Here is a 72,089-nt window from a genome sequence, read left to right as displayed (position 1 = left end):
GTAATTTATAAGCGTGATCTAGATATAAACGAGCCACTTCCATAGCTGTATAGGGATGAGATAAGGGTAAAAAATTGGTGTATCTTGTGAACTTGTCGACCATGAACAAAATGCAGACCCATCTATAAAGTCCATTGTGATGATCTCCCAAGCCTGATTAGGAACTGGTAGAGGATGTAGCAGACCGGGTTTAGGAATGTGCTCGACCTTTATATGTTGGCAAGTATCACATTTTCGAACGTAGAGAGCAACCATTTTTTTAAGGCCAGACCAGTAGAAGTGAGCTTTAATTCTTTGATACGTCGCTTGAACCCCGAATAACCTCCTTGGGGAGAGTCATGTAAGTTGCTTAGAATTTGTAAGCGTAGATCACCTTTGGAGCAACATACACTCGACTTTGGAAACGTAGAATTCCCCCTGAATACTTCCAATTATTGTATGTAGATGCATGGATAAGACACAAATCCATTTCTTTGCTAATAAATCATCTTCATAAGTACCTTCAATTTCGTTGACCCAGCTAGGAACAATAGAAAATGCCCCTATATAATTGTGCTAAGCAAAATTCTTAAATCGCCTTGAAAATGTATCGACCACTGTGTTATTCTTCCCTTTTCTGTATTGAATAATATAATATAGCACAAGTAATTTAGTCAAACCCCTTTTTTGGATCGTAGTCGTCAATTTTTGCTCCAACAAATATTTTAGTGGCTCGTGATCCATTTTTATGACAAACTGATTTCCCTCCAAGTAGTGCTTCCATTTCGAAACCGCCATTAAAATAACAATGTATGCTTTCTCATAAATTGTAAGATCCACATGTTTTGAACCAAGAGCTTTGCTTAGGTAAGCAATTGGTCGACCTTCTTGTGACGATACAACTCCCACTCCTCTCGAACTTGCATCCGTCTCCAAGTAGAATTGTTTGGAGGAATCAGGTAAATTTAAAATTGGTGTTGCATACATGGCTGCTTTAAGTGATTCGAAAGCTTGCTTAGCCTCAAGGGACGAAGAAAAGTTATCTTTCTTCAACAAATAAGGGAGGGGCCTGCTGATTTCACCATAACCACGAATAAAACTTCTATAATAGCCAATAAGACCCTTAAAACCATGAAGGGATTTCAAACTCTTAGGTAGTGGCCAATTATGTCGCTTTGATCTTCGATGAGTTTGTAGAGACACCAACAATGGAAATGATATGCCCGAGATACTCAATTTGTTGTTTCCCGAAAAAACACTTTGATATCTTCGCATAAAGCTTATTGTCTTGTAGAATTTGGAAAACAATCTTCAAGTGCTGGACATGGTCTTGTAAAGAGCATTATACACTAGGATGTCATTAAAAACACTAGAAAAAACTTACGAAGGTAAGGGTTAAAGAGATCGTTCATAAGTGACTGAAATATGGTATGAGCATTGGTAAGTCTGAAGTACATTACCTTAAACTTGAAGTGATTGTGATGAGTCTGAAATGTTGTCTTGTGAATGTCTTGTGGTTGGATACGGATTTTCCAATAGCCCGAGTGTGAGTCTATTTTGGAAGAAAAAAAATTGCCCTATGTAATTCATCCAAAAGGTCTCAACAACTGGAATTAGGAATTTATTTTTGATAGTTTGCATGTTTTGTTGTATGTATTCAATAAAAAAGCGCCAAGAACCATCTTTTTTCTTGACCAACAAACAGGGAGAAGCAAACGGACTTTTGCTTGCTTGAATTATAGAGGAAGACAACATCTGAGTGATCTATTTTTCCACCTCAACTTTCTGATGATGCGTGAAGAGATAGTGTCGTAAATTGACTGGAAGAGAGACTGGTATGAGAGTGATTCGATAGTCATGAGCCTTGATAGGAGGCAGACCCGTAGGCTCATCAAAGATATTGTCAAACTCTTGTAATAAAGGCTTTAACTCACTGAGAACTGTTGAGGCAACAGGGTCCACATCGACTGTATATAATTCGTCCATTAAAGAAGATTATTTTGCAGTCATTTTTTGCATTTTGTTTCCTGTTATCAATTTCCAATTACCCATCGTAGCCTGACCTTGTATAATCATCAGTTTGACATCCTTTTAAAAGCTCAAAGTCATGTCTTTAAAGTCCATAAGAATTGGACTAAATTGTTTCATCCAATCAACACCAAACACCATATCACTCCCACCAAGTTGTAGGATTCAAAAGTCATGATTAAAATGGAATCCTTGCATTGTCCAAGATACTTGATTCGATTTAGCTGAACTAAAGATTTTCTCTCCATTAGCAACTATTATTGCTAAAGGTTGAGTGGAAACCATTTTGAGACCCTCTTTAGCCCACTTTGGTGTGAGAAAACTGTGTACTTTCATTGTCGATCAAAACACTAAGTGGGCGACCCTTAATTAAACCTCGAATTCTCAATGTTGTGTGTCCCACATTTCCAGTCAACTCACTAACTGAAATTTCCAAAAGCTCGTGTAGGTGCGTGGTGATCCTCCCCCCGATTCCCGTGTGATGTCTCCCACCTCGACATTGTCTTCCTCCTCCATAAGATTCAATAGTCGATTCTTGCACTGATGGTCGGGCACATACTTCTCATCGCATTTAAAGCAGAGGTTATTCTCCCTCTGGCTTTCCAAAATATTTTTTAGCTTGAGGAATATGGTTGATTTTTGTGACAGAAGTATTAGGGGTTGGGTAGGGTGGGTTTCAAAAATTACTTCGCTGCTTCCTATTCTCAAATTCAAGGGATAGTTCATACAACTTAGTTTGTCTACAAGCTTCAGACACCGTTCTACGGTCGAGAGCCTTTACCCAATGATTAAGCTCCTCATTTAAGCCACTAACAAAAATTGACACGAAGAAATCCTCTCGTAATGTAGGATTTTGAATCAGAATATAGGGCTTAAGTTCTTCAAACTTATCTTGGTACTCGTCAACAGAACCTTTTTTGCAACAACTTACTAAATTCCTCCATAATTTTTGGAAAAGTTATGTCGTTAAATCTATGACATATATCAACTTCAAATTCATGCCATAAGACCCGATGTTTTTGCAAAATATAGCCATCAAACCAAGTTTTGGCTTTGCCTCCCAAATGCATTGCAGCCAGCTCCACTCGTTCTTCAGCAGTAACTCCATAAAAATGAAAGAATTTGAGGCACTTTTGGATCCATCCCTTTGGATTTGTCTCTTCAAATATTGGTAATTCTATTTGAGGTCTTGGTGTCATTGATCCAATACTCCCAAATGACCCCATCATTCATCAACAAGGGTTCTATGTGATATCTTTGTTCCACTGCTGTCACCCAACTGCAAATCTACTTTCGTCTTCTGAGGTGGTTTATCTGGTTTAGACTTTATAATTCCATGTTCCTCCGATTGGTAAGTAAATCGTGATTTTTCATTAATAATTTTCACAGCCGTCGATTGCTTACCATCGGGTTTTGAAGGTTCAGGAGTCTTCACCTGTTGACTGTCAGGGCTTTCTGGTTCCTGCCCGTCCTTTCTAATTAGTATACCCAAAAAAATTTCGACATAACCTTGATTTCTATTTATCCAGACTTTCAATGAGCTGATTTGATTGTCTTGCCCCTCCCACCACTTCGTTGGTTAGTGTCTTCTGCTGCGTTCGTCACCAAAAGCATCAAATCCTCGATTTGTTTCTGTAGTGCAGAAAGTTCTGAATTTTGTGTCATTGTGTGGTTTTTCTTTGGCATAACAGATATCAAAAGCCAGGAATGGAGGCTCTGAATACCAAATTGTTATTGCTCAAGTAGAAAAGAGAATTATTGATAAAAAAGGTTTCAGAAGAGAAGAAAGGGATTCAGAAAAATTGAGATTTCATTCATTAATTTCATGACTATCTTTTCTTAGTACAGTGTATTATTCATTCACAATGTACCAAACAAGGAATGACAGCTGGCAGTCCTTTCTAACAGCTGCAATATTTGGTGCAGGTGTCAAGGAATTTTCCACTATGTACTACTTGTATCGGCCCAGAACTTATTTCATCTGACCCCATTTCATCAACAGGTAAAATCTCATATTTTTTAATGATCACGTGCGCATCATATGTTCTCATTTCCCCTAATTCATCATTCAAAATCCCTAATCCATTCTCATTTTTCCAATACCTAATTCATTTCCTGAAATTCCCAATTCATTCTCTTCGTGATTTTCTTCTTCTTCTCGCCCAATCATAACAGTCCGTCCCTGATTGCGATTTCCCCTCGAATATACTCCACAGTCGCTAATGATATCGTGGCTCCACGTGACCAAACTAGTTCGATCCCCATTCTTTGTTTGAGACTAAGACTAATCGATTTTCCTTTAAGTTTTGATGCTAAAGGAAGAGATATCCGATCATATAGTGCAATCGCTATTATAAATGTGATTATCACGAACACACCAAATGAATCTGCTGGAATTTCGAGATTCGGAGTTATATGTCGGTCCATGGTACCTGCTTGAATCACTACAAAAGAATCCAAAGAATATGTCATAGTGGTGCTGATTCCCGTATACCACACCGGAATCACTCTGATTAATGCTTTCAGCTCTTCCACTTGATCTATTGTACAAAGACTCCATGGATTTGAAGCATCTCCATCCGAGGTTAAATCCTGTTGAGGGTCATCACACAAGCTTTATTCAGAAACCTCAAATTTTCACTCGGTACGTGAAGCACTGATCCCTTTCTGAAAAAACGGATTCCATTCGAGTCAATGTGTCGGTTCTGAAAGGAGGCCGATAGAACTCGAGCGAAAGAAGTTAACAAGCTTTTACCTGCTTTCAACTTGAGATACAATGGCGATGCCATGAAGAAGAAAAGACATGAAATGAGCATTAAAATGGAAGGAACCCCGAATCCTAATTTCCATCCGAGGTTAATGCAATTAGAGCCGAGCATTGGACCAAAACATAGTACCAACTGAAGTAGCTATCCAAGGTTCTTGCATCTGCCACATTGTTTCTCTTGGTCAGCTGATCTGCACCAAACGCTAATGAAGATGATTTTATGCCACTGCCTCCGATAGAGATTAGTGCTAATGATAAATATAAGAGCAGAAGTTGGGTGTTGTGGGGGATTCGCGACTGCTACTAAATTTGTCACAATGAGGCCTTGCTTGTGTAAACGTGGCTGTTAACCGTAAAAGAAACATTCCCTGCGTCATAAAAGGTTAACTTATTAATCTATCTATATTTGGATCTCAATTATATATTATATAATACATCCAATAAATACATCATTTCAAATCTATTTTTTTTAAAATAATATTTATTTTTATCATTAAAATAATGTATATTTTTTACTAGTATTTATTTTTTATATTGTTTACATCAATGGCTTATCCTACTCAATTATATCCATTCGATATATAACTTCACCAATTATTACATTTATGCATATAATACATGATCTATTATTGAAAACCCAGAATTGTATTTATTGAAAAACACGTAGGATTCACGAATCACTTCAACATAAGAAATTATTTTATGGTTCGACTCATCACGTTTTTATGATCTCGACTCATCATATCTATCAATTTTAAAATAAATTTTAGATAACTACACATTCTTTATTTACACGTAAAAATAGTGAACATTCACCTTAAAAAATGAGATATAAAAATATTATTAGTTGGACTAAAAATATCATGATGATCCGAGTCTATCTAATAATTTTTCCTTCAACGTATTCCCATCAGAATTTTAAGAAGTGACGTATTAGACTTCTCCGGTCCCCGTCAATACTTTAAAGCGAATACTGACAAAATCCACTAATATAAAAAAATACAAATTACCTAAATAATTACAGCATCAAGAATGCATAACTTGAGGTAATTAATAAAAATGGTGAAAAAAAGGATTACCAGGAAGCTGAAAATGGATTCGAATTCAATCATCAGGTACCTTCCTACATAAGGAAAGCACCAACAATGGGAGAGAACTGCTTGGAAGTTGACCAAATGAAGAGAGGTTCTTTCATCTTCTTTTTCAGGTCTTCTAAGTTTCCTAGCTATGGACTTGCTTGCTATACTATAAACTGAGAGAAAATAAGTTGTGAGAAATGAAATGAAAATATATAAAATGATGCTACTATTTCGGAGAAAGTTTTTCAACCGAAAATATATTGTATTATTGTTGCATGAATCAATCAATGTCGTCTACTTCATTTGCTTTGCGCTTCTTCTTGGTGCCTTGCAAAAGTATCTATCGAAAGCGGAGGAGCCAACTGAAGCTGCAAATAGTGGCTTTGTGAACAAATCACGTGCTTCAAGCAGTTGGGTGCCGTCATTTCACATATTATCTTCATCTAAGTGATTGGTGCAGGATGTTAGTATTATACAAAAAAAAAATATTAGATACATGTTTCAATACGTTATTGGTGATCTCAATCAATAATATTTTTTCATCTCATTTTTTAAAAGTGAATATTCTCCTCTTTTATATGTGTAAATAAAAAATAAACAATTATTTAGAAGTTATTTTAAAATTAATAAAGGAGATTTACTTTCTCGTATTATACTGTTATGAGGTTTTGGTGAGCTGGCAAAGTCAAATGTAGTTAGGGTTGTTGTAATCGTATAACATAAGAATGTTATAAAAATCAGTGATGAAAATGGAATAGTAGAGCTTTTTACTGAGCAAAAGTAAACATGGTACGTATCAGTAGTCTCTCGTTCTTTCGATTCTGGTTGTTAAATAGCTCATTGCTTTCGCTTGCAATGCTGCCATGACAGATCAATCTTTCAAAGCAGATAATATCTTCACCAACAAGAATATCAGTGTTACGTTGAATGAGTTCAATTTTCTCCAATGGAAGCAACAGGTTCTTTTGGTTGTGCGTAGTCACCGACATGAAAAGCTCCTCACTAGAGCAGTGCCTGCGTCAAGTCATATGGTTCTTCTCGAGAATGGTGATGAGGTGAACAATGAAGAGTATGAAGCCTTCATAGCCCAGGATAATACCCTAGCGTCGTGGCTACTCTCGACTGTTGGTCCTCCGCTTCTCCCACAGCTGGTAGGAGTTCAATCGGTGGTAGAAATCTAACCTAGTCTCAATCGGTTCTTTGCGAGCAAGTCCACCACGACGATAATGAACCTTTACTACAAGTTGAAGGTTGTTCGAAAGGGGGATCTGAGCATGAGAGCTTATATTACCCAAGTTAAAGAAGTTTGTGATGCATTAACTGCTTGTGGGTCTCCTATTTCAAAATATGAACAAGTTGCCATCATCCTGAACGGATTACCGTCTGAGTATCGATCTTTTATTGCTATCATCACTTCTAGTCATGAGTTGTTCACTTTATATGTGATTACGTTTGTTCTTGTTAATGCTAAGTTGCAACAGCGGAGCTTCGATCAGGTGGATAGTGTTGATATCAGTGTTAATCTAGCTCAGGTTAGGATTAGTGACTCTTCTGGGAATCGTAATTGTACTCCACGGACTGATCGATCATAACCTCGCTCGACTGAACGTGGCTGTGGACGTGCTCGTGTCCAATGTCAACTGTACGGTAAGCCTAGTCATTTAGTTGATCGATGCTGGTATCGATTTGATAAATCATTTAGTTATGTTTCTGCTGGGTATAATACGTCTCCATCTAGTGTGAAATCACCCTTTGCCAATTTGTGTGCCTATGCTAGGCATTGTTGTTGTTGTATGGGCTCAGTTAATAGGAATGATCGCACTACAATTACGATATCTGAGTGTGGGCATGATCGCTCCTGTGCTCTTAGAGCTTCTCACTGAAATGAATCTTGGCTTATGGACACGGGTGCCACTCATTATGTGACGGCTAATGAAACACATATCGCGGATGGTGAGGCATTTGTTGGAACAGCTAAACTTTTGGTTGGTGATGGTAAGGGGTGGCTATTACCAAAGTTGAACAATTGATGAGTGTTTAAAATCGTTAATCTTTGCTCGTTATTTCTTCGATTTTGTCGAATTATTGCTGCTGAATTGGTTGTGTTATACTTGTTTTTGTACAGGTCCTTGCTTTCCAGAATTTGTGACAAACCGAGTGAATTCTGTATTTTTTTTATTATTTGGTCACGGTTGGAGACATGGGCACGACTCTGGGCACGACGCGGTCTGACGTGGAAATTTCTAGAAGGTCCAGTCAGCGGCGGTTTCTAGAAGACTTCGTCCGCACGCCTTCTGGAAGATTGACGAGCAGAGTTGCATTAGGAGACTAGTTTAAGTTTGAATTTAAATTTAAAAACTATTATCTTTTGTATTATTTTATTATTTTCTTTGTTTATCCTTTAGTCATTGAGAGGCTATAAATACCCACTTGGGGTAAGCCTAAAATCATCATTCAGAATACATTCTTTTTTTCTCTCTAGTTTTTATAAAAGTTTTCTCTTTTCTTTTTCAAGTTCTTTTTATTTTTCTTTATTTTCAAGTTTTATTTTTATGCTAAGTATGACTTTTGTCATGCTTAGCTAAACTTTTCATAAGCCAAGAGCTGTCGCGATGATTCAATTTCAACGGGAGAATTGAAACGGTCCCTTAATATCTTCGGAATATCTCTCTCAATCTCTGCGTTTATTTTTCAAAAATCAAAACAATTTTCAAAATCAAAGATTGACTTTGGTCAAGAGGTTATTGCGATTAAACGTGTGGGAGGAAGATTCGGCTTATAGAAAGCAATTCGACTTCCTGGGAACACACTTGGCGAGATAGCTTCGCCAAGAGGGAATTGAGATCGGAATTGACGGTTATAGAAACAACAATCCGAGTTGGTCGCCACGAACTTAAACGGTATTTGATCTACGACAATAGATGTTGTTAGAATCAATTACCGAAGCCGGAATCAAAGATTGCCTTGGGTATTCGATATACAAGATAGAGTCACAAGGATAGCCCTTGTAGACAAAGTAACCGACGTGAATCCCGAAGAGAAAATCTTATTCGATGATCTAAAGGAAATTGAATCAAAGCGAAGCTTGAGGCTACTTTTACCGTATTTATTCACAATCTTCATACTCTTATTTTTATTTAAATTGCTTTTATTTATTTTTACCATTTTAATCTCATATTACAAACCCCAACCTTTTACTATTTTCGCCTGGTTCGAGCCATTCAAACATTAAATTGTGATTTTCTAAGTCCTTGAGGATTCGACCCTTATTTCTCTATACTATGTATTTCCTTTATTTATTGATTGAGAATAAGGAATTATTTTGACATCCGAAACGACAGTTGTCAAATTGGCGCCGTTGCCGGGGACTTCGCCAAAGTTACTAATTTTTTTTTGTTTGCTTTTGATTTATGACCAGGACTAATCCAGGCACATTAGTGGAGTACAACCCAGAGATCGAAGCTGAAGCTAGGAGACTCCACGCACAGACACTTCGGGAAAGAAGGAGGCACCAAACAAATCCAGAAGAAGAATCAAACTCAGGTGAATTCGCTAATACAATTCCGATGGCCGAACCTACTATTCGGGAGTTAGCCGCGGCACCCACTGAACAAGGACCTATGTGCATTGATTTTCCCCAAGGCGAAACTCCGTACCAGTTGAAGACCGGCCTTATTCATCTCCTCCCTACATTCCGTGGATTGCCAAACGAGAATCCACACCAACATCTCAAGGAATTTCACATGGTCTGCTCTAGCATGATACCACAGGGAGTAACCGTGGACCAAATTAAACTTAGAGCTTTTCCTTTTTCCTTAGCTGATTCGGCTAAAGAGTGGTTATTTTTATCTTCCCCCTAATTCTGTAACTACATGGGCTCAAATGACTCGTTGTTTTCTTGACAGGTTTTTCCCTGCGGCAAAAGTAAGTGAACTACGAAAGAGAATACTTGGAATCAAGCAGCTTGATGGAGAGTCACTTTACGACTACTGGGAACGTTTTAAGAAGTTATGTTCTAGTTGCCCACAACATGGGTTAACCGAACAAACACTCCTTCAATACTTTTATGAAGGATTATCTCCCCTGGAAATGAAGATGATCGATGCAGCCAGTGGTGGAGCCTTGGTGAATATGACTCCTACTGAGGCAAGAGACTTAATATCGACGATGGCTGAAAATTCCCAACAGTTCCGTGCAAATAATGAACCTTCTCGAAGGGTTCATGAGATAAGTTCATCTTCCTTGGAAAATAAAATAGATAAGTTAACTGAAGTCGTAAACTCTCTTGTTGTAGGAAAGACATGACAAAACCGATTATGTGGAATATGTGCATTACATGATCATCCAACAGACGGTTGTCCACTGATACAAGACGACACAACATCTCAAGTCAACACAGTCGGAAACTTTCCAGGACCTCCCCAAAGAGCTTATAATCCTTATGGTAATACATACAACCCAGGATGGAGGGATCATCCGAACTTCAGTTATGCGCAGAACCCAAGATCAAATCAAGGCTATCAAGCGAGACCTCCACCACCGGAACAAGCGCAGAAGTCATCATTAGAATCGATTGTCGAGAGGTTTGCACTATCCCAGGAGAAATTCCAGACTCGAACTGAAGCTCACTTCCAAGAGATGGACAAGCAATTGAGCCAACTGGCTCAAACCGTGGGGAGATTAGAGTCACAAAGGAGGCTACCATCACAAACTGAACCGAATCCAATTGAGAATGTTAGCGCCATCACCCTCCGAAGCGGTATAATTGTTAAACAGCCAGACCCAAAGGAAGTAAGCGCAAGATCCCAGAAGAAAGAAGAAGATTCGAACTCCCAAAGGGAAGAAGAAGCAGTTGACGCAGGATCCCAGAAAGAGAACTATAAAGAACAAATGGACGATCCGAAGCCATATCCCTACAACGTGCCACCGCCTTTTCCATCAAGGTTAGTTAAAAAGGATAAAAAAAGCTGAGGAAAAGGAAATATTAGACGTACTTCGAAAGGTGGAAGTTAACATACCTCTCCTTGAAGTTATCCAGAAAGTTCCAAGGTATTGTCGGTTTCTGAAGGATCTCTGTACGACTAAAAGGAAGCTTACCGGGGTCGAGAAAGTGGATTTAGGCGCGAACGTCTCAGCAGTTTTCCAACGACCGATTCCACCGAAGTATAAAGACCAATGTATGTTTTCAATACCTTGTAAAATTGGTGAGGTTAAAATCAAGCGAGCTATGTGCGATCTAGGTGCCTCTATCAATGTAATGCCTCTCTCCGTCTATAATTTAATTTCCACCAAGCCTTCGAAGGAGACGAGAGTTACACTTCAGCTAGCTGACAAATAAATAATTTATCCTGAAGGACTCATAGAAAATGTTCTAGTGGAGGTAGAAAACTTAATTTTCCCTGCTAATTTTTATGTGATTGATATGGAAAATGATCGTAGCAATATTGGTTCTGAAATCCTCCTCGGTTATCCTTTTCTGAGCACGGAAAATGCAAAAATTGATGTTCGAAGCGGTATTCTTACTATGGAGTTCGACGGTGAGATCTTAAAATTTGATGTTTATAAAGCAATGAGATATCCAGATAACGTTCATAGTTTTAATTTTGTTGGCATTTTTGAACTTGTTAATGATGAATCTAACTTTGTTGATGATTTATGCAAGGAATCGGATGATAAAAAAGATGACATAAGGGAGTTGAAAAATATTTCAGTTGTTGATTCAAATTTGATCTCAACTCCTTTAAAATCTAAAGATTTACCTTCTTTTTTGCAGGCACCAAAAATTAAGTCGAAATCATCAAGGAGCTGTTTGAAGAAATCAATTTTTGGTAAAAAAGATGTTTTGACGGCCATTCTTCTGGACAAGATTTTAAAATTGGGAAATATCCGAAGAAATCTTTGTGAGAGTTTTCAAATTTATCATAAGGAATTTCTTAATTGGAAAAAGTGAATGAAGTGGAAGTGTCTGTCACGGAACCTGTAGTCTGAATCAGGTCGTCGAGCTAACGACGTTAAACAAAAGCGCTTCATGGGAGGCAACCCATTGTTTTCAATTCCGTTATATTTTTTTATTTTTATCTTTACTTTTTGTTTCATTTTATTTTTATTCATTCAAGCATGTTTAATTTAATTTTTTTTATTTTGCAGGAACCAAATATTTTTATTCAAACTTAAACGATGAGGATTTGCGAGATTATGATTCGAACAGTGCTAATTTCAGAGTCTGTTGAGCAGTAAATAGTCAAACAAAGTAGGAAAAGAGGAGAAGCCCAGCTGTGCGCACCATTGCATTAACGGCGCACGTTAGTAAAACCCAAGAAAGGCTTGGTGCACGATAGCAAAACCCAAAAATAATTTTTCCACATTTTGTTTCATTTCTGCCGCCCACCTTCTCTTCTCTCCCCTTTTTACTTTGTCGTGAACCCCACCCCTATCCTCATCCATCCACTTTTTCAATTTTTAACACAAACAAAATACCAATTTTAAACACCCCCTCCCACGTACGGTAGTGACAAAATAACCCCAATTCAACCAACCTTCTCCTCTTCATCTCCCTCATCCCCGATCGCTCCCTTCCCAAAGCGCGAAACCATCGCCTTCCTTCTACTCACCACTGGCGGCATCTACGCCTTGCTAATGTGTTTCATCCCCTCCATCCACGATGGTGCGCATGAGGAACCAACAACACGATGATGCCGAAGCTAGCACCAAACACTCCGACCACATTGTTCGGCGTTCGCACTCACCGTCTCTCTCCTGTTCGACGATTTAGCAAATACTTCGGAGGTAAATTTTGATCCTATTTCTATTCAATTATTACTCATTAGGTTTATGGTTTTACAGGGTATTTAGATACTGGTTTTCCACTGACAACACCACTTGAAAATGTTTCAAGTTCACGGCATCAAACCGGGCAACACACTTCACTGTCCTAGTGCCTCCGACCATGGTCGTGGCCGGTAATAAAATTCAGGGAGTACTTTATTCCTTCTTTTGCACTTTAATTTTTCGTTTTGAGGCAAAACGCTTTAAGTGAGGGGGAGTAGAGTGTAGGATTGAATTTCATTTCGCTTGTCTTAATGCTTTGAATCTAGTATGTGTTGGTTGAATTGGTCATAAATTTCATTGATTGTTTTTGTCTTGTCGAAAGTTTTCGGAATGCTATGATTGTTTGGGAACACATGATTGTTTATGTTAGGATATTCTTTATAGAGAATAACATGAATTGTGATAAGTTGGTGTTTTTGTGATATTCCATGATTTTTTTTGGTTGAAATGTGATTAGCTCAATGCATGAAACAATTTGGTGAGATTTGAGCCTTTACGAGCATATCATTTTCGCTCTCATTTTGTTTGATTGAGTGTGTCAAATTTGGCATTGGTATTCTAGAACCTGCATGTTAAATACTGTCGAGATTACACATGAGCATGATGCTTAAAGATGATTTGGGCACTTTAGGATTAACCATTCCGTTTCCCCACTAAATAGCCTACCCATGCATTTTTCCCCTTAGTTAACCACTTTTGAGCCTTTTTTTCCATTTTCTTTTTTTTCACCATATTTATAAACCCCGAGCCTTTTTTATCCTTCTTTTCTATCTTTTTCAGGGCAAGTGAATAATTTTACCATTGTATGCTCCATCGAAAAAAAAGGTTGAATGCGAAAAAAACAACAGTTCAAACGAAAAAAAAGAAAAAAAGGATTGTTCGAAAGAAAAAGAAAAAGAAAAAAAGACATGAAAAATAAATAGAAAACAAAACAACAAAGTGTGAAAAAGAAAAAAAATCATTTCGAAAAGAAATTTGTTGTTTGATATATCTTCTTTTTATCTTGTTGTGCTTAATGTTTTGATGGAGTTGAGATTATTATTTGTTAGTTCCTTGCCTTGAATTTTTAGCCATATATTTAGCCTTTTCCCCACCTTCACCTAAGCCCCGTTACAACCAATAAAAGACCCTTTGATTTATGCATCTTGTTCTTATTAGTAGTGGAGATTTGATTTACTTGCAGGCTTATGGTAATACCGTGTCAATTCTGACATTGAGCGTTTCTTTACCCCAAACACATTGAGTGATTTGAGTGAATCCCGGTAAGGTGTCGAGTTATGAGCATTGAGATTAATGAATGAATGGATATTACAATTGCACTTGACTTGTTCCAATTGGTGATGTTCAATTGATTGATTTCTTGACTTGAATAGTTATTGTGGTTTCTACCTTGCTCCCTTGAATATGAAACTTGACAAAGAACGTTTAATGAAGTTTTTGACTAATTTGGTTAATCATACTTGAGGACAAGCATGAGATAAGTGAGGGGGAATTTGATGAGTGTTTAAAATCGTTAATCTTTGCTCGTTATTTCTTCGATTTTGTCGAATTATTGCTGTTGAATTGGTCGTGTTATACTTGTTTTTGTACATGTCCTTGATTTCCAGTTTGTGACAAAAACGAGTGAATTCTGCATTTTTTATTATTATTTGGTCACAGCTGGAGACATGGGCACGACTCTGGGCACGACGCGGTCTAACGTGGCAGTTTCTAGAAGGTCTAGTCAGCGGCGGTTTCTAGAAGACTTCGTCCGCACGCCTTCTGGAAGATTGACGAGCAGAGTTGCATTAGGAGACTAGTTTAAGTTTGAATTTAAATTTAAAAACTATTATCTTTTGTATTATTTTATTATTTTCTTTGTTTATCCTTTAGTCATTGAGAGGCTATAAATACCCACTTGGGGTAAGCCTAAAATCATCATTCGGAATACATTCTTCTTTTCTCTCTAGTTTTTATAAAAGTTTTCTCTTTTCCTTTTCAAGTTCTTTTTATTTTTCTTTATTTTCAAGTTTTATTTTTATGCTAAGTATGAATTTTGTCATGCTTAGCTAAACTTTTCATAAGCCGAGAGCTGTCGCGATGATTCAATTCCAACGGGAGAATTGAAACGGTCTCTTAATATCTTCGGAATATCTCTCTCAATCTCTGGCTTATTTTTCAAAAATCAAAACAGTTTTCAAAATCAAAGATTGACTTTGGTCAAGAGGTTGTTGCGATTAAACGTGTGGGAGGAAGATTCAGCTTATAGAAAGCAATTCGACTTCCTGGGAACACACTTGGCAAGATAGCTTCGCCAAGAGGGAATTGAGATCGGAATTGACAGTTATAGAAACAACAATCCGAGTTGGTCGCCACGAACTTAAACGGTATTTGATCTACGACAATAGATGTTGTTAGAATCAATTACCGAAGCCGGAATCAAAGATTGCCTTGGGTATTCGGTATACAAGATAGAGTCACAAGGATAGCCCTTGTAGACAAAGTAACCGACGTGAATCCCGAAGAGAAAATCTTATTCGATGATCTAAAGGAAATTGAATCAAAGCGAAGCTTGAGGCTACTTTTACCGTATTTATTCACAATCTTTATACTCTTATTTTTATTTAAATTGCTTTTATTTATTTTTACCATTTTAATCTCATATTACAAACCCCACCCTTTTACTATTTTCGCCTGGTTAGAACCGTTCAAACATTAAATTGTGATTTTCTAAGTCCCTGAGGATTCGACCCTTATTTCTCTATACTACATATTTCATTTATTTATTGATTGAGAATAAGGAATTATTTTGACATCCGAAACGACAGTTGTCAACAATCTTCACTAATTTCTTCATCATGATCTTTACATTTGAAAAATCTTTACTTGTCCCACACATTTTAAATAATTTAATCTAGATTTTTAAACTTGTTCGAGATAATCGTGTGCATCTTGAATTTAATGCTAGAAAGTGTGTAGTTCATGATGAAGATACTCATGCAGTGTTACTTTAAGAGAGTGAAAGAGGTGGTCTCTACGAGTTTTGTTGTCATTCATTTAATAATGATGTTGTAAATGCTGAAAATCATGTTGTTCATGGGTCTTTGGTTAATTTTGAATTATGACATAGACATTTACGTATATTGAATTGTTTCAATTAATTTTCACTTATTTTCGGGGACCTCTTCATATTGCCTCTTGCCGGTTCAAATATTATACTGTGTTTCTCGATGCTTACACTTGGGGGTATACTTGGGTTTACTTGTTAAAAGATAAATTGCATGTGGTTCATGTATTTCGTTTATTTCAACGCCTTGTCATGACTTAATTCGATGGCATAATCAAGGTGGTTCTATAATACCAAATCCGACCTGAAATCCAAATTTGAATATTACACGAAACCACTAAAGTAGCTAACTATTTTTTTAAATCAATTACTCATAATCATAATAAATCATCCATAATTTAAAACGTAAACAAATAAGTTTTACAAAATAGGGAGCTCCCAAATAACATCTCAAAAACATTAGAGTTGAATAAAAGAGTTATGACTCAATTAATATATGGGGTCTATGAAATACATGCCCTCTAAAATAACTGAGACATACTACGTAGCTCGACTGAATCTAGAATCCGTAATCTGACGATAAGCTCCTCAAAATAATACCTAAGAACCTGCAGATGAAAAGAAATTCCAAATGTTGAGCTATGAGCTCAGTGCCCACACAAAGAACTCTACTATACTACATGTGTCCACTAAATGTGTTTGCTAGCAAGTATAATCATGGGGAAAAATGCATCCAACATAGATCATAAATCAAATCATTGTATACATTCGAAATGTAATGTATAGTGACATTGTCATCAAATAACTAAAGTGTAACAGCCCCAACCCTTATCCGACCCAGATACGAGTCCGAGATATTACACTGATTTTTTTAAAACAATATGCTTAACACAATAATAGAACATTTGGACTTATATTAATAAAATATGATATTATACATAGGTTTAAACATCTTTCACAAAATACTCAGAGTATACACAACTTAAACTTTTGGTTACATGCCAACAATGATTTACATAACAAAATGGCATATAATTTAAGTTGTTTCTATTAGGAAGTGTGTATAATAGAGAACATACACAGTAAAGAATTGCATTGCCTTCATATTAGCTGGTACACTGCTTTTATAACAATGGTTTAGCTAACCACTAACCACCTAACAGACTAACTGACTTAGCTAACCAACCTAAAAGATTAACCACCTTTACATGCACGTGTTGTATTAACAACAGTCTAACATTCCCCTCGCTCTTCCTTTCCTCCTCTTTGAAAACAATCTAACAACTTCTGATCTAATGGTTGCAGGAGTAACGTTGTCCCTGCTGTCTAAACTTGCTCAGCTAGCTTCTCAAATCATACGTGTAAAACACTTACACGCTAAGTCATCATCTTAGTGAGGCATAATAATAATAATCTATAAAATCATAATACTATCATGAATGAAATATCATACAATCCAATATTTATTTAATGAAATTTCTATAACTATGCATGCCACATATAAGCTTATTAATTTAACAATCATAAATTCATGTTCATAATTCCATTAGCCCATGATACAATTTTGAAAACCTAAGGTATGTGAGTACTGTGAGGTTGTGCACTATGTTGTCACCACAACTCGTATAAATGCACCGAAGTGCCACATAGAATTGCACTGAAGTGCCGCGTATAGATGCACTGTAGTACCATATAAGATGTCCCTAAGGACCACATAGAAATTCCTTAAGAATCATATACATATTCCAAGGACCAAATATGTGTCTCAAACGACCTCATAAATGTTCCAAAGTATACATATATGTCCCGAAGGACCGTGTAGACCCTCTATTCTTGGCATACCAACGATACCTATAGCTCTCATTTACATAACATGGGCTTTTACATTTCACGTAGTTTATATCACATAGACAATAAATTCTTACCTTTATCACATGGCTCATATAACGTTTCATACATGTTCACTTATAATCATCGTCACATAATGCATATAATATGAATTCATGTCATATATCATAGATGGAATGTAATGATGTATGAAGGTGTCGACTCTAGACTTATCACAAGTCTAAAGTTTAATACTACTAAAATCTTACTATGCATATGCACTCACCTAGATCTCTTTGTCTTTCCCGCGATCGATCTTACCGACCAATTATTCCAGAACTTGTTTAGGCTTAGTATCTACATAAATATAATTTCCAAGACAATTATCAGAAACCTAAACATTATAACTCGATCCTTAATTATTTAATGAACAAAGTTTCCATTTTTCCTCTAAGTGGTATCGGTACCCCTATGTAAGATACCGATACTTCCCTTTAGAAGGGTATCAATACACTATATGGGTTTCGATACCCAAATTAAGTTTGAAATTTTAAGTTTGAAATTTTAAGGTATTGATACCTGCCTGTGGGTATCGATACCCAGGTATCAATATTACCTCTTTTAGGTATCGATACCTCATGAGTTTGTTCTTCAAAATTGGTATCAATATAACTTCTTACTCTCACATATGACAAGTCAAATTCAACTTCTAAATTTAATTATATACCCTTTTTCAAAATTTCACTTATCTACTTCATATTTTAAATCATCCATAACTCACAACTCTTTGAGTTTCTATGTCCCTTTTTGATGTCATACTCTTTCCTAATGCTTCATCGATCAAAACCACACTTGAATCTTAAGGATTAATCAAAAGTAATCTAACTTACCTTAGCTTAGGTGCTTCACGTTTGAAGAAGAAGAAAGTGGAAGAAGAGTTGTCTGGAAACTTTTGTTTCCTACACATGCCCCACGTGGGTATTAAAATGTCCACAACCAAATTTTTAATTATTTTCCTTGTTCATAGACCCATTTTCCCCTTTACTCCTCCTTCATTTGCTAACTCAACCTACACAAAATATTGCAATTAAATCCTTGAACTTTTCAATTTATCTAATTTAGTCACTAAATTCTAAAGTTTCACAATTTGGTCACTAACCCGATATTTAGGATGTTACATAAAGTGTCTTAGTATTGGTACAGAAGTACCTCACCACTGATACAAAAGTGTGTTAACACTGATACTAAAGTGCCTTTAGCATTAATGAGAATATATATAGATATCTCACATACGTAACATTAGATAATCATCATACATTTAAGTACAGTATGTGTCCTCATCGTTTTTCGAGTATCAAAACAAGGGCATAATTCTTATATATTATTTATTCACAAGTTCTTACACTTATCACACAACATTAAGAGTTTTCACTTTCAAGCTTATTAGAGCAGTCCTAGCGGTTCTAAAACTCATCCCAAGCCCTAGCCAAACATTAGGCTTTTTGCCTAATTTAGTATGATGATACTGATATTAATCTTTTCATTATAGATATCGATCATTTAGCATTGGTGCCCTCCCTTGGTACCAGTACCAAAAATGTATTATGGATTCTAAAAAGGTTTTATAGTAATGATACCTTTAAGGGGAGTATCAATACTACTATATTACGATACCAATACCATCTAGGTATCGATACCAAATTTGGATTTGATGTTTTAAAAAATTAATTCAGTATTGATAATACCCAAATATTGATACAAAAATTGGCTATTGGAATTTACAACATCTCGATGGTATCGATATCTTATCTTTGGTATCAATACCCCCAAGAATATTATCGACCCTATAACTAAAGTATCGATACTACTGACTAAAATAATTTGATTTTGGCTTTTCAAACCAACAATATCGATATTGTTCATCCTGTAGTGACACCCCAAATCTAGAAAACTTTATTTTCTCACAAGAAAATCATCTCTCTCCTACCCAAAGACCTCATAAGGCCCTCAAATGTTATTTAAAGCTTATGAGAGTTTAAGGGGATCAAAATATGTCATTTTCATGCATGAGAAACATTAAAACATCTAATTCCCTTCTTGAACACCATTGAACAATTATCTCATCTTTGGCATTAGGGGTTATTACTTCATTGGTCTTCTTCTTTGACATTAAATAAAAAATATCACTTATCTCATCTTTTAGGCTAAACCCAATACCAACCCATGCCACACTTAACTCATAAGTTTTATAAAGGTCTACCATAACATTCTACTCCAAATAGTTTACTTGAAACTATCAGTCCGTATTCAAGGTGTTACAAATATCTCCTCCTAAAAGGAATTTTATCCTCGAAATTTATCTAAACTGAACAAGTGTGAGTATAATAGTTGCATAGCTTCTTTGGTTTCCCATGTCACTTCCTCAATGCCATGATTTCTCTAAAAGACCTTTAAAAGAGGAATCCTCTTATTCTATAGTTCATTGAACTCTCACACCAAGATCTTTAATAGTTTCTCTACGTAATACATTTTACTTACTTCAATCTATTTTAATGGAATGATGTGAGACAAGTCATAACAATATCTCCTAAGCATGGACACAGGGAACACATTGTGGATACACTTCATCTTATATGAAAAGCTAGACAGTAGGTTATTGGACCAATCCTAACAATAACCTCATATGGTCTAATAAAACATGGAGTCAAATTCCCTTTTCACCCAAAGCAAAAAACCTCCTCCAAGGTAACACCTTAAGAAACACTTTGTCTCCTCCCCCACAACGAACTCTATATCATTGTTCTTTAGATTTCTGTAAGATCTCTGTCTTTCAAACGTCTATTTCAACTAGTCTTGGATCATATGGCCTTTTTCCTCTAGCTTTCAAATTAAATCCAACCCAACTAACTTCCTCTCACTAAGTTTCATCCAACATAAAAGATTCATACACTTTCTCTTGTGCAATGCCTCACAAGGGGCCATTTGAATATTGGTTTGATAGATGTTATAAGAAAATTTGACTAATGAAAGATGATCCTCCAACTACCCACGAAGTCAATAATGTAAAAACGAAGCATATCCTCTAAGATTTGGTTCACTCGCTCAGACTAACCATCCGTCTGTGGATGAAAGACGGAATTAAACTACAATCGTGTACCCAAAGCTTTGTGAAACGCTTTGTAAAACCTCAAAATGAAGAGCATATCTCTATAAAAAAAATAATTAATGTGTGCACCCCATGCAGTCTCACAATCTCTCGAATATACAACTATGTTAACCTCTCTAGGGTAAAATCCATTCACACTGGAAGAAAATAAGCTGTCTTGGTTAGCCAATCTACTACTACCCAAGTTGCATCATGTCTCTAACGTGTTAAAGGTAAACCAGTCACAAAATCCATGGTTACATATCCCATTTCTATTGTGGTATCTGAATGGGCTGAAGCAAACCAGAAGGAACCAGAAGTTTCGTCTTGACTTGCTCGCAGCCAAACATTTAAACATAAATTTAGATACTTTCCTCTTCATACCCGGCCACCAATACTATTGTTTGAGTTCTTAATACATCTTGCCACCTCTAGGGTGGACAACACACACAATCGATCTCTAAAGTACAACACATCCTCATCCTTTAACTCAAAATAGGTAACTCTCATAAGTGATCTCACTCAACTCTAGACATCAATCACTCATCGATCTTTTACAGTTTTTTTACCTCCCTAACTAATTCTGGCTCAACTCTCAACTCCGTTAACAACATTCTATCTGAGGGCATACTCTAGGCATCTCTTTCCATGTTTGATTTGATGAAAACGTGATTTGTTGAAAACATTTTGATATTTCAATATAACAAACTAAGTTTAAATGAATTTTAAGATTTTACAAATGATTTTCTAAAGTATATTCGATTCAATTAATCGAATATCAAATTATTACTCCAAGTCTTTCAAGATCATTTCAAACCTTACTAAATGTGTAAAATTGTGTTTTATACTTAAACTATTTTTGAAACAATTTTCACAAAGTATTTTGAACCAAAATCAAGCCTAAAATCAAATTTTCAAAGTGATGCACCGATGCACCAATCCATGCATCGATGCATCATGGAATTAATTGAACATCAAATGCATTTTATGCATCAATGCACATACCATGCATCGATGCACTTAATGTATTTGATGCATCGATGCACTCAAGTTATTTTAAAACATCGAATGTATTTTATGCATCGATGCACTCTTAGTGCACCGAAGCACTGAGAGTCCAACGGTCAAATATTTGAATTTTACACTTGATGCACCGATGCACCTAGGGTCTGCATCGATGCATGAGATGTTCCCAACCACTAATATTAATTGTTTTCACACTTAAACGACTCTATTGACTCCACTAATCATCCCCAACGTTCAGAATCAATTGAAGGTGTATTTAAATAATCTTATAAGCAATTGATCAAGAACAAGAAACAAAAATCAACAAGAGTCAAGAGAGAATCAAAGAGAAAGCATCAAACCTCAAGTTTGAGCATTTTCAAGCCTATTTTATTCAATATTCATTTTTGCTTTCAAGAAAACTTATTGTGCTCAATTGTATTATTCTTGAGTGTTCGTTCTTTGTTCTAGAATTGTGCAAACATCTTTCCTTGTGAGGATTTTCTTGTAAGTTTGCAAAATTTGTATTGTTCTCTTTGGGAGAGAGTGTTCTCAAGAATTTGGGGTATAATTCTTGAGGGATTTGTAAGGTTACTCTTTGTTCTCAAAAGAAAGACAAATTAGTGAATTTGTGGAAAATCCTTAGTGTGGATAGCTAACATAGTGGACGTAGACTTTGGTTGAGAAAGTCGAACCACTCTAAATCGTTGTGCAAATCTTTTCAATTTTCTGTAAAAGCTTCATCGAAATTTTTAATTGCCAATTCACCCCCCTCTTGGCCGATTCCATCGATCGATTAACTCAACAATTGGTATCAGAGCTTGACTCGTTTGAAGGTTTAACCGCCTCTTGAGTAGATCCGGGAAGAGTTAAATCGATAAAGATGGCGTCCACTTCCGGTTCATTCTCCATGGAAGAATCCAGACCAATTGACGTGCCTCCACACTTCAATGGAACAAATTATCGTCGCTGGAAGAAGTTCATGATGATATTTATCCAAGCATTTAATATGGAAGCTTGGAGGATGATCGAGAAAGGATATTCTTCTCCTACGAAGAAGGCAAAGAAGTGGAGTGATCAAGAACGAAAGAAAGCTCAACAAAACACAAAGGCTATGCACATGTTATGTTGTGCAATTGATCCTAATGTATATAAAGGAGTTTCTTCTTGTTCAAGTGCCAAGGAGATGTGGGATAAGCTTGATGAGATCTATGGAGACAAGGAAGAAGAAGAACCAATAAAGGTGATGTCTCTGTTATCTCTCACAAAGCCAAAGGTATCTTCTAACTCAAATAAATTAAATTCAAAATCTTTTAATGAGTTACAAGATGCTTATGATGAATTATTTTCAGAGTTTGAGACCATGAACTCCAAATACAATAAATTAATTTCTAAATTTATTGCTAAAAATGATCTTCTTTTGAAAGCTAAAACAGACTTGGAAAATCAAAATGAAATATTGAGAAAGGAGTTAGAGCTTTCAAAAATAAAATCTGAAAATTTTGAAAAAGAAATTGTCAAAACTTCTTCTAGAAATGAAAATGAATTTTGAAAATCAAAATGAAATCTTGAAGAAGGATTTAGAGCTTTCAAAAATGAAATTTGAAAGTATTGAAAAAGAAAATTTTGATTTGAAAGTTAAGCTTGAATGTTTAACAAAAGAAAAAAAGATCATTTTAAATAATTCATCTAGTTCAATAATAACAATATGTTCACATTGTCATTATCATGGTTATAAGGAACATACTTGTCCTTTAAAGAAAGGAAAACGATTTAAAATTAGACAAGTATGGGTTCCAAAAGGAACAAGAGGCATTGAAACTAATGTTCAAGGATCCAAAGCAATTTGGATACCAAAATCTACTTAAATGTCTCTTATAGGTGTGTGGGAGCAATGGTGATGAATATGATGATATTCAAGATGCTCTAGCCACACATGAAAAAGGAATGGGTAACCTCTAAACTTAATGTTTTTATTTTATATGGTTGCTCATTTACTTTATGCATGCATGAGGTTTTAAATGTTAAATAATTCTAAATGATTACGCTTTGTCTTATGTATGTTGAAAAATATTGTATGATGAATATAATAATTTTTGGTAATGTTTTATAAACTCTAGTTCATCATATTAATTTTTGTTCAAAATTGTTTTTAAAATGTAATTAATATCTCTTTAACAATTGATATCGATTTTTCAAGAACTTTGGTTTTGCAAAATTTTGACCTTAAATTTTTCTTAATGATTATGCATAGATTTTTTTTTAAATATTATAAAGTTTTAATGCAGAACATTTTCAAAAACTTTATGCATGTGCTCTTAATCTCGATTGTCAACATTGCATAATGGTTTGTATGTGAATGGATTAAAGCATAATCTTTTGAGTATTAATCAATTATGTGATAAATGATTCAATGTCATGTTTGAAACCAATGGTTGTAAAGTTATTGACATTGCATCTAATCGAATTATGCTTGTTGGTCATAGAATAGGAAACATATACATCGTACATTTAGACTCTATTAATATGACTAATTTATGCCTAGTTGCTAATGATGAGCATGATAGTTGGTTATGACATAAGAGACTAGGACATGCTAGTATGAGTGTTTTGCAACGATTGATTCAATGAGATTTAGTTAGAGGGTTGCCAAAGCTAAAATTTTATAATGATAAAATTTGTGATGCTTGTGCTAAAGGAAAACAAAGGCGAATTTCTTTTAAATCTATTAATGATGTATCATCTAGTAGAGTATTACAATTGACCCATTTAGATCTTTTAGGGCCATCTAGAACTACTAGCTTGGGTGGAAAACAATATGCATTTGTTTTGGTAGATGACTATTCTAGATAGACTTGGGTTCTATTCTTAAGTACTAAAGATGAAGCATTAGAAGAAAAAAAATTCATCATGGTTTCAAAAGTAATCCAAAACGAAAAAGGTTACTCTATAACTAGTGTTAGAGTGATCATGGAACTGAATTTGAAAATCTTGGATTTACTGAGTTTTGTAATTCTAATTGTATTAGCCATAATTTTTCAGCTCCTAGAACCCCTTAATAAAATGGAGTTGTTGAGAGGAAAAATCGAACTTTAGAAGAAATGGCTAGAACCATGCTTTGTGAAAACAATTTGCCAAAATATTTTTGGGCGGAAGCCACAAATACCGCTTGTTATGTTATTAATCGAGTAATGATTAGGCCTATTTTGAAGAAAACTCCATATGAACTTTTTAAAAATAAAAAGCCTAACATTAGCTATTTTCATCCTTTTAGATGTAAATGTTTTGTTTTAAACAACGCTAAAGACAATCTTGACAAATTTGATGCTAAAAGTGATGAAGGAATTTTTCTGGGTTATTCCTTAAATTCTAAAGCTTATCGAGTATTTAATAAAAGAACTTTAGTTGTAGAAGAGTCTATACATATTGTTTTTGATGATAATCTCCTTCCGTTGAACGATTCTTGTTTGAATGATGATGTAGGTATTATAAATACAAATGACGTTAGACATGACGTTGGAGAACCATCATCAAAGGAAGAAACGAAAGATGAGGAAACTCATGATCCTCTCGAGAATCCAACCATTGAAGAAAGGAAAGTATCTTACCCAAGAGAGTACAACTATGTCAAGGATGGTGAAATCATAGGTGATCAATCCAAAGGGGTAACAACTCAATCTTCTCTTAGAAATATTTGTAATTATGTTGCATTTATCTCATGCATAGATCCTAAGAATATTAAAGAAGCATTAAATGATGAACATTGGATTATGGCTATGCAAGAAGAGTTAAATCAATTTGAGAGAAGTAAAGTATGGACATTAATTGAAAGGCCTAGTAATAAATCTATTGTAGGTACTAGATGGATATTTAGGAATAAGCTTGATGAGAGTGGTAATATAGTGAGAAACAAGGCTAGACTTGTTGCTCAAGGGTATACTCAAGAAGAGGGCATAGACTATGATGAAACATATGCTCCTGTAGCTAGGATGGAAGCAATTAGAATATTATTAGCATTTGCATGTTTTCATGAATTTAAATTATATCAAATGGATGTTAAAAGTGCATTTTTAAATGGTTTTATTAAAGAAGAAGTGTATGTGGAACAACCTCTAGGTTTTGAAGATTCAAAATTTTCGGATCATGTTCTTAAATTGACAAAAGCACTTTATGGTTTAAAACAAGCTCTTAGAGCTTGGTATGAAAGATTGTCAAACTTTTTAATTGAAAAAGGTTTTTCAAAAGGGAAGGTTGACACTACATTGTTTTTAAAGCATAAAGGTAAAGATTTATTAGTAGTTCAAATTTATGTTGATGATATAATATTTAGTTCTACTAATGATGTTCTTTGCTAAGAATTTTCTAAGCTAATGCAAAGAGAATTCGAGATGAGCATGATGGGGGAGCTCTCATTTTTCTTGGGACTCCAAATTAAGAAAAGAAAATATGGCATCTTCATCAATCAAGCTAAATACGTCAAAGATATGCTCAAAAAGTTTGGACTGGAAAATGAGAATCCTCATGACACTCCAATGAGCTCTTCTACAAAGCTTGACTTGGATGAAGGAGGTAAATGTGTGGATGTTAAATTATATAGGTCAATGATTGGTTCTTTGCTCTATCTAACTACAAGTAGACCGGACATTATGTTTAGTGTTTGCTTATGTGCTAGATTTCAATCATGCCCTAAGAAATCACATTTACTAGCTGTTAAGAGAATCTTTAGATACCTTAAGGACACTCATAGTTTAGGACTTTGGTATCCTAGAGACTCTAGCTTTAGCTTGCATGCCTTTTCTGATGCGGATTATGGAGAATGCAAATTAGATAGGAAAAGCACCTCTGGTACTTTCCAATTCCTTGGAAATATGTAGATTTCTTGGTTTTCAAAGAAACAAAATTGTGTTGCATTATATACCACTAAAGCAGAATACATTTCAGCTGGTAGTTGTTGTGCACAAGTTTTATGGATGAAACAACAACTTTTTGATTATGGAATTGAAGTAGGTACCATTTCTATCAAGTGTGACAATACTAGTGATATTTGTCTCACTAAAAATCCCATCCAACACTCTAGAACTAAGCACATTGAAATAAGACATCACTTCATTAGAGACCATGTCGCTAAGGAAGATGTAGTTCTAGAATTTGTTGATACTTTGCACCAATTAGTGGATATCTTTACAAAACCTTTAAACAAGGAAAGATTTTGAACACTTAGGAGAGAATTAGGTTTAACTAACCTATCTTCACTTAGTGTTTAAAATAATTTTAGCACTTTTAAGAATAAATGAAAAATGCTTATAATAAATTTTGATTGCATTCTTTGCTATTAGTTAGGGGGAGTTTATGATTCTTTGTGAAAATTTGATTATATGTTCAAATAAATTTTAATGATAAATTTGATTGATTGAACATAGTTAATTTTTCGTAATATGAGTTGCCAATACCACTAGAGAGAATTAATTTAGCATTTTGAGTGTTTAAAATCAAATTTTAGCAGTTTTAGTGCAGAGGGAATCGATACCCCCTTGAAGGGGAAATGATTCCCCATTTGAATGGGAACCGATTCCCTCCTTGAGGGAACCGATACCCCCTACGGGTTCTGGATATATCACGACCAGAAAGCCCATTCTCTCAAAACCTCTCTTCTTTTTTAAACGTCGTTCATAATCTCTTTCTCTCTAAATCTCTATTTTTGCCAAAATCATCAAATACAAGTCGGAATTAGATCTTTCTTCAACTTCTAATCCTTGCAAACAACATCACATTCTCATAAAATCCAAATTTTCAAGGTTATATTTCAAAATCCTATATTTCATTGATTTTTGAACTTAGGACTAGTTTTGATTAGTTCTAAGATGAACATCGGGCATTGGTTATATGATGATTTTACAACCAATTTCTTAAAAAACACTCAATTTTTCAAAATTATCTTTTAATTTTGAAATAAAAAAAATTGAGAATTGTTGTTTTAATTGATTTTTTGATTCAATTATGTTGTTTTCATAAAAACTATACGTATTATGATTTTCAAACATTATTTTCCAAATAGTTTTTCAAAACATTGCCCTTTAGAATTTGGTTTAGAGAAACTTGAAATATTGAGGACTCATTTGAGTTTTGGGTTTGATTATATTGCATACATGTGTTTAAATTTGCAGGTTACATATTATATTCCGATTCTTAAACTATGTCAAATCCTAAACGACCTAGGACATTGTCTAGTCACTCAAGTCAAAACTGACCTCTTATTCCTCCACCTAATCCAAATAACCCACATATGACCATTCTGAACTCTTGTTTCACGTACCTGGTCGTAGACAAGATCTATATCATAGGTACCATACTTGTTTTGAGTCATACAAAATCCGGGAAGAACGGTATCCCTTCAATCCAAGCTATAGAAGATATGGACTTCCAATATCTTCCTACTCTTAAATCCTAGAAGTTTGATAAACTCTTTAAACTCAAACCTTTGGTTTATCATCAATTAGTTCGCATTTTTCTATTCCAATGTGGTATGTGTCTAAAACGAGCGTCGATCTGAAATTATAGGAATTCGATCCTATCTTTTAGGACAATTCATTTTTATTGACTCTGGCACAATCGCTACCCATTTTGGACTAGATAACTCAGGTTTAATGAAAAAGATACTGTGGATTCACCCTATAAGTCTAAGGATAGTGAGAGTACCCTAAGAACTTATCGTGATAGATTCCTTCATTATATGATCTCTTGGTGGTTTAGACCATCCGGAGGTAGGTACTACTCCCTTAGGAACATAGATATATGGTGGATATACTGTATCCAACATAAAAAGAAGATTAATCTTCCACAGATCATCTTTAGTGAGTTTTCATAAACACTATTCCTTCCAAGAATATATAAACTTTGGTTTATGGTTCTCTCCTTAGTAATTTGTTTATCAAACTCGGTCTTAGGGTCTCTTCTGGTATTCATATCCCTCTTCAAAACCAAATCAATCTTACTTCCTTGAAGAAAGCAAGATGGAAAAAAGAAAAGGAAACGGGTCAATGGATTTATCATCCCGAACTCAAAACTTTGAATTGTGAAACATTTTGATGTTCATGGATTATTTTATTTTGGATGTTTGAATTTGTTGGATAATTGGATATTTTAACTTACATTCTTATTTATTTGGTTTGATCTTTATGAGCTTCATGTTTATTAATTTTTCCATTATTGACATCTTAGTTGCATTATGACCAATTTACCATTTCACATTTGATTTGAATATTGATTATGAACACTAATGGCTAACCTCTCTTTTGATCTTTGATCTTAGCAACTTAAGCTATATTCAATTAAAATGTTTAATCAAATGGCTATGTTTTCAAAGCCTTCTTTCACTAAGTTTTTGAGTCTTTTTGATTTAACAAAAAGGGGGAGAAGTGTTAAGTGTTAAAAGTTTTAAAGGGGAGAAGTGTTATAGTAAGGGGAGTAATTTCAAAATTGATTTCAAAACTTATTTTCAAAGAAAATCTTAAAATTACTCAAGAGTTTTGTTATATCAAAAAGGGGAGATTGTTGAAAACATTTTGATATTTCGATATAACAAACTAAGTTTAAATGAATTTTAAGATTTTACAAATGATTTTCTAAAGTATATTCGATTCAATTAATCGAATATCAAATTATTACTCCAAGTCTTTCAAGATCATTTCAAACCTTACTAAATGTGTAAAATTGTGTTTTATACTTAAACTATTTTTGAAACAATTTTCACAAAGTATTTTGAACCAAAATCAAGCCTAAAATAAAATTTTCAAAGTGATGCACCGATGCACCAATCCATGCATCGATGAACCATGGAATTAATTGAACATTGAATGCATTTTATGCATCGATGCACTTAGTGCATTTGATGCATCGATGCACAAGACCATGCATCGATGCACTCAGGCTATTTCAAAACATCGAATGCATTTTATGCATCGATGCACTCTTAGTGGACCGATGCACTGAGAGTCCAACGGTCAAAATATTTGAATTTTACACTTGATGCACCGATGCACCTAGGGTATGCATCGATGCATGAGACGCTCCCAACCACTAATATTAATTGTTTTCACACTTAAACGGCTCTATTGACTCCACTAATCATCCCCAACGTTTAGAATCAATTGAAGGTGTATTTAAACAAGCTTAGAAGCAATTGATCAAGAACAAGAAACAAAAATCAATAAGAATCAAGAGAGAATCAAAGAGAAAGCATCAAACCTCAAGTTTGAGCATTTTCAAGCCTATTTCATTCAATATTCATTTTTGCTTTCAAGAACACTTATTGTGCTCAATTGTATTATTCTTGAGTGTTCTTCTTTGTTCTAGAATTGTGCAAACATCTTTCCTTGTGAGGATTTTCTTGTAAGTTTTCAAAATTTGTATTGTTCTCTTTGGGAGAGAGTGTTCTCAAGAATTTTGGGGTATAAAATTCTTGAGGGATTTGTAAGGTTACTCTTTGTCCTCAAAAGAAAGACAAATTAGTGAATTTGTGTAAAATCCTTAGTGTGGATAGCTAATGTAGTGGACGTAGACTTTGGTTGAGAAAGTCGAACCACTCTAAATCGCTGTGCAAATCTTTTCAATTTTCTGCAAAAGCTTCCACTGAAATTTTTAATTACCAATTCACCCCCCTCTTGGCCGATTCCATCGATCGATTAACTCAACATGATTCATTTTACATAACATATTGACTTGACCTTGGCTTCTCGAGGTGTAGGTTTGTTACCTAGTGCAACCATTCCTTTAGTTCCTAGTGTAGATCGTTGTTTAGGGAACGCGAGTGATGTGCTTCAAGGTGCATTGCCATCTCAAAATGCACAACTTCAGTCTTTAGGGAGTGTTCATTCTGTTGCACCAGTAGGTGCTACCTATTCAACTGGAAATACCATTCTGAAGGGATCATGATTTTGTCTTTTTCATGTTCTTCTTCAACTGGTATTCGTGATGATGTCACTGTTTTAACCTTGGGTGATGTGCCAACTTCTGGTCCTCTTAATACTGCTTCTTCATCTTCTTCTCACGGTGCATAATGCAATAATACTTATCCTATGGTGACGAGAAGCAAGGATTAGGTATTCAAACCCATGACATTTTCTTGTATATGGGGACTACGTTTTAAGAACATGTCTTCATTTCTCAAGCTCTTGTCTAACTTGAATGGAAGGTTGATGTTATTCAAGAACTTGATGCCTTGATATGTAACAAGACATTGAATATTGTTTCGTTACCTGAAAGACGTCAGGCGATTGGATGTAAGTGGATATTTTTTATCAAGAAGAATGTGGATGGAACTATTGCTCGATACAAAGCTACCTAAGTTGTGAAAAAATTTGCTCAAGTTTCAGGTTAAGATTTTCGAGATACATTAGTCAGATTGTTAAACCACCGTCTATTAATGTCCTCTCTCATTGGTTGTTACGAATAGGTGGTCATTACATCAAGTAGATATGAACAATGCATTTCTGAATGGTGATTTACATGTAGATGTGTTCATGATGCAACCTCTGGGATTTGAACAATATATTGATGACGGTACTAAGTTGGTGTGCAAGCTTGAAAAAGCTTTGTATGACCTTAAACAAGCACCCCAAAGCTGGTACACTAAGCTTCACGGATTTCTTCTTGGCGTGGGATTTGTAGGCACTTAGGCTGATGGTTATCTCTTTATAATTAGCATAGGGATGATAATGTGATTTATATGTTTGTGTATGTTGATGACATTGTTGTCACATGGGAAGATGTTAGTGAAATTGAACATATTGTTCGATTGTTGGGCGAGCAATTTTCCTTGATAAATCCTGGTGAGTTAAGTTATTTTCTTGGGCTTAAAGTTGAACGTCATGATAAGTCCCTTATTCTTCAACAACGAAAATTTACTATTGAGCTCCTTGATCGAGCTAACATAGGGAGTGTTAATCTGGTTACGACAGCAATGGTTGCTTCCTCCAAACTCATCAGTGATAATGGTCTATTACTTGACGATGTGCATAACTATCGCAGTATAGTTGAAGCACTTTTGTATTTGTTTCATACTTGTCCCGACATATATTTTAGTGTTAATCGTGTGGCACAATATATACATAAATCATGTGTGAAGCATTGGTTGGCTGTAAAACGTATCCTACATTATGTTAGTGGTACTCTCGACTATGGTTTGGTGTTTTATTAATCTTCTAATCCGAATCAGTTAATTGGTTTTGTCAATGTTGATTGGGCGAGTAATATAGACGACCGACGTTCTATTTATGGATATTGTGTGTATGTAAGAGGCAACTTGGTTTCTTGGAGCTCCAAACTCCAATGACTGATCTCGCAATCAACTACGGAGGCATAATATCGAGGTATTGACGATGTTGTTTCTGAGATTGTGTGGCTGTAAGCTTTGGTGAAAGATATGGGAGTTACTTTTGATAGTACTTCGGTTGTGTGGAATGATAACATGAGTGCTCATCTTGTTTTTCATCGTTCAAAACATGTTGAGTTGGATATTAATTTTGTGAGAGAAAAGGTTGAATTATGTTAACTACATACCGACTCAACATCAAATGGCAGACGGTTTCACTAAGTCCTTGAGTCGATCTTATTTTGTTTTATTTCGACTGGGTATTAATGTTTTTTAAAGCACGAATAAGGTGTTGTCTTGAAATGAAGTAGGGTGACTGCTAGTATTATACGGTTAGGAGGTTTTGGTGAACTCGCAGAATATTATGAGCTGACAAATATAGCTAGAGTTGTTGTAACCGTATAACAATAGCATGAGAAATGCTATAAAAATCAGTGATGAAAATAGAATAGTAGAGATTTTTTTTTATTAAGCAAAAGTTAACACAGGAAAACATCTTTTCTCTGTCTGTTGGATATGAGAAAGTTTAATTGACCAATAGCATGATGTTGAAGTGATATGAAAATATTTTTTAAATATCCAATTGGGGTTATGGATCTTTGAGGTTTATACCTTAGCGGATTGATGAGGCAGGTACGGTAATGGCAGGGGTAAAATTAGCTATGTTTATATAATTTATTAATAGTTTAGAATGAATCATACATGTGTTTATGTAAACCAAGACATTATAAAATGGATGAGACTAGACCATTTTCAAATACGCTATTCCCTTGAATATAATACTCCAATTAGCAATATCGGGAAAGAAAATTGTCAGACATGAATTCTTTATTCATTACTCCACGAAAAACGGAACTTCACATCGACTGTTTCCTGCCGTGCACAAAAACAAGTTCTTGTCATCTTGTCAGATCCTTATTCAAAAATACATAACTTTCCGATGATCCGGTCCAAAGTATTTGATTACGACCACACAACTATTAATGGGATACATACAGTACATGGTTTCCTTAACAGCTTCTAACACAAAGTGAAAGTTAAAACCATTACAAATAAACTCAGTACGTGTAGGTATGGATGGCCCCATTGAGCCCGTAAAGCTAGAGTGCTTCATCTGCTTTTCTATTTGGATGACAAATCAAATTTGAGCCATGCTCTGTTTGCTTCTAGAAATATGTTCCTGTGCAGTGTTGGGTTATAACCGATGGATATTTATATACAATGGGCGTGAAAGAGAGGGCCCTCGGCACTAGCTTTGGCCACTGGTAATGGTGACAAAAGAGAACTCGTGTAATAATGACGCTCAATAAAAAAAATTCCTTTACTCTCTTTATAATATGTAAAGCTGAAATACAGGAAGCTGAGGACAAAGATGAAGTGCCTTTAATGGGGGAGCCTTTCCAGATTCCACTAGTATAGAATATATCCCCCACCCCCAACCTTTTTCTTCTTCTTCCAAATAAAGGAAACCATGCATTTCGGATTCACTACCAATGGTAAATGTCAAAATGTTTCTTTATCTTCCTTGGCTTCTTGCTGTGTTTGTTGGAATCCAAGTGAAGAGGTGGACAAATTTGAAAGTAAGGGATTTTACTATTATTATTACTACAAAGTTTTGATGTTTCATGAAGAAATCAGAGTGCTAACATGGGCTGTTTTGGTGTTAGTGAGTTCATGCTATGTAAAAGGCTCGTCAAAGAAGATTGAAAATATAGAGGAGAATGGTTCTCAAATGTGGTTACAATCGTCTTGCCCGCTTCCTGAAACTCCTACCGAATCAATGGACTATCTTGCCAGATCATGGAGTCTGTCTGCTATGGAACTCTCCAAAGCACTTTCCAAGACGCATATACCACCTTCCAATGCCATTGATGATGATGACAAGTCTACATCGGCTTCTTCTGTTGGAAATATCCAAAAAGATCATTCAGGCACCACTGCTTCAAGGCAATCCGTAAGAATTATGATCCCTTCTCTTCTTTATCCAATTTGTTGTCAAAGAATCCTATGTTTTTAATAATATATAGTTTTTGCCTTCTTTTCTGCAAAGAATTTGTCTAGCTAGTATGATCGATGTGTCATATATACTTACCATGATTGGCTTTATTTCCAATGTGAAGATATACAAGAGCATTGTAAGAGGGAGAACAATGGGGAAATGGTTGAAGGATCAGAGAGAGAGGAAGAAGCAGAAGATTAGAACCCATAATGCACAACTTCATGCAGCTGTCTCAGTGGCTGGAGTCGCAGCTGCCGTCGCAGCACTTACGTCCTCTAATGCGATGGTTCCAGAAGTGGAAACTACTTGTCTTAAGACATCTTCTAAAGTATCTAATGCTATTGCATCTGCAGCCACTCTTGTTGCCTCGCACTGCATTGAGATTGCAGAGGACATGGGAGCTGATCATGACCAAATCTTGACAGTGGTAAACTCTGCAATGACTGTACGAACAAGTGGTGATATAATGACCCTAACAGCCGGAGCGGCGACAGGTCGTTCAAATTGCTTCTAAATTCCTTCATCCTAATCGGAAATTTGCATGTCTCTATTACCTTTTCCCTTTACTGATCATTTGCTATGGCTGAAGACACCATTAATTTAGTTGGACACCAACAGCTAATAGGAAATAGCTGAAGCATGATAATGGGATGAATTTGTCGATCAGTTTCATGATCATAACATTAATAGTATCATATACGAATTAATGCAGCCTTGCGAGGAGCTGCCGCCTTAAGGGCAAGGCTGCAAAAGACTGGGACTTTAGCTTTGGGTGAAGACAGTAACGGATCGAATATCTCAACCGCATTGAACTTTGTTGCAACCGGAGGAGAACTACTCAAGCGTACAAGGAAAGGTACATTTTCCCTAGTCTTATTAATCAGATATATCAAACCTTCAATCTTTATCATTCAGTTACAGAATATTACATCTCATTACAGGAGCTTTACATTGGAAGCAAGTTTCTTTCTATATGAACTCTAACTGGCAGGTATGAGTACTTGTATTTTGATTATTTAGATTTTGTTTAGCTTATATACTCTAAATGCATACTGTTTTGAGCTTGTTATCTGAGAAAGGTTATAACCTTTTACTGAAACAGGTGGAGGTTAAACTGAAAAGCAAACACATGGGAGGCACTACATGAAAAAGAAGAAGTGTAAGCTATGCATCATCGGCTCCTACTCGAGATTAATCGATTTTCTTATTAATTTAAGCCTGCTGTGTTAACAGAGTTTAGGGTGTGCGTTCCAGGTGTGATCGTGGGAGTTCATGATGGCATTCTTGCATGGCCAAGAAGGGAGAAAGAAGACAATGATGAGCAGAGAGCTTATTTTGGGATTAAAACTGCAGAGAGGATAATCGAATTCGAGTGCAGGAGTAGAAGTGACAAACAGATGTGGACGGATGGGATCCGACATATGTTGAATTGTTGTAAAAATATGGCATATTTCTGAGAGAGGCTTTTTTTGGATAGATGGGAAAAGCTTGATTTTCATTTCTGTGAAACAATCATGTTGAAATTGTATGTTTGATTCCTCAGACACTTAGCTGAGGGAGGTCATTGGAATGTTCCATGTTTGAGGCTTCAATATTGTTCAAGAACATTAATATTACGAAAAATTGGCGAACAAATACAACCAAAAAACTAAGTTCCCCATCGGGTAGATAATTCGAAAGCTGCAACAGTTTCATCAGATTTCAGGAACCATTTTTGTGATTCTGTTTAGCAGTTGGATTGGCATGAAAGCTCCATGAAAACCATCCGGGACTCTGCATGGTAGTGTAATTTTAGCAACTGGTACATTGAGGAAGTTCTTGGTGTCAGTTATATAAGCCTGTATAAATTAATCCAAGGAAATCAAGCAGAATACAGACAGATCAGATCAGATGAACCCTCATTTCCTGAATTATCAAAACAAGAACACTTGGTTCGACTTACTTGATACATTAGTATCTTGGTGGTGACAAATGTGATAACCCAACCATCATCTTCTTCAACACCACCTTCTTTAGGGCAGCTCCGCTACAATATGTGTTCTTCTCAAACATGTGATATTCTACTTTGATTGATCCTTCTACTTGGTTCCCACCCTATAGTTTTACATATTAAGTCCGGGGTACTAAATTCATTCAAGATAAAAGAAATGCATGAGAAACCTGTATTAATTACCTGAGAAATCCCATTGTTTTGCTCTCCAAAGTAGAGCTTGGCAAGTCCCCCAATTCTCCCTGAAGATACTAATTTTTTACCCATATTAATTTATTTATTATTATTATTATTTATATTATTATTATATTATAATTATTATTATATTATTATTATTATTATTATTATTAAATACATTAAATATTAATAATAATAAAAAATTACAAGCCAGATTTTCGACCCAAATCAAACTGAAACCCAAAACATTTAGGGTTTCAGTTAGGGTTTCCTAACCCTAATCCCGTGTGCCGCCGCCTCAATGGTTTCCAGCCGCCTCAACAGCTTCCAGCCGCCTCCAGAAGACCCAGATGGCCACCCACGTTGCTACTCTAGCAGTGAGTCACCACTGGTAGTCCGGTGACTCACCGAAGGGTAGTCTATTACCCGGTCCGATGACCACACCGGTGATGGCTATAAAGCCACCCCATCTGCGAGCAAGAGAAGGAGAACAACAGACCCCAGAGAGACAAAACCGAGAGTAAAAGATACAAAAATAGAGACCAAATCACAACAACCAGCAACCAAAAATAGAAGAAAAGGGAGGAGAGAAGCTTACCAAGGAAGCCACGACCACCGGAACCCTCCAAACGTCACCAACAACCTTCGAAAACCGAAGGTATTTTCTTAGATTTGCTCCGATTGGGAGCTTTTTAGGAGAAAAGAGCACCGGAACCGTCCTTAGGACGGTCCGATCTATCTACTGGTGTAAAAATAAAATTTTCCGGCCACCTTATGCGGTGACCGGCTTCCCTCCGATGAGGGAAACTAGAGAGAGGCGAGAGAGTTTTAAAACTCTCTCAGTTTAGAGAGAGAGAGTAAACTGAGAAATGAGAGAGTTGGCCCTTCGGGCCAGCCATTATGGACCTTAAATAGCCTTCCCGAACGACGTCGTTTCGGGAAGGACTATGCGTGTAATTAAATAATAGTTAAACCCCGTCCGAAGCCATCTAAACTTGTAAAATTTCCATTTTAGTCACTAAATCAAGTTTATAATACTTTTAATTTGATCTTTAAATTTTATTTATTTTAGTCCTTTATATTAAAATAATATATTTAGGATAAATAACAGATTTAATCCCTTAATTTTAATAAATAATATTTTAATCCTGAGTTCATATTTTTAATTTATTTTAATCTAATATCCGAATTTTATATAGTTTTATTTTAGTCACTAAATTATTAAATAAAGAAATAGCATGTTTAATCCCTATAATTTTGATTAATTATGAATTAGGTTTTTAATTTTAATTTTACTATAATTTAGTCAATAATTTTAAATATTTTTATTTATTTTATTGCTTTTAAATATATAGTTCTAATTGTATTTTTATTTTACTTGTTTATATATTTAAATATTTTTATTATGTAGTCATAAATATATATATATATATATATAATAAATAAATATTTATTTTAAATAAATTATTTTAATATTTATTTTTCAATGAAGAAGAAAAGGACAGTCTTAATATAACTGGATGTCCTATTCTGGTATTTTAAAATCAAAAATTATAAAAAATATTATTTAATTTAAATTAATATTTATCAATATCAAAGAAAAGAGCTGTCTTAAGGGACCTAGAAGTCCTTTTCTGATATTTTTAAATATTTTTTTTAATTTTGAAATAATAGGATTATAAATTAAATATATTTTGAATTTTTAAAATTTTTAATAATAGAGACAATTTATAATTAAAAAGTACCAATTTTGGGTAGGGGTGTTAATCCTTCCCTAAACGTAACCGACCACAAATCCCTTTTTATTATTAAAAAGAACGAATTTTTGGTTATAAACGCAGATCAGTTCATTTTTAATTGATGTTTTCTTAAAACATCTTTTAAAAAATAATTTTTAGGTATTCGACCTACCTGACCCAAAAGGCCGATGGCGACTCCCAAATTATTTTCAAAACCATTTATTCACATCAATTTTCCCGCCAAATAAATATTTCGTGCCCAGACGAAAACCGGTTACGACAGCTTGGCGACTCCGCTGGGGATGGGTCAAACTTTAAAATCAATTATAAATTGTCTCTATTAATTAAAAATTAAAAGTTCATATATTTAATTTTTAATTCTTTCTTTTCAAATTTTATATTTACTTATTATTTTCATAATATTTATATGTTTCATTTTACTTGTAAGTATTTTATTTCGTTATTTATTTTTCTGTCAAAGGTTTGAACATTTCTCCTCACACACAACACTTGCATTGCATAACATAAAGCTCTATAATTGAGTTTGTCCCTTTTAAGTGGGAGTGAAAGCGACGTCTTCGTGAGAATTTATTCTCCGTGTCAGACCTAGCAAGTAACTTTCGGGGTTCATATACTCTATGTTTTCGTGAGAATTTATTCTCCGTGTCAGGCATAGAGAAATGTATCCCCTCGAATTGAACTCGATCCATTTTAGTCTGTGATGGACTAGGATTGAGGGTTAGCAACCCAAGGGGGCACTAACAAGGACAATTCGGGTACCTTTATTCTTAGATCTGAAACCCTGCATATAATAAACCCTAGAAACTCTTCCGATCCGAAGTCATGCCGAAATTTTGTCCAAAATAAGTGTACACACAGGAGAAATGAATTCTAACTTTCTTGTTTATTTTCTTTACTGATTAAATTACATGTTTATTTAAATTATTTAAATTTAGAAAAAACATGTTTAAATAAAAAAAATTATGTAAATGTTATTTTTAAATTTCTTTATTATGTAAACTAATTTTTTCTTTTTGTGTGTTCTTTATTTTTCTGTTTGCATAGCATCATACAGGATAAAAGGCATTGATCCTTGTGTTAATTGTCTCATTGGAAAGCCTTCATCTATGGATAAAAAAGGTTCAAATCAAGTAATTCTAAACTCAGAAGTAAGACAATGGGCTGAAGACTTACAAAGACAAGAAGGAGACAGTCTGCAGGATGATTATGTATCTGACTTAGCCAGTTATGCTTCAGTTTCGCTAAAAAGAAATGATATGCAAGATTTGCGAAGTATTTGGGATTCAAACAAAAAATTGCAGTTTTATCAGACTTACGGAGACATCCCATATTTGCTCTATGTCGAAGTTGATGATGAATTACTCAGAGCCCTAGTTCAATTCTGGAATCCAGGGTACAATTGCTTCACTCTCAATAAAGAGGATTTGGTCCCTACTATTGAAGAGTACACAACTTTGCTACATATAGATGGGGCTTTGGAGAATCGAATATATTCAAAGTCAATTAAAACTCAACCATTTCGAGTTAAATTAGCAAAGATTGCCGGGGTACGAGAAGAATGGGTGGCATCCCGTACAAAACAAAAAGGCGAAAGCGAAGGCATTGCTTGGACCAACATTAAAGAACTTATTCAGAGTCATCCAGATATTAAAGTACGATTCGATTTATTTGCTCTGGGTATGTATGGTATGGTCATCTTCCCAAAAGTAGTGGGATATGTTGAAGCTGCAGTGGTAGATTTGTTTGAACAGCTACCGAAAAAGATTAATCCTGCTTCTGCAATTCTAGCAGAGACCTTCAGATCGTTAAATGCTTGTAGAAAGCTAGGAGGTGGACGATTCTCAGGGTATACCCAGTTGTTATATGTTTGGATCCGTAGTCATTTCTGGAGGACAGAAAAGGTTTCATACCGACGTTTTAATACGGATTATTCACCATTAAAAGAATTTCTGGAGCAGGAATGGCCGAAAGAAATTAAGAAAGATATGTGGATTAATGCCTTTCGAAATCTGCAAAGCAATGACATTGTTTGGCGAGCCCCATGGCAAATACAAAGGGAATTCATTTACAAATGTGGAGATTACAACTGGATAATGCTGCTCGGATTATGGGGAGGAATTGGATATGCACCACTTCTGGTCATAAGACAGTATGAAGGTCGTCAATTTTTACCTGTCACTGTTGGATTACATTCATCTGAGTTCGCATTCCACAGCAAAAATTATAAAAGAAACATCATGGAACCCGTTACAGCTTGGAAAACAACTTTTTGTATCCGAGCTAAAGCAGCAAAAGAAATGCTAACTCCTGATTATGAAGAATGGAGATCTGTCAGGAAAAATGAAAATATTCCTCTACCAGATCAAAAAGAGGAAATTTCTATGGAAGATCGCATTAAGGTGGTTCCATCAGAGATTGAAATCCTGAGAGCTGAGTTTAAAGCAGAAAGAGAAGGCTGGTCGAAAGAATTAGAGCAAATGAGACAAGATAAAGCTATGTTGGGGTTGACATTGACTTTCATTCATCACAATGTGCAATGTTGAGAAAAGATAAAGAAAAAGTTGATGATGAATTCAGAGCATTACAGAAAAATTACCAGGAGTTATATAAATCCCGGAAAGCATCAAGACCAAGCCAATCAACGGTACAGATGACTAGAGAGTTGAACATCGAGAAAAGTCGAGTTGAAGATCTGAAAGGAAAGAATAGCCGTCTACTCAAAAGCCTTGAGAAGGGAAAGTAAAAAATGGAAGATTTTGAGGTTGACAGAAGAGAGCGAATTATAAAACACAAAGCTGAACACCGTGAGATCATGAATGAAATGCGAAGAGAAAGAGATCGAGCCAAAGATTTAGAAGAGATGAAGAATGACATCTTTAATAAATTTGAAGGTGAGAAAAATATCATGTTCAAGGGATTTGAATCTGAAATGAACCAGTTGATTGCTGAACTTGAAGTCAGAGGCCAAAAGATGGAAGAATCCAATATTGAAAAAGAAAAATGGGAGCTAGAAAGAAAAAATTTCAACACCAGACTTGAGGTAGAGCAGGAAGTAGATAGCAATTGGATGCAAAGATGCAGAAACAAGGATGTTCAAATCCAGAAGCTTAATCAAAGAACGCAAGAAGTACGAACAAAACTTGAAGAAGATCTGGATCAGTCTAGAAACAAAAACTCAGAGTTTAATGCTTACATTTTGCAACTTGAAGAATCGTTGTTTCAAGAAAAGGTTCGTCTAGGACCTAATGATCTCAAAGAAAGTAATGAGGAAAATGCTTCACTGCGAAGACGCATTAGAGATCTTGAAAAAATTCTGCATAATTGTCAAGTCAGAATCACTGAGTTAGAGCAAACTCTTAAAGGAACAAATGAACAATGGCAAAAGTCAACTGATTTCTATGTTGAAAGAAGTGAAGAAAGAAGTAATATGGTGTTCGAGGCCATGGTACAAATGAGTGAAGTTGCTAGATATGTTGGGGAACTAGCTGTTGAAGCCAAAATAATTGAGCATCAAGTTGATCCAGTTTCTAAGTGCAGAAAGAAGGTGTCATGGTTAATGAAAGAAATTATAGAGCTTAATAGGAAAGCTACGCCTTATCTGTAGTTATGAACTATTATAAAGAAACTTTTGTATGCCGATGAAAGTTGTTCTATGACAGTTAACTTTTTGGGATCAATATCTTTTTGCATACATACATTTTGCATACATTCATCATTCATTTCATAAATTTCTTTATGAATATGTTTTTTTATTTATTAAGATAAAATTTATTAATTAAAATTTGGAAAGAATAATATTAAAAGATTTTTCAATCGCAGTTATTCTGGCCAAAAGAGAAATACAACATCACTACGGTACTAGACAAGCTACTAAGAGAATTATGGAGGATAAATACAACGTATTGAGGAACAGCATAATAAAGAACAATCAGAAATGAGAATGAAGCTGGAGAAAATTGAAGCCAATATTGCAAATTCACAAGACATTATGATGCAAAAAATAGATGACATGTTTAAAAGGCAGGCTATCATTGGAAAAATGCATGAAAATCCTGTATCTTTCGACCAAGAACCTATGTATCCTCTAGGTTTTCCACCAGAACCAATTTATCATTCTGGTACTACACCTATACAAATCAATGCTCGTACATCTGCATTACAAGAAGCCAAACCACATGAAGATCAACAAGTGGATCCTGCATCTTCAAGCAAAAATCCGCTTATATCAGATGTGAAAATAGGGGATATGAATACTGAACATTTAATCCCAGATTTGAATGAGCTGAATGAGAAACAAAAAGTAAATGAAGAATTGACCAGACAGATCAAGAGCTTAGAAGAACGAATGAAATCCGTGGAAATAACTGAATCATTCTATGGGTTTGACGATAGTGAGTTGAGTTTGGTTCCAGACTTAATCCTCCCCATCAAGTTCAAAGCTCCTGAATTTGATAAATATGATGGTACTACATGCCCTTCGTCCCACATTACTATGTTTTGTCGCAGAATGGCAGGATATGTGAAGGACGAAAAATTGTTAATTCACTGTTTTCAGGATAGTTTGACAGGACCGGCTTTAAAATGGTATACTCAATTGACCAAAGCCAACATTAGATCCTGGAAAGATCTGGCTAAAGCATTCTTAGAGCAGTACCGCCACATAACAGACATGGTTCCTGATAGATGGACTCTCCAAAATTTGGAGAAAAGGAATAATGAAACATTCAGACAGTATGCCCAGAGATAGCGTGACACGGCAGCCCAAGTTCTACCACCTTTGTCAGAAAAAGAGGCCACGGTAATGTTTGTCCATACATTGAAGGCTCCTTATTTAAATCATCTAATGGGGAATGCAACCAGAAATTTTGCAGATTTGGTCATTTCTGGAGAACTCATTGAAAATGTCTTGAAAAGTGGCAAAATTGAATCAAATGAGGGGTCTAGTTCCAAAAGACCTATGTACCGGAAAAAAGAGAATGAAGTCAACAATGCAAACTCTTACAACAAGGATTCATCGAAAAGTGTTACAATAACCCAGCCAAGGGTTAAGAAAGAGGAAACAAACACTAATCGAACAGAGTCCAGAGGATCTCGAAAAGAAAATGAAAGGTTGTCTTTTACACCTTTACCAGTACCATATGCGGAGATCTATGATTCACTGTTAAAAGTAGATGTCATACGACCCTATCCTTTGGTTCCCATGCAACCACCATTCCCTCCTTGGTATGATACAAAGGCACACTGTGTTTACCATGAAGGAATTACGGGGCATTCTATTGAAAACTGTTTGGCATTCAAAAGGGTGGTCCAAAATTTGATCAACACTGGAAAGTTGGAATTCAATACACCATCTGCATCAAATCATCCATTGCCAAATCATGGAGATAAAGACGTGAATGCAATTCAGGAAGAGAACAGAAAGAAAGCAAAAACTGACATTTCTGAAATTAAATCTCCTTTTGTTTGGGTATTCCAACAACTCTCTTTAGCCGGTATAATTCCACAATAATTCAGGACAAAGCAGAATGAAGGCAAGAATTATTGTGAATATCATCAGGAGAAAGGGCATAAAATTCAACTATGTCCTGAGTTTAGAGATTTGGTGCAAAAATTGATGAACAACAGAGAAATAGAATTCTTTGAAGAAGAACCAGGGAAAAAAGAGGATGATGTTTGCTCATCAGAGGATTCTAAACCTAGTCAAAGAATAAATGATCCTGTGATCATTAATGTGAAATCATCTACGGTGATTCCTGCACCAATAAAGCCGAAAGTAGTTATCACCACTCCTCTACCATTTCCATACAAAGATACCCGCAGGGTACCTTGGAATTATACTACCAATGTTTCAATGGTAGAAAGATCTGTTTCTCTAGAAAAAACAGAAGAGAAAAAAAAGAGTTTGGGTACAACATCGAAGTCTGAAGCAGTGAGCGAAGTCGGTTTCTTTACAAGAAGTGGGAGATGTTACTCTCCCGAAACATCCAATGCTTCAGAACAAGTGAAAGCAAAAGAAAAAGCCATGTCAATACCTCAGAAGGTATTTGATGATGAATCCCCTCCAGCATTCAATGAGCCTGTGACAGAAAAACAAGCTCAAGAATTATTGAAATTCCTGAAACATAGTGAGTATAGTGTGGTTGAACAACTACACAAACAACAAGCGAGAATTTCTATTCTTGATCTATTGATGAATTCAGAAGCACATAGAAATGCTTTGATGAAAATTCTCAATCAAACATTTATCCCTGAAGATATATCCCTCAATAAACTTGACAGAATTGTGGGACATATAGCCGCTGACAATTACATAACATTCACAGATGATGAAATACCAGAAGGCGGAATGGGGTCAGTAAAAGCTTTGAACATCACGACACATTGTCATGGTCATGTGTTGCCAGGAGTATTGATTGACAATGGATCCGTTCTCAACTTAATGCATCTAGTCACACTTCAAAGAATGCCTCTGGATCAATCACACATGAAGAGTTATCAGAATGTAGTGCGAGCATTTGATGGTACTCAAAAAGAGGTGTTTGGGAAAATGGAAATACCGTTGTTAATTGGACCAGTCGTGTACAATATTGACTTTGTGGTGATGGACATCCACCCTACATATAATTGTCTATTAGGGAGGCCATGGATTCATTCAGCAGGAGCCGTTCCTTCTTCATTACATCAGAAATTGAAATTTGTTGTTGAGGGACAACTAATATGCGTAGGAGCTGAAGAAGAAATCATTGCGTCGGTAACAAGTGATGTTCCATATATCGACACCAATGATGATGCTCTTGAATGCTCTTTCCGAGCTCTTGAATTTGTAAATGCAACATTTATTGCAGAAGGAAGCAAAATTCCATATCCCAGATTGTCTGATTGCACAAAGATGACGGTACAACAAACTTTAGGCATCGGAGCTAAAGCTGGGAAAGGTTTAGGAAAGAATCTTCAAGGGATTTCAGTTCCTGTCAGTATAAAGATGAAGAAAGATCGTTTTGGGCTTGGGTTTAAGCCCAATTTTCAGCAAAAGAACAAAGAGATGAAAAGAAGATGTGAAGACAGAAAGACAAAATTGAAAGGAGGAGAAATCCTTTGGAAACACATGTCATTCCCACAGTTGAAGACCATATTCAGATCAGGGGGAACAATTAATGTAGAACAGCAGCTTGTTGAAGCCTTTAAAGAAGAAAAGTTGACGAAAGAACAAGACATAGTTGAAGAAGCTATGAATGGATTATTTATCAATATGATTCTGAATGACAACAAGACTGGCAAATACTTGGATAGGATTCGCCCATGTTTTCCTGGAGAAACACTCAACAATTGGACCACTGAAGATCTTCCTATAGTTTTTAATATTAACGTAGAGTAATATTCAGAACTAATCTTTATGTTTAGCTCAAAAATATGAAAACTTTTTGTTATCTTGTAAAAGAAATTATGTTAAAAATAAGAAATTTTCTTTAAAATTTTCATATGGCAATCATTCTTTACATTTTCTTACATTTTTACATTTATTTATTTCATAAATTTACTATATTCTTTCGGAAATATGTCCGACTTAAATTTGCAGGTGTCATCATGTTAATAGCATGTTTATTCCTAAATTTAATCAAGAGATAAATTTAGAGCAACCTATATGTCTGGAAGAAATCAATGGGTGTGAGGATGAACTGGAATGTGATGTTCCTACTGAACTATTAAGATTGGTAGAAAAAGAAGACAAACAAATTCTACCCCACAAAGAAAAGATTGAGACTGTGAATTTGGGAACAGATGAAGAAATGAAAGAGGTGAAAATTGGTACTACTCTGACAATCCAGATAAAACAAGAATTGATAAATCTCCTTCAAGAGTTCAAAGATATATTTGCCTGGTCTTATCAAGATATGCCTGGTTTAAGCACAGATATAGTAATACACAAGCTTCCAATCAATCCAGAATATAAACCAGTCCAACAAAAGCTCAGACGAATGAGGCCAGAAATGTTGTTGCAAATTAAAGAAGAAGTGATGAAACAGATCAATGCAGGTTTCCTACAGGCATCTAAATACCCAGAATGGATAGCCAACATTGTTCCCGTACCAAAGAAAAATGGAAAAGTTCGAATGTGTGTGGATTACAGAGATCTCAACAAAGCTAGTCCAAAAGATAGCTTTCCATTACCCCACATAGACACATTGGTGGACAATACTGCAGGACATGCATGGTTTTCATTCATGGATGGTTTTTCAGGATATAATCAGATAAAAATGAATCCTGAAGACATGGAAAAAACAACATTTATAACCATGTGGGGCACATTCTGTTATAAAGTGATGCCATTTGGATTGAAAAATGCAGGGGCAACGTATCAAAGAGCCATGGTAACTTTGTTTCATGACATGATGCACAAAGAGATTGAAGTATACGTGGATGACATGATTGCCAAATCCCGAACTGAAGAAGAACATATTCAAAATCTGAGAAAGCTTTTCCAAAGATTGAGGAAATATCAATTAAAGCTCAACCCCGCTAAATGCACTTTCGGGGTAACTTCTGGAAAACTTTTGGGATTTGTGGTCAGCAAAAAAGGAATCGAGATTGATCCAGATAAAGTAAAAGCAATTCAAGATCTTCCACCACCCAATACAAAAAAAGAAGTTCGAGGCTTTTTGGGAAGATTAAATTATATATCTCGGTTCATTTCTCAATTAACTGACAAATGTGATCCATTATTCAAACTACTTCGAAAGAACAACCCTGAAGTCTGGAATGAAGAATGTCAAGAAACTTTGGATATTATTAAGAAATATTTATCCAATGACCCTATTTTAGTATCACCAATGCCTGATAGACCATTAATTCTCTACTTGACGGTCTTCGAAAATTCGATGGGATATGTACTAGGACAGCATGATGAATCTGGAAGAAAAGAAAAAGCTATTTATTATCTGAGCAAGAAATTTACTGATTGTGAAATTCGATATCCACCAATACAAAAATTATGTTGTGCTTTGGTGTGGACTACTCGAAGACTCAGACAATATATGTTATACCATACTACTTGGTTGATATCCAAACTTGATCCTTTGAAATTCTTAATGGAATCACCAGCTTTGACAGGCAGAATGGCTAGATGGCAGATGTTATTATCTGAGTTTGATATTGTATATGTCAACCAAAAAGCAATAAAAGGAAGTGTAATAGCTGATTTTCTGGTCAGTCGTGTATCAAATGATTATCAACCTTTGAGTTTCAATTTTCCTGATGAAGATTTGTTATGTATATCCATGAATGAAGAAGTCAGAACAAATGACACATCTGTATCTTGGAAGCTTTACTTTGACGGAGCATCCAATGCTTTGGGACAGGAATCGGGGCAGTGTTAATTTCTCCAGAAATGTTTATTATCCCTTTACAAGTAGACTAGAGTTCTTTTGCACCAATAACATGGCAGAATACGAAGCTTGTGTCATGGGATTGAAAGCAGCTATAGAAAGAAAAATCAAATGTCTCAAAATATGGAGATTCATCGTTAGTGGTGTATCAATTGCGAGGAGAATGGGAAACAAAAGATCCCAAATTGTTGGAATATCGAAATTTTACCCTCGAATTAGTGAAAGAATTTGAGAGAGTTACCTTCAATTATCTCCCTCGAGAAAAATCAAATGGCAGATGCTTTGGCTACATTAGCTGCTATGTTTCAGGCAACTAAGAAAGTTGATATGATGCCAATCAAAATGCAAGTATATGAAATTCCTGCACATTGTTATAGTGTGGAAGAAGAGGTAGATGGTAAACCATGGTATCATGATATTCTGCAATATATCAAAAATCAAAGTTATCCACCAAATGCATCAGAAATTGATAAAAGAACCTTGAGAAGAATGGCTGCTGGATATTTTCTTGATGGCGAGATTATGTATAGAAGAAGAAATGATCAAATGCTATTAAGATGTTTAAATACCAGCGAAGCTCGAAGCATCATTGAAGAAGTACACAGTGGAATATGTGGAACACATGCAAATGGTCTTTCCATGGCCAGAAAAATAATGAGATTTGGATACTATTGGGCTACCATGCACACAGATTGCATTGATTATGCAAGGAAATGTCATAAATGCCAGATATATGCAGACAAGATTCATGTACCCCCATCTCCTTTACATGTAATGACATCACCCTGGCCATTTTCTATGTGGGGAATAGATGTCATTGGTGCAATCACACCAAAAGCATCGAATGGACATTGTTTCATTCTTGTGGCAATTGATTATTTTACCAAATGGGTTGAAGCTGCTTCATATACCAATATTAAGAGGTCCACAGTCTGTAAATTCATAAAGAAAGAGATAGTTTGCCAATATGGTCTACCAGAAAGGATCATTACAGATAATGCTCTGAACCTGAACAACAAAATGATGACCGAACTTTGTGCGCAGTTTAAGATCAAACATTCAAACTCTGTGGCGTATCGTCCAAAGATGAATGGGGCAGTTGAAGCAGCAAACAAGAACATCAAGAGAATCATTACAAAGACCACTGAAACTTATAAAGATTGGCACGAGAAGTTACCTTTTGCTTTATATGCATACCGAACTACTGTTAGAACATCTACTGGGGCAACACCGTTTTCTTTAGTCTACGGGATGGAAGCAGTCTTACCAATTGAAATTGAGATTCCATCGCTTCGAATATTGAGAGAAACAAAATTGGATGAATCTGAATGGATCCAAGCTAGAGTTGATCAATTGAACCTTGTTGAGGAGAAAAGATTGAAAGCTATTTGCCATGGACAGATGTATCAAAAACGGATGATGAAGTCTCATGACAAAAAAGTACATCCAAGAGAATTCCAAGAGGGTGATCTAGTACTAAAAAAGATCTTGCCTATACATAAAGATTTCCGTGGGAAATGGATGCCTAATTGGGAAGGGCCATACGTTGTAAAAAAGGCCTTTTCCGGAGGAGCATTGATCTTAGCAGAAATGGATGGAAAAATTCTGAGAAATCCAATAAACTCAGATTCTGTCAAGAAATATTATACTTGAAAAGAAAGAAAAAAAAGAAAAAAAAAAGAAAAAAAAAGAGAGAAAAAAGAAAAAAAAAAGAAAAAAAAGAAAAAAAAAAGAAAAAAGGGGGGTCAAGGTGAAAACCCGCAAAGGGCATTTTGTAACCAAATGAAGGATTTGAGTTGAAAACCTGAAAAGGCGGCTCAAATGCAGGTTGATATTAGGCATCTGGCAATTGAACCCTCTTAAGATTTTGACAGTTTGGAAGAAACTTCACATCTACAAGCATTTCGACAACGTTTGAGATCTTCCAGACAAAAGCTTACATCATTTCTCTAAGTTGTGTCAACTTGATTAATTTAGAAATACTTATGCTTATAATTTGTTGAGACATTTGAATTTTTATCATTCTTATGCTTGCCAGAACTTTGAATACAATTCTTTCTATTTCAAGTTCAATTTATTTGAGATTCAATTTATTTTCGAAAATTCAATTTATTCTTTTATATGAATTAACATAATTTTGAAATAATTTAAAGATTTCTGAATATCACTTTATGTTAATAATTTTAAATACATGGAATACAAAGTAAGCAAATCATCACCATCTTAAAGCCATGAACATCAAGATTGTTACACAGGATGCTACCGACAACAAGGTCGAATCCGCCAAATCTACTCATCAATTGCTCCAATCGATCACCATTCAGTTCTTGCACCTCTGTTTTCAAAGATATACTAAGACAGTAGAAGACGATCTTTGCATCACTGATTCCAGCAAAAAGAAACAAGACATTGATATCACTGGGAAACATGTCTCTATACAGATCCTTGTGTATGGTTTTTAAGGAAACCTAGAAGTATTTCCACCTCATCAGATTCAAGTGGAGCAACTTTATTCCTTCCAATCCATACTAGATTCCATTTTCAGCACTCATTAAGAACATACTTCTGGACACTCAAATGAAGGCCATCATTTCTTTGTCAATGGAAAAGCATCAGCACATGGAGGAAGCAGAATAAGAGAAAATCTGTTCTTAATTGACAGAATTATGAATATAGCCCTTTTCAGTGTAGTAGCATGAAAATGCTTCGAATCTACAAATTCTGGCTTTACATCGAATAAGTATTGTGATATTACAGTCCAAACATTAACTGGAACAAATGCCAGGTGCTCATAGCATCTTCTGGAAGTGTTCTTTGAGTTATCTGATCTGGTTTGGTAAAACCAATCATTGAATTTGGAAAGATGAATGTGCCTAATAGCATCTTCTGGAAGTGTTCTTTGAGTTATCTGATCTGGTTTGGTAAAACCAATCATTGAATTTGGAAAGATGAATGTGCCCAATAGCATCTTCTGGAAGTGTTCTTTGAGTTATCTGATCTGGTTTGGCAGAACCAATCATTGCAATTGGAAAATGAATATGCTCATAACATCTTCTGGAAGTGTTCTTTGAGTTATCTGATCTGGTTTGGTAAAACCAATCATTGAAGTTGGAAAATGAATATGCTCATAACATCTTCTGGAAGTGTTCTTTGAGTTATCTGATCTGGTTTGGTAAAACCAATCATTGAATTTGGAAAGATGAATGTGCCCAATAGCATCTTCTGGAAGTGTTCTTTGAGTTATCTGATCTGGTTTGGCAGAACCAATCATTGCAATTGGAAAATGAATATGCTCATAGCATCTTCTGGAAGTGTTCTTTGAGTTATCTGATCTGATTCGGTAGGAACCCCAGAACCGATCATTGGAATTGAAAGATGAACTGCATGATCATCTTCATTAAGAAGCTTCTTTTCAAGCTTCCTCTGCTTCTTCCACTTCCACAAATCATAGCCCAAGTTTCACCTTGGCTTGTAATTGGGATCATTGCATAATGGCTTCCCATCTTTTACCAGAAGAAATGTGTCGGTAGCCTTAGCCATTTGAGCAGCACATATAAAATTTGCAATTGATGAATCTGGACCACATATCTCCATGGCTATGGAAGCTTCAGCTTCTGAGAATCCCATTTTTGTCAAGTATAACAGTTTATTCTCCTCATCAGAATCAGAATTCAAAATTTCTTGGTATTAAAAGAACTATCGATATCTGTGAAATCATCTTGAAAGAACATTTCATAATCAGATGAGTTGTTATCAGAATCAACATGTCACATGAAGGCAAGCTTTTCAAGAGCCTATACTATTGAGTTTTATTCTCAAGAGGTTTTGTGACATTATATCTACATCTACATTTGTCAAAGATGATAGATTCTCTAATTTGAAGAAGAAAGATTTATTGGGTTTCTACAACTGAAGAAATACTCAGTTCACCAATCTGAAATCAAATAACTCAACATTCATGCATCATATTTAGGTGTTTGCAAAAATAGGTGCATTTTCATTCATTTTCATCCATAATGAATTTTTAACAGGAATTCCAAAGATTTTTAGCAAAGCTTTAAATCCATCATTTGATGGATCAGCTTTTCCAGAGAAAGTTCATAATGAGAAGAACTCATCTGAAGAAGGAAGAATAAGTTCATAATGAGAAGAATTTGTTCAACCTTTTGTTTAAATTCATCATATGATGGATTATCTTTTCCAGTTCGAGTTCATAATGAGAAGAACTCATCTGAAGAAGGAAGAAGAAATTCATAATGAGAAGAATTTGTTCAACCTTTCGCTCAAATCTATCACTTGATGGATCAGCTTTTCCAGAGAAAGTTCATAATGAGAAGAACTCATCTGAAGAAGGATGAAGAAGTTCATAATGAGAAGAATTTGTTCAACCTTTTGCTCAAATCTATCACTTGATGGATTATCTTTTCCAGTTCGAGTTCATAATGAGAAGAACTCATCTGAAGAGGAAGAAGAAATTCATAATGAGAAGAATTTGTTCAACCTTTCGCTCAAATCTATCACTTGATGGATTAAAATTTCCAGAGAAAGTTCATAATAAAAAGAACTCATCTGAAGAAGAGGAAGTTCATAATAAGAAGAGCTTATTCAACCTTTTGACTCTGTCACAGAAGGAAAGAGGTCAACATCATCCTCAGTGGAAAGTTCATAATAAGAAGAACTCATATGAAGAAAGAGAAGAATCTATTCAACAATAATCAAGTGAAGCCAAATGGATAAAAAAATTTATTATCTTTTCATCTTTGCCCTATTCTTGTTAACACAAGAATAAGCAAAGAGGGGCAGCTGAAGATACTAATTTTTTACCCATATTAATTTATTTATTATTATTATAATTATAATTATTATTATTATAATTATTATAAATATTATTATTATTATTATTATTATTATTATTAAATACATTAAATATTATAAATAATAATAAAAAATTACAAGCCAGATTTCCGGCCCAAATCAAACTGAAACCCAAAACATTTAGGGTTTCAGTTAGGGTTTCCTAACCCTAATCCCGTGTGCCGCCGCCTCAATGGTTTCCAGCCGCCTCAACAGCTTCCAGCCGCCTCCAGAAGACCCAGATGGCCACCCACGTTGCTACTCTAGCAGTGAGTCACCACTGGTAGTCCGGTGACTCACCGAAGGGTAGTCTATTACCCGATCCGATGACCACACCGGTGATGGCTATAAAGCCATCACCCCATCTGCGAGCAAGAGAAGGAGAACAACAGACCCCAGAGAGACAAAACCGAGAGTAAAAGATACAAAAATAGAGACCAAATCACAACAACCAGCAACCAAAAATAGAAGAAAAGGGAGGAGAGAAGCTTACCGAGGAAGCCACGACCACTGGAACCCTCCAAACATCACCAACAACCTTCGAAAACCGAAGGTATTTTCTTAGATTTGCTCCGATTGGGAGCTTTTTAGGAGAAAAGAGCACCGGAACCGTCCTTAGGACGGTCCGATCTATCTACTGGTGTAAAAATAAAATTTTCCGGCCACCTTATGCGGTGGCCGGCGGTGAGGATCACGGCGGCAGACGGCTGCCGCCCGGTGACCGGCTTCCCTCCGATGAGGGAAACTAGAGAGAGGCGAGAGAGTTTTAAAACTCTCTCAGTTTAGAGAGAGAGAGTAAACTGAGAAATGAGAGAGCTGGCCCTTCGGGCCAGCCATTATGGACCTTAAATAGCCTTCCCGAACGACGTCGTTTCGGGAAGGACTATGCGTGTAATTAAATAATAGTTAAACCCCGTCCGAAGCCATCTAAACTTGTAAAATTTCCATTTTAGTCACTAAATCAAGTTTATAATACTTTTAATTTGATCTTTAAATTTTAATTTTATTTATTTTAGTCCTTTATATTAAAATAATATATTTAGGATAAATAACAGATTTAATCCCTTAATTTTAATAAATAATATTTTAATCCTGAGTTCATATTTTTAATTTATTTTAATCTAATATCCGAATTTTATATAGTTTTATTTTAGTCACTAAATTATTAAATAAAGAAATAGCATGTTTAATCCCTATAATTTTGATTAATTATGAATTAGGTTTTTTAATTTTAATTTTACTATAATTTAGTCAATAATTTTAAATATTTTTATTTATTTTATTGCTTTTAAATATATAGTTCTAATTGTATTTTTATTTTACTTGTTTATATATTTAAATATTTTTATTATGTAGTCATAAATATATATATATATAATAAATAAATATTTATTTTAAATAAATTATTTTAATATTTATTTTTCAATGAAGAAGAAAAGGACAGTCTTAATATAACTGGATGTCCTATTCTGGTATTTTAAAATCAAAAATTATAAAAAAATATTATTTAATTTAAATTAATATTTATCAATATCAAAGAAAAGAGCTGCCTTAAGGCACCTAGAAGTCCTTTTCTGATATTTTTAAATATTTTTTTTAATTTTGAAATAATAGGATTATAAATTAAATATATTTTGAATTTTTAAAATTTTTAATAATAGAGACAATTTATAATTAAAAAGTACCAATTTTGGGCGTTGTAGGGGTGTTAATCCTTCCCTAAACGTAACCGACCACAAATCCCTTTTTATTATTAAAAAGAACGAATTTTTGGTTATAAACGCAGATCAGTTCATTTTTAATTGATGTTTTCTTAAAACATCTTTTAAAAAATAATTTTTAGGTATTCGACCTACCTGACCCAAAAGGCCGATGGCGACTCCCAAATTATTTTCAAAACCATTTATTCACATCAATTTTCCTGCCAAATAAATATTTCGTGCCCGGACGAAAACCGGTTACGACACTCCCCATGCCTGAAATAACCACATGAAAGAAACACCATGTTTTCATGTTCAAAATATGACAAGAAGAAGTTAAGGGGGCTTATGTTTTTTCTACTATCTGAGGCGGATCTTGGGTCAAAATTACAAACTTGGGTGTAACAGTACTTGTTTTTGACACCTATAAAAGCTTCATTAATCATAGGAAATCCCATGGGGAAATGATTTGGTTCTATCAGAAATCTCTCCATCACTTCTCCGGTTCGCACATTCAGTCTCCATTAATATGGACGATGAAATAATAACTGGTCTTCTGAAATGGCATCTTCCATTGGTTTACCGGGCTTAAATTTTGCTGGAAACCACTCAAATTGCTTTGAACCCGGTTGAGGTCTTGGTATGACTGATGCAAGAGCTCTAGACCCCCATACAACAACCTATATATACAGCTCTCTCAAATTTCAAATAGCCACATAATTCATGGTAGATAATTTAGGTGATTAAGTTACCTCATCACCATCCTCAAAGCAATTGATAATGTGAAATGTGCAATTTGGTTTCACTTCAAACCACCGGATTGAATCTTCATCTCCATAACGAGGCATTATAACTAGGGGCGGAGCATAGTGAGGGCCCAAAGGGGGACTATTAAGTTTGTATATATAATATAATTTTGGTTTAATAGTATTTTGGTTAATGTAAAAATAAATATTTAAATTAAAAAATATAAAAATTTATTAAATAATTAATCAAGTAGGACCGAACTAAAGAAGGATAACCTCATGTTCTCAAAATTTTTGGTCTAATAACAATATAGGTCATTGTAAGTCTTAATATTACACAAATTAAGAGTTATCTTGTGAATTTGAGTTTTTTCCTTTTTTAATAAATCTAGGGTGAATACAAGGTAGTATATATAAAAGACTCAATTGTTAGGAAAATAAACGAGTAATTTCCCTATAACCAGATTAGTGAGAATGCAAAATAAAAGCGGAAAAATAATACCCGAAAAATTGATAACGGAGTTCAGCCAATTGTGCCTACGTCTCCGGACTGCTGCAGATCTTTTACTAAGAGAGAAATTTACAGATATTTACAAAACACTCACTACTCACAAGAAAACTCTCTAGTATTGGGATAAAGAAATGATTTTTGGGATGATTTTGAAACTAAATGAGCTAGGGTATTTATAGTTGAAGCTTAGGGATTAATCATGTAATTACCCTAAAAAAACAATGACTAAATGTTATGATTTAACCATTACCAAATTCAACACAAAAATATGCCCTTTGAAATTGTGCACCGTTCGGTGCCAAACTTTGAAAATGCACTGAATGGTGCAACCTTGTTTGACTAACAATCTCCCACTTGAAGACTGATTTTAATCTGTCTTCACACCTCGATCATTGCAGCAGTACTTCTGTTCTTGTTACTCTAGCATGCCAACTGAAGCTGAACACAACTTCAGTTTGTCCGTGGTCACCGTCTTTGTTAACATGTCTGCCGGATTTTGAGATCAACTGATCTTTTCAAGTTTCAAAATCCCATCTTCCAGAAGAGACCAGATAAAATGATATCTCAATTGTATGTGTTTCGTCCTGGAATGAAAAGACGGATTCTTCGCTAGATGGATAACACTTTGACTGTCGCAATACAAGACATTGTCTTCTTGTGTCTTGCCTAACTCTTCCAAGAAACTTTGGAGCCAGACCATCTCCTTGCTGGCTTCCGTAACAGCGACATATTCTGCTTCAGTTGTGGAGAGAGCAACTATCTTCTGTAGTTGAGAAACCCAACTCACTACAGTTCCTCCTCGAGTATAGACATACCCTGTAGTACTTCTTATGATATCGACATTTTTGGCTAAGTCAACATCTATATAGCCTGTCAGTATCGTATCTCCACCTTTGAAACAAAGTGTTTTGTTTGTAGTACCCCGCAGATATCTGAGGATCCATTTAATAGCTTCCCAGTGTACCTTGCCTGGATTATTCATGTACCTGCTAACAGCTCCCACTACATGAGCAATATCTGGTCTAGTACAAACCATGGCATACATCAGACTTCCAATTGCTGAGGAATACGGAACCTTCACCATGTGTGCACGGTCTTCCTCCGTCTTTGGTGATTATTCTTTAGAGAGTCTAAAATGAACACCTAAAGGTGTACTTATTGGTTTAGCATCTTGCATGTTGAACCTGGAGAGTACTTTGTTGATGTACTCAGCCTGTGATAACATCAAAGGCCCTGACTTTGTGTCTCTCTTGATCCTCATTCCAAGAATCTGCTTTGCAACTCCCAGATCTTTTATAGCAAACTATTTCGACAATTTTTGCTTCAAGTTTATAATCTCTTGCATGTCTGAGCCTGCAACGAGCATGTCAACATACAACAATAAAATAATGAAGTTGTTATCGAACTTCTTGATGTAGCAACAATGATCTGCTTGGTATCTGGTAAAACCACTACTACTCATGAAACTATCGAACTTTTTGTACCATTGTCTAGGAGCTTGTTGTAAACCATACAAGCTCTTCTTCAACCTGCATACCAGGTTTTTCTTGTCTACCTCTATGAAGCCTTCTGGCTGCCTCATATAGATTTCTTCCTCCAAATCACCATGAAGGAAAGTTGCCTTTACATCTAACTGCTCAAGATGTAAATTCTCTACATCTACAATTTTCAACACCAGTCTGATTGTAGACAGTTTTACGACTGGAGAGAAAATTTCATTGTAGTCAATACCTTATTTTTGCTGAAAATCTTTGACAACCAATCTTGCTTTGTAGCGTTTACTCCCATCGTGTTCTTCTTTGATCCTGTAAATCCACTTGTTATGGAGCGCTTTCTTGCCTGGTGGTAATTCAGTTAATTCCCACGTCTGATTTGACATAAGCGAGTCCATCTCATCTTTCATGGAAGACTCCCACTTGACTGAATCCTCTACTTGCATTGCTTCATCATAGCACTCTGGTTCACCATTGTCAGTCAGCAACAAGTAGTGCAAAGAAGGAGAATACCGTTGGGTTGGTTTAGGAATTCTGGAGGAGCGTCTCAGTTCTGGTGTGCCTGGTTCTTCTTGAACTGCTTCAGGATTGATCTGAACATCATTTCTAGAAATCTCCTTGAACTCAGCAAATTCCTTTGTTTCAGCTTCGGTATTGGAGTTACTTGATTCTACAGTTGACCTGTCTTTGTACATCATATTCTCATTGAAAATGACATCTCTGCTTCTGATGATATTTCGATTTTCGTAGTCCCAAAACTGGTAACCGAACTCATCACCGCCATAACCAACAAAGACACATTTGTTGGACTTGACATCAAGTTTACTTCTTTCAGCAGAGTTTATGTGTACATAAGAAATACAACCAAACACTTTTAAGTGTGAAATATTTATTTCTTTCTTGCTCCAAACTTCCTCTGGTATTCTGTCATCCAAAGGAACTGAGGGTTCACAGTTGATCAGGTAAGTTGCAGTGTTGATAGCTTCAGCCCATAGAAATTTGGGCAATCCAGAATGTATCCTCATGCTTCTGGCATGTTCATTCAGAGTTCTGTTCATACGCTCTGATATGTCATTCTGCTACGAAGTCATGAAAACTCTTGTCTCCATCTTGATCCCATTATTTGCGCAGAAATCTTTGAATCTTCTGTTTTTGTATTCTCCTCCATTATCATACCTCAGCCGCTTGACTTTCAAACCAGTCTCATTTTCCACCATGGCCTTCCATTTTCTGAAGGTATCAAAGACTTCTGATTTCTTCTTCAGAAATAAACCCACACCTTCCTTGTTGAATCATCGATGAAGGTGACATAATGTAATGAGCTTGCAAGAGATGGAATTGGAGATGGTCCCCATACATCAGTATGAACCAACTCTAACTTTTCTGCCTTGGGTGTCTTACCAATCTTTTCAAAACTCACTATCTTTTGTTTGTCAAAGATGCAATCCTCGCATAGTCCGACATCTAAACTCTTTAGATCTGACAGCTTCCCTTTTGACAAAAGTGTCTTCATCCCTTTCTCGCTCATATGACCAAGCCTTTGGTGCCATATGTTTGATTTTCCATCAGCATCTGCTGCTGCAATGATATTCTCCAAATTTGAGGTTACATAGAGAGTGTCGGTCTTCTTATCACGAGCAATGACGAGTGCTCCTTTGGTAATCTTTCATTCACAACCTGAAAAGGTTGTACTATAACCTTCTCCATCAAGCTATCCTACAGAAATCAAATTTCTTTTGAGGCCGGGAATATGTCTCACTCCTTTCAGCTTCCAGGTGGTCTGGTTTGGCATCTTTAGTCGGATGTCTCCTTTTCCGACGATCTTCAAGGTTTTATCATCAACTAGATGAACCTTCCCAAAATCACCACTGACATATTTCTCCATGATTTCTCGGCATGGGGTAGAGTGGAAAGATGCCTCTGAATCCAATATCCATGATTCAATCAGACTGTTGACGCTTAGAATCATGGCATCACCTGTCTCCTCTGTCACGTTGGCAGATTCCTATGCGCCAGTATTTTTCTTCGGTGCTCGGCAATCTCTTTTAAAGTGACCCTTCTTGTTGCAGTTATAACAGGTAAAATCTTTCTTTCCCGTTCTGGACTTGGATCTGCCATGATTTGAATTTCTTTCTGAAGTTCTCCCTCTGGACTCCGTGTGCAAGGCTGAGGAGGTTGATGCTTCACCCGATTCTCTCCGTCGAATTTCTTCACTCAATATCAGATCCCGAACATCATCGAATTTTAATTTGCTGTTTCCCAACGAGCTGCTGACTGCTGTAACAGTAGCATTTCAACTGTCTGGTATAGATGATAAGAGAATTAAAGCTCGAACTTCATCATCGAATTCAATTTCCACTGAACTCAACTGGGTTGTAATTGTGTTGAGTTCATTTAGGTGTTGAGCCATTGATGCCCCTTCAGCCATCCGCAAATTGAATAACTGCCTCATCAAATGAACTTTGTTTGAGGCCGATGGCTTCTCATATATACTGGAGAGAGCCGCCATAAGACCCGCCGTGGTCTTTTCTTTTGCTATGTTGAAAGAAACATTTCGGGACAATATCAGACGGATAACTCCGAGGGCTTGTCTATCGAGAAGAGCCCAGTTTTCATTTTTCATGCCATCTGGTTGCTTTCCTGAGAGAGGTTGATAAAGATATTTCTGGTACAGAAAATCTTCAATCTGCATCTTCCAAAAGCCAAAGTTCGCACCATCGAACTTCTCAATTTTCACATTTCCTTCGTCTGCAGCCATCGCTCCCACTCGAATCTGGCTTCGTTTGGATCGTTTCTGACAATTCTTGTGAACCATCGTGTATTAGAACACCTCCAACGACAAATTCGTATCGTCGATAAAATTTTAATATTCACGAAATTCACTATTCATGTGAATAGTAATGAATAGTAATCTCGCAAAAATTGACAAAATTCACAACCAAAAGCTCTGATTACCAGTTGTTAGGAAAATAAACGAGTAAACGAGTAATATCCCTATAACCAGATTAGTGAGAATACGAAATAAAAGCGGAAAAATAATACCCGAAAAATTGATAACGGAGTTCAGCCAATTGTGCCTACATCTCCGGACTACCGCAGATCTTTTACTAAGAGAGAAATTTACAGGTGTTTACAAAACACTCACTACTCACAAGAAAACTCTCTAGTATTGGGAGAAAGAAATGATTTTTGGGACATTTTGAAGCTAAATGAGCTAGGGTATTTATAGTTCAAGCTTAGGGACTAATACCCTAAAAAATAATGACTAAATGTATGATTTAACCATTACCAAATTCAACACAAAAATCTGTCCTTTGAAATTGTGCACTATTCGGTGCCAAACTTTGAAAATGCACCGAATGGTGCAACCTTGTTTGACTAACATCAATTATTTAACAATAAATGCTTATACCTCACATGAGCAGTGCTCGAACTCGAGACCTCAAGAATAACAACAATTCTTTAATCACTAAAATTACTTGGTTTATGTTGAATTTTGAGTTTAAATACTTAATAAGTCTTTATTTTTTTAAATAGTCTAACTCGGCCCCTGTAAATATTTAGTTTTGTTTCCGCACTGATTATACCAATTCTTGCATATCCTTCACTTTCATATTTTATTAAACTGCGTAAAGGTTTTTTGGTTATGGCAAGAAAGAATATATTCTGATAAAGAATCGAAGAATAGGAATTAGGAACTCACTGGCCACCATGGATAAGTCTATTTACATCAACGGTTATGGGGCAATCCAAGAACACGTTATACCTGCAAATTAAAGCTCTTGGAATATTAATTGCTTTAATCAGGAAGCTGGCAATTTCCAAACCACATGTACTAAAACACTAAAGTTTTCACCTCTTTCACGGCAAAGTGGGCACCTATCGAGTTTAAGATCCAACTTGTGAAGTAATCTCTTCCCATCAGCTGAAATTACTCCCATTTCAACGAAAGGTATAGTTGCTGCAATTCCCATGGTGACCAGCTCCCCAGTACCTGGAGCTCTCTGTAATTTACAAAATGAATTGAGTAAAATATTGTTATCTGTAATAACATTCATGTAGATTTGATCAAGTACCTTAGGATGGGAAGTAAATGGTCGGTTCCATGCTCCATTGACATCCCAGTCACCTAAAGCTTCAAGTGTGAAGATGTCAATCTCTTGAGGCAATTCATTTTCAGCAATGGAGTACAACCTCCCCGAAAGCTCAAAAACGTTGGTATTACTCATATTATTGAATGGTTTTCCGAATCTCAGGTGTAGAATTACCAACAAACATAAGGATGTCAATTTCATGCTTAAATTAAACTTCTTTATGAACCCAAAGCTTAGTTAATTTTGTTTGCATAAGCAATCCCACACAGCAGGAGCATCCCCTTGGACGGCAGGAAGAAAAGAGGTTTGTTTCGAAGTTTTTCAAGCTTGAATGTGTCGGTCTCCACGTATCTGTTATTGTAAATAACAGTCCATCTCCCATTAGTGTCTTTACTCAAGTACAAAGCGTGAAGCATTCCTCCTCTTTCAACCCATATTGGACTCCACTTCCCAAACATAGATTCGGTTGACTTTAATCCTCCAAACGTTGGGCTTGGTCCTGCAAGTATAACTACGTCAACATTGACCTTTAACAGAGAGATTTCTCATGTATGTCTAACAAGGACGTACACAGCAACTTATGTTAAGGAACGAAGGTTAAAATAAATTATTAACGTAAAATATTTAAAACATAATAATTTATATTTTTTAAAGGACGGATATGGATAACCCTGATGTCACGTGACTCAGGTTACAATCACCGAAAACCTTATCTTTGATTTCATGGGAAAAAGTAATGTTCAATTTTAGACCCACTGATAAAATATAAATTAAAATCTCATATGTTCATATTTCATGTTGGAGAATTTATTCCAGCTCATTACGTCATCTATGGTTTCAATCAATGATATTTATTTAATATTATTCTTTTAAGATAAATATTCACATCTTCTTACATGTAAATAAAAAATGGATAGTTATTTAGAAATTATTTTAAAACATGTGATTCTTATTCATTGAGATCACTGATAACGTGATGAATCAGATCTATCAAATAATTTCTCCTCATATTGCGCTGCTGCATATGTCATGTGATACCAACCAATAATATTTTTACATATTATTTTGAATGACGTGATGAAGCTGGGTCTATCAAATATTTTTAACTTGTATTTTCTTTCTGTTTCCTGAGATCGGTGATTTTTTGTAGCAAACATTGCTTTTGGATAATAAAAATTCGACTTATCAAAAAATAATTATCTAACCCATGACAAACCCAATTGAGTTTTGTTGGCACTGAACCTTCCACTTCTTGCCACAATCGGCGTACCTCCTCCTCACAAGTGTTGAAAATTGGCACACCAAATTGTATCAATTGTCAACATTATGGGTGGCAATTTGGTGGCATTAATGGAGTGGCAAAATTGGTCAAATTTGGCCACCAAATTGTTGAAAATTTTGGATGGTAAAACTATGCAATTAGTCATTGTAATTTAGGGTATTTACAAATTAGTCCTTAAAGCTTCATCTATAAATACCCTAGCTCATTTAGCTTCAAAACCATCCCAAAGCATTCTAGCTTTCTTCCAATACTAGAGAGAATTTAGAGAGTTTCTTGAGAGTTGTTTTCTCCTTTTTATCGAGAGAGAATTATCATTGTTTTCTCCTTGGTAGATCGAGAGATGTTGTAATTCCTATTTTCTCATAGTGAAATTCTTCTACTGTTGCCCGTGGTTTTTACCCTATTTTATTTAGGGGTTTTCCACGTAAATTTTGTGTCTCTTTTTATCTTCATTTTTATTTTCTCAAATTATCAGTTGCGATTTTGCTCTATCCGATAACCGTCTTCCGTAACAATTGGTATCCGAGCTAGATTAGAGTGTGTAATATCTGCTTATTGTCTTTATGGTTGCCACCAAAAGGTGGATCCTCCAACATAAGAAAATAAGAAGTTATTACCCATTCTTTGAAGGTTCCAGAGAACTATTCACGATAGTGAAATAGTGGGAGCTATCTGTAGAAGAAGCTATGGCAACGAAATTTGATATTGAAAAATTCAATGGGAGAAATTTCTCATTGTGGAAATTGAAGATGAAGGCCATCCTAAGGAAAGACGGGTGTCTAGCGGCTATCAATGAAAGGCCGGTGGATTTTGCAGATGACATCAAATGGAACGAGATGGACGGGAATGCTATGGCAAACTTTCATCTAGCATTAGCAGATGAAGTATTGTCAAGCATCGAGGAGGAGAAGACAGCTAAGGAGATATGGGATCATCTCATCAAATTGTACGAGGCCACATCGTTGCACAATAAAATTTTCCTTAAGAGGAAATTGTACACTCTCCGTATGTCAGAATCTACTTCAGTGACGGAGCACTTAAATACACTGAACACCTTATTTTCTCAGCTTACATCCTTAAGCTGTAAAATAGGAGAACAAGAACGTGCTGAACTTCTACTTCAAAGTCTACCGGATTCGTACGATCAACTCATCATCAACTTGACAAACAGTAATGTCACCAGTCTAGTCTTCGATGACGTTGCAGCTGCTGTTCTACAAGAAGAAAATCGGCGCAAGAACAAGGAAGACAGACAAGTAAATCTGCAACAAGCAGAAGCGTTGACAACGATGAGAGGGAGATCAACAGAACGTGGCCAAAACAGCAGTCATAAACATGGTAGATCGAAGTCGAGGAGCAAGAAGAATTTAAAGTGCTACCACTGTGAAAAGAAGGGTCACTTGAAGAAGGATTGGTGGAGTCTAAATAAAAGCTCCAATCCACAAGGCAATACCGCAAACACTTCAGATGATGGAGATGCTCTATGCTGTGAAGCATACCACTGTGGAAGGTAGAAAAAGATTTGCAGATATATGGCTCATTGATTTGGGAGCGACATTTCACATGACCTCAAGAAGAGAATGGTTCCATCATTATAAACCTGTCTCAGGAGGATCTGTGTATAGTTGCAATGATCATGCCTTAGAGATCGTTGGTGTGGGAACCATCAAATTGAAGATGTATGATGGAACAATTAAAGTTGTTCGAGATGTGCGGCACGTGAAAGGTCTGAAAAAACATTTATTATCCTACGGATTGTTGGATAATAATGCTAGCAAGATTGAAACACGGAAAGGAATCATGAAGGTGTTCCGTGGAGCGCTTGTGGTGCTGAAAGGTGAAAAGATAGCTGCAAACTTGTACATGCTGAAGGGAAAGACATTATTAGAAGCAGAAGCCTCTGTTGCCTCATGTAGTTCAGATTCTGCAATGCTATGGTATAAGAAACTTGGACACATGTCAGAACAAGGAATGAAAGTCCTTGTGGAGCAAAAGCTACTTCCAAGCTTAACAAAGGTATCACTTACTTTGTGTGAGCATTGCATAACAAGTAAGCAGCACCGGTTGAAATTCAACACATCAAATTCTAGAGGCAAAAGTGTTCTAGAATTGGTTCACTCTGACGTATGGAAAGCACCAGTAACATCTCTAGGTGGAGCAAAATACTTTGTCTCATTTATTGATGACTACTCCAGGAGATGTTGGGTGCACCCTATTAAGAAGAAGTCAGACGTGTTTTCAACTTTCAAAAACTTCAAAGCGCGGGTGGAACTTGATTCTAGAAATAAGATCAAGTGTTTCAGAACAGATAATGGAGGATAATACACAAGCGAAGAATTTGATGACTTTTGCAAGAAAGAAGGCATCAAAAGACAGTTCATAGTGGCGAACACTCCTCAACAAAATGGAGTGGCAGAGCGGATGAACAGAACCTTGTTAGAAAGAACAAGAGCAATGTTGAGGGACGCAGGCCTAGAAAAATCATTCTGGGCAGAAGCAGTCAATACCGCCTGTTATTTGGTGAATCAAGCTCCATCAACTGCAATAGAGCTGAAGACACCAATGGAGATGTGGACTGGTAAACCAGTTGATTATTCAAACCTCCATGTATTTGGAAGTATTGTGTACGTGATGTACAACGCCCAAGAAATTTCAAAGCTGGATCCAAAATCCAGGAAATGCAAATTCTTGGGGTATGCTGATGGAGTAAAGGGGTATCGCTTGTGGGATCCCACTGCCCGCAAAGTGATCATTAGCAGGGATGTTATCTTTGTAGAAGATAAACTACAAAGAAAAGAAGACGATGATAGCGCTGAAAAGTCAGAGACTACTCAGATATATGTGGAAAAAGAGTTTGAAGAAGGAGATTCTTCTGAAGCAGAACCAGCACATGATGAACAAGAACCAGAGAGTTCTGAAGCTCCAACAACTCGTCAATCAGATCGTGTGAGAAGACGTCCCAATTGGCACTCAGATTATGTTATAGAAGGTAATATTGCATACTGCCTTTTAACAGAGGACGGTGAGCCATCAACATACCAGGAGGCAATAAACAGCTCAGATGCTTCACTGTGAATGATGGCGATGCAAGAAGAAATCGAAGCCCTTCATAAAAATAATACATGGGACCTTGTGCCACTACCACAAGGAAGGAAGCCAATTGGTAACAAATGGGTCTTCAAAATCAAGCGAAATGGTGACGATCAAGTTGAGAGGTATCGTGCAAGACTGGTGGTCAAAGGATATGCTCAAAAGGAAGGTATTGATTTCAATGAAATATTTTCTCCTGTGGTTCGACTAACAACAGTTCAAGTAGTTTTGGCAATGTGTGCTACATTGAACTTACATCTAGAGCAGCTAGATGTTAAAACAGCTTTTCTTCATGGAAATCTTGAAGAAGAGATTTATATGCTCCAGCATGAAGGTTTTGAAGAAGAAGAAAAGAAGAACTTGGTTTACAGGTTGAACAAATCTCTTTACGGTCTAAAGCAGGCGCCGAGGTGTTGGTATAAGAGATTTGATTCCTTCATTATGTGCCTTGGATACAACAGACTTAATGCAGACCCTTGTGCTTATTTCAAGAGGTCTGGTGATAACGATTTTGTTATATTGTTGTTGTATGTGGATGACATGTTGGTTGCAGGACCCAACAAAGATCATATTGAATAATTGAAGGCACAACTGGCTAGGGAATTTGAAATGAAGAACTTGGGATCAGCAAACAAGATTCTAGGGATGCAAATTCACCGAGACAGAAGTAATAGGAATATTTGGCTTTCACAAAAGAATTACTTGAAGAAGATCTTGTCACGATTCATCATGCAAGATTGTAAGCCAATTTCTACCCCTCTTCCTATTAACTTCAAATTATCCTCCATTATGAGTCCTAGCAGTGAAGAAGAGATTATGGAGATGTCTCGAGTACCGTATGCATCAGCAGTGGGAAGTTTGATGTTCGCTATGATATGCACAAGACCAGACATTGCACAAGCAGTGGGAGTGGTTGGTCGCTACATGGTGAATCCAGGAAAAGAGCATTGGAATATAATAAAAAAGGTCTTGAGATACATCAAAGGGACCTCAAATGTTGCATTATGTTATGGAGGATCAAATTTACTAATCAATGGGTATGTAGATTCTTATTATGCAGGGGATTTGGATAAAAGCAAATCTACTACAGGGTATGTGTTCAAAGTTGCTGGTGGAGTTGTAAGCTGGGTTTCAAAATTGCAGTCAGTTGTGGCTACGTCCACAACAGAGGCAGAATATGTAGCAGCTACACAAGCCAGTAAAGAAGCAATTTGGTTGAAGATGCTATTGGAGGAGCTTGGGCACAATCAAGAGTATGTCTCTCTGTTTTGTGACAGTCAAAGCGCCTTGCATCTAGCAAGGAATCCAGCATTTCATTCAAGGACTAAGAACATACGAGTTCAGTACCATTTCATTCGTGAAAAGGTGGAAGAATGAACGGTAGATATGCAGAAGATTCATACCAAAGACAACATAGCAGATTTCATGACGAAGACAATCAATGCTGATAAATTTACCTGGTGTCGATCCTCCTGTGGCATGTCAGAAACGTAAGCAACATGAAAGGTACAAGGTAGAAAGAATGGTGTGAAGATATGATTGTTCCAATCAAATCTTCAAGTTGGAGATTGTTGAAATTTGGCACACCAAATTGCATCAATTGTCAACATTATGGGTGGCAATTTGGTGGCATTAATGGGGTGGCAAAATTGGTCAAATTTGGCCACCAAATTGTTGAAAATTTTGGATGGTAAAACTATGCAATTAGTCATTGTAATTTAGGGTATTTACAAATTAGTCCTTAAAGCTTCAACTATAAATACCCTAGCTCATTTAGCTTCAAAACCATCCCAAAATCATTCTAGCTTTCTTCCAATACTAGAGAGAATTTAGAGAGTTTCTTGAGAGTTGTTTTCTCTTTTTTATCGAGATAGAATTATCATTGTTTTCTCTTTGGTAGATCGAGAGATGTTGTAATTCCTATTTTCTCATAGTGAAATTCTTCTACCGTTGCCCGTGGTTTTTACCCTATTTTATTTAGGGGTTTTTCACGTAAATTTTATGTCTCTTTTTATCTTCATTTTTATTTTCTCAAATTATCAGTTACGATTTTGCTCTATCCGATAGCCGTCTTCCGCAACAACAAGAATCTTCAAGTAACCATGATGCTTCGACTTTAAAGTGCCATCTCCGATTAACAGTGCCTATTGTGTCCCTTTCTACCAACAAAGAAAAATGGTCCGAGAATGAACGTCGAAGATACGATAAAGTGAAATTAGGGAACATTGCGCCCCGGGCAAAATTCATTAGAACTCTGTCAAGTCTTTTACGAATATTTGTCTCCACTCGTCTTCTACGCTCCCAAGTAAACAAGACACCTTCGTAACCCATATCAGACAAGCCAAAATCATTTACAGGTCTTCGGAAAGCCTCCATCTGGTGCTCACTTTGAATTAGACCACCCATCTTTTCAAAAGCATAAAAAATTTCATTAAAATCTCCAATTACTAACCAGGCATATACGATTCAAAATTCAAACTTCATAGAAGATTCTAAGATTCCTACCGACGTGATTCCTCTGAAGCTCCGTAGAAACATGTGTATCTCCATCGTAGATCACTGTTGTCATCCTCAATAAATACATCACTATGGCACTCAGAAAAAGAGTGCAAAGTAACTTTGCAAGTAGCTCTCCATGGCATGCATAAACCACCTTTAGAACCAACTACATCAATATCAATACCCGCTTGAAAACCCCAACTCTTACGAACTCTCTCCATCCTTAAACCAAACCCGGAACATTCTAGCTCAAGATTTTCATGGCGACCGACGGACATGATCTTTCAAGTCAGAAGCAGTAGATACATTCTCCTTATTATGAGCAAGTGTTGATGGAATACTTCGTTGTCGTTTCACTCCATCTTCCTTGGAAATTGGTTCATCTTCCTCCGCACCCACCATAATCACATCACTAGAATAATTAGCACCAACAGCATCCATAATCATTGCCCTTGCTCCAACTGCCAAAATGGAACTCACAATGATCGTTCGCCGCCCCCTCATCCCAGATTATCATTCCAGCCTCCCGTACCCCTTTTTCTCGTAACCAAGGGTTTGGGGTGAAGTTTCGTCATCTATGTGGAGCTCTTATAGAGGAATCCCACTGAAACTGAAGTTCTTGGTTCACTCTAAGGATACGCAATGGGCAAAAGCCCTCCCCATGTCCCATCTTGCCAAAAAAAATTTGAAAGTTTTAGTTTCTCATATTGAAATGTTGCATACGTAAATTCCCCATCCTAAAGGACTAACTTCTTCTTCTTCTTAAACGGTTTACTAGCATCCAGACGAACCCGAAATCTAATATTGCCTTTGTACCCAAGAGATAAAGCCGTGAGATCATATTCTAGGAAAGTCCCCACAAAATTCCTTAACTGTTTGGTGACCTGCTCTGACACAAAACCCACCGACCAGTTATTCGCTTAGAACCAGAAATCCACCGATTACAATTCCCTGTGGTCAGTAATCGACCTACCAAGAAATTATCAAATGATACAATGGATTCAACGTTTGTCTTATCAAACAATAAAACTTCCTCCTTCTCCCTCTAATTTTAAATCCTCCATCTCTCGCTCTATTTTCCCCATAATTCTGCAACAAAACACAAAACAAACTAACTAAATAAAGACAACATGAATGAAAACACCCCAAGGATGGTCAACCTTGCTATGGAAATCGCACCAAAGAAGCCAAACCCCAAAAAACCTTTAAAAAAATGGGTAAATTACCCTAAAGATGGGTAGAGAGAAAACCCTATAAATAGGTAGAATTTTTGCTTTTATCTCTAATGCATTTTACGTTATTGTAGTATTTATTGTAGATTATAAAATGAGTTTTACTATCACCTATTGGGCCAATTAATTTATCCGCTTGGGTATCGAGGGGAAACTGGTTTTTGGGGCTATAACCGACTAGAGATAAAAAAATATTTTCTTAATGTAAAATTAATTTAATATGTGAATTTAAGTTAAGATATATAATATTTTAAGAATTTAAGTTTACACTAATATACAACATATATAATATATGTAATCAAGTTTGAACTAAATAACTACTTTGGCTCAATGGTTGAGCTATGCTTCTTCAACCCAGGAACCTCAAGTATGATTCCCCAGGGCATCAATTAAGTGCCCAAAATTTTATTTCCTCTAGAGGGACATGGCACCCTCTAATTGTTGAGAAAAATATATTAAATTAAAATAAATTAGTACCAAATTGATCGAATATATATGATAGAATATATAAGTAACAGTGATACACGATAGTATTTGATTTTTGGGTTAAGTTTATTTTAATTTATTAAAATTAGGACCAAATTAATAGAATATATAAGTAACTGTGATCAAATGTGTAATTATACCAAATACTTTAACTAAAACATCAACTTCTCCGTTAAATATTAATGGGAAGTGACTTAATTGAATGCATTTAAATAGTTGAGTGACCTGATTGATAAAATTTCAAAAATGATAGTCAAAATAAAAAGGGACAGTAGTTAGGTGGTCATTGATATTGTTTACCCTTTATTTTAAATAATTTAATTTTAAATTTTTAACTAATTTATAATTAAACATTAAATATTTTAAATTTTATAAACTGAATTAATGGCGCTCATATCGAGCGATTTGTAGAATTTTCCCAAAAGTTATTACTGTAATAACATTTCCCCGCAGACTTGCGTCTTTAGAATCAAATATTGGATAATGGCAAATTACTCCATGCAATTTCGTTAAACATGGTTTAGGCAATATCAACAAATGGAAAAGCCTAGTGATGTATCATCATGTCCATTACTCAAGGAGGAATGCTAGATTTAAAAATGTATTCAAAAGTATTTTCTGTATTCCCTCGGTTTTCTTTCCTCTGGTAGAGTTTTTTATTAAAAATAAATAAAGTTAAAATCGATTGAAAAAAATTAGAATAGAATAAAAATAAGAAAAATAAAAATAAAAGAATTACCTTTAACAAAAAAATTTATCTTTTATTGCCGGTAATTTCAAATTACAATGTTTGGGTGGCTTCTTTTTTCTCTCAAAAAATAATGTGTGCCATTTACATAAAATGAGTACCTCTTTATAGGCTCCCAAAAACTATAAAAGAGAAAACCCTAATATCTTTTCATTAATACTAGATACTAATAAGAAACAAATCTTAAAATAATAAAATATCCTAAATTATCCTAAAGACATTATGGAAAGTATTGAACCCGAAAATAAGCATATCTTGAGTTCTCGATGTCTGATTGAGGCGTTTCAAAATGCATTAGAAAGTCGATCATATTTCAAGAAGACATCATGCTTTGAAAATGCATGAATCTTGGTTAAAATTTTTGTTGCAAGTTGGTTGATATTTCATGCTTAAAAACCAGCTTTAATAAAGTGTTTGAGCCTTAAAAAAAACTAAAAAATTCAAGGTGAGGTTAAATTAGGATAGTGCATGGTTAGAATTAAAGGCCTAGATTATTGATTGGTGTTATAAACCTTTAACTAAAAAATGATTTACTTTATTGGTTGGTGTTGTTCCAACCCTCCCATACAAATCCAAATATGATTCCTTCATAAAAATTCAAATTAAATCGATAGAACGGCTAACTATACTTATTTTTTAATTATTATATCATTTTTTGTTAAATATTAATGATAAATGAATTAATTGATGTTATTTAGATAAATTTTGTTAATAAATTATAAATCTAACCTTAAACTAAAACTAATAGATCAATTATCAAATTGAAATCACACTATAGTCAAGCCAAATATGATTCCTTCATAAAAATTCAAATTAAATCGATAGAACGGCTAACTATACTTATTTTTTAATTATTATATCATTTTTTGTTAAATATTAATGATAAATGATTTAATTGATGTTATTTAGATAAATTTTGTTAATAAATTATAAATCTAACCTTAAACTAAAACTAATAGATCAATTATCAAATTGAAATCACACTATAGTCAAGTGGTCTCTATATAATTTACCATTATATATTTTCGTTATAGAATCTAGGTTGATTTTTTTATTAAAAAAATTAGGAATATGCATGGATGAGATAAATTTTAGGGAAAGGATAAATCAATTTGTAATAAAAAATCACCATGCCAAAAAATGTCACTTTTTTCTTTTCCTTTTTCCCTCTCTTTTTAAGTATTTTGTAGGGTATTTTGATTTATTTTTTGTGTGGATTTTTGTTTTTGATTTAGTAAATTTGAGATTTTTAAAACTTATGTATGATTGGATTGTCACCCAAGATTCATTCAAGGTGGATGAAATTCCATTCGAGCACCAGCGATTGTAGTATGGATGATTGAATTTTTCATTATCAAATTATTAAGAGTGTTCAGAATAAATATTACTTTACAATCATCTTAGTTTAATAAAAAAAAATCTGATCCTACTGAAATTTATTGGAAACTCAGATTAGGGTCGGACAGCCAAATGCCCGACACATACATTAGAGTCTCAACTTTGCAATGAAATCCTCTTTGGTGGTATGGGTAATATAGTTTTGTACCCAAAATCCAGCAAATTCATGGGCCTTCATAATCTTTTGGACATCACAAGATACCCAACATATTTGCCTCGAGACTCGGAAACCGTTAACTTCGAGGCAAATAACTGATTGAAAACATAGGCAAAGCACATTGCTCGTAAATCCCCGTGACGCTAACAAAATTTGTAATAAACTCAAAGAAAACGTTGTTAACAGAATCTTGAAAGGTAATCTATGAATTCTAAAGATGCACCTGAGTTTCTTAATGACACCCCACACTGGTATCTCACAATAGACAGAAAAATCGAAGTGCACAGCAGTTAATACAACCACATGAATTGAAAAAAAATAATGAAACACTGACTAGAATTGATAAGTGAAGAAATATCTTGAAGGTCTCACTCCTGCCATATTTATGATGAAGGTATAGGTTTAAAGCTCTCCATG

General features: G+C 35.5%; 1 protein-coding gene, 2 long non-coding RNA genes and 1 pseudogene across 3 annotated transcripts; 2 read left to right on the top strand and 2 right to left on the bottom strand.

Annotated features, from left to right (window-relative positions):
• The window catches only part of LOC120206358, a 7,744-nt pseudogene extending 1,775 nt beyond the window's left edge, over window positions 1–5,969 (bottom strand).
• A 26,562-nt stretch (window positions 5,970–32,531) lies between these two features.
• LOC120206389 lies at window positions 32,532–60,460 on the top strand. Its single transcript, XR_005524109.1, has 3 exons — window positions 32,532–32,551; window positions 46,364–46,368; window positions 60,345–60,460. It is a non-coding gene; the product is annotated as an uncharacterized LOC120206389 (long non-coding RNA).
• Window positions 33,450–35,651, top strand: LOC120206387 (VAN3-binding protein-like). Its single transcript, XM_039206057.1, has 7 exons — window positions 33,450–33,653; window positions 33,741–34,027; window positions 34,194–34,566; window positions 34,785–34,928; window positions 35,014–35,063; window positions 35,175–35,231; window positions 35,327–35,651. Exons 1-6 carry the CDS (start codon window positions 33,545–33,547, stop codon window positions 35,217–35,219), a joined length of 1,008 nt encoding a protein of 335 aa, XP_039061988.1. The 5' UTR covers window positions 33,450–33,544; the 3' UTR covers window positions 35,220–35,231; window positions 35,327–35,651.
• LOC120206388 lies at window positions 54,274–60,466 on the bottom strand. Its single transcript, XR_005524108.1, has 4 exons — window positions 60,390–60,466; window positions 60,274–60,311; window positions 54,689–54,789; window positions 54,274–54,616 (listed from the first exon to the last, which is right to left on the bottom strand). It is a non-coding gene; the product is annotated as an uncharacterized LOC120206388 (long non-coding RNA).
• Between the last annotated feature and the right edge of the window lie 11,623 nt (window positions 60,467–72,089).

The sequence above is a fragment of the Hibiscus syriacus genome, unplaced genomic scaffold, assembly GCF_006381635.1.
Source record: "Hibiscus syriacus cultivar Baekdansim isolate YM2019G1 unplaced genomic scaffold, ASM638163v2 tig00013738_pilon, whole genome shotgun sequence".
Lineage (NCBI taxonomy): Eukaryota > Viridiplantae > Streptophyta > Magnoliopsida > Malvales > Malvaceae > Hibiscus > Hibiscus syriacus.
This window is presented reverse-complemented; position numbering and strand designations above follow the sequence as displayed.

Coding starts and splice junctions, on each gene's coding strand:
- LOC120206387 (XM_039206057.1), top strand. CDS start 33,545: ATGCATTTCGGATTCACTACCAATGGTAAATGTCAAAATGTTTCTTTA. Junction 34,567..34,784: donor AACAGCCGGAGCGGCGACAG/GTCGTTCAAATT, acceptor GAATTAATGCAG/CCTTGCGAGGAGCTGCCGCC. Junction 34,929..35,013: donor ACTCAAGCGTACAAGGAAAG/GTACATTTTCCC, acceptor ATCTCATTACAG/GAGCTTTACATTGGAAGCAA.